The following is a 70,853-nucleotide window of genomic DNA, read 5'->3' on the forward strand; positions in this document are numbered from 1 at the left end:
AATAAAAAAGATAATGGCACAATTGTCTTTTATTTATTGTATACCATATTTGATGATGAGGGGGAGATTTTTAATAATAAATTTTATTTCATTTTCATTTGATTTTGGTTCATCAATTTAGAATTTTTGCTCTTTTTTTCCAATTGGTGAGGATAATGGAATGAGTTTAACTAGTTATCTCTTTTAGAGTTAATTTTCTGTTGTTTATACTGATACATATATGAATTTTGTGAGGATTTTTCTCTAAGAATATAATAGTCAATTTAATATGTTTTTCCCACTTGAGGTTATTATTGGAAAATAATAAAAAAAAAAGGCCACAATTGTCTTTTACAAGATTTCTTACATTTAACTTTTGATTAAATGGGGTTAAATATTATTTTTTAAACATAGGGAGGCAAAATGCTAATAAAAAAACATAGAAGCGTTAAAGGTATTTTAGCCTAATTGATAATACTTAACACCTTGGATTTGAAATAAACTTGAAATGCTACAAAAAAAAAATATATATTTATTTTAGTTTCTGTTACACTTAGAGTATTCATATTAGTATTAATATATGAGTGTTATAATATCTAAATAGTATTACAAATTAATATGGACGGATATTATAATATCTATACATTAACTGTATTCAATTATTTGAACACTTTAACCGTATTCAATTCTTTGAACATAGTTAATGAATAAATTTTATATAAAAAAAATTAAAAATTAAGAAAATAAATTTTTAGCTATAAAAAGTAAAAAAAAAAATAGTGAGATCTCTAAATAGTTAATATTAAAATGAATACGAGTATATATTAATAAAATAGATATATTAATAAAATAGTTATATGACATACTATTTGACAGCCAAAACTGGCAACGTATATTAATCTATCAATACACATGTCCTAACCTATTTTTCCCCTTTTTAGTTTCATAAAATCTATTATATATTTTTTAGAATGCGGATGAAAGAGAAAATAAAGATCCCATAAAAAAAATCTAATAAACTGGAATGAAAAAGAGATTTGAAAGAGAGATTTTTTTTAAAAAAAAACTTTTTAGACAGTTACCTTTAAAGCTTAACCAACAGTGAATTGTCTACTGTGAGTCCAAAACCACCTCTCCGGATATTCCAAATATTTCGAATGACATAATAAAATTTCAGCCAAATTTTATTAAAAGAACCAACTCAAATATCCAAATAAAACATTCTATACCTTGGGCCGAATTGAACACTTGCTCATGCCAGCCCACTCCGTAGGCCTTCGGTCCACTTTATTAAGTTGAAAAACAAAAACCAACAAAACAGTTACAAATGGAATACAAATGAATTCATTAGAAGGAAAAAAAGCACATTTACATCCGTTGAGATTTTTTTGATCCGTAATTTGTAGATCAGGAGATCCTTAATTTAGATGGACTCCATTTATAAATAAATGAGATTCATCTAAATCAAAAATCTAAAAAATAGATCATTTTTTGATCCATAAATTACGGATTATCAATCCTCCAATTACATCTCCACATAATGTTACAGCGACCTAATACTTTCTCAATTTATCAAATATTTAATACTCGATGTTGAAATTTAATAAATTAATAGATAAATATTTTTTTAATATACGATTGATCAAAAAAACGTTGAATTGATAAGTGTCCACCGTAAACCCTTTTTAACTTTTCAATTTAACTCGATGATAGCAGAAAATTTTCATGGGCCCATCTCAGCATTAATTGATATAATTTAAATATCTTATGTCAATTAATAATGCACATTCACGGGATGAGCAGGAACTAATTGTTTTTTTTTTAATAATAATAATAATAATAATAATAATAATAAACACCATGTCGTCATTCTTGCTCAACAACCTTCTTAGGTAGTCGACTAATTTATGATGCTCACGGAGAGGGGGCACGGGACACGCTTGTGGACCAGTCGCCGTAATATAGTGGCGACATGGTTAAACACCCAACCAACGGCCCTGATGCTGCCACGTAGTCTATGGCAGGCGTCGAAGAACACGTGGACGATATTAATGATCCCGCAGCCGAGACACGACGGAAGCTTGTCCAACTTCTCTTTTTGCCGGATGACGACATTCACGATTTATTTCAAGAGAATGGCAACATGTTCTTCGCCTGGTTCTGCTCCCTAGCTCTCTACGACGGTTCTACATATGTCCATCGTTTTCTCGTCGCCAGTCTCAAAATTTGTAGATAAAGATTCCCGATGTCTTTCTTCGAGGTATGCATAATATCGAGTGAGAAATTATCGCTTTCTTTGGGGAAATTGGAAAATTAAATTAGGGTTTATTACAGGATTCCGATTCTTTTCGCCACCTCACCCGATTCCGCCAGCGGTTGCAATTTTATTGGGGTAAAAAAGCATTACTTTTTTCAATTTGTATTATAAAGTTGAGATCTTGATCAGCGCTCAAGTGGCTGATAAATTCATGGTGGTGAAGATGAGATGTCCGCGTCGATAGCGACGACTAATTGCGCCGCCGCTGAGGAGGCAGATGGATGCAGGGACGATTACGCGGCTCTACGGCTGAAGATGGTGGCTTTCACGGTGATTCTTCTTGCCGGCGCAGTGGGCGTGGCAATCCCCCTGATCGGCCGTCGGGTGCGAACCGACAGCGGCGTCTTCGTCTTCGTGAAGGCGTTCGCTGCCGGCGTCATCCTCGCGACAGGGTTCGTGCACATGCTCGACGCCGCTGAGTCGTCCTTCTCGAACCCCTGCCTCGAGCACACCCCCTGGCAGGCCTTCCCCTTCGCCGGCTTCGTCGCCATGGTGGCGGCGCTGGCCACCCTCGTCGTCGACTTCGTGAGCACCCAGTATTACGAGCGGAAGCACCTCGTGGAGGCGTCGCCATCCTCTTCAGGGATCGCCGTCCACCCAGCAGCGCCAGAAGTAGAGCCGACGACGGGGAACGAGAAAGACCCAATGCACATCATCGGATTGCACGCCCACGCGGCGGAGCACCGCCACAGCCACGCGCGTGCTAACGGCAACGCGGTACCCGCCCACTACTATGGCGGCGACAACGACGAGGAGAACCAGGGCGGCTCGTCCCACGTACGGCACGTGGTGGTATCCCAGGTATGCGTTTATGATTATTCCCCAAAACCCCACGAACGAAGCTTGCAATGGGCATAATAATAAAGTCTGGCACTGTTACGTTGATGTGTAGATATTGGAGCTGGGGATCGTGTCGCACTCGGTAATCATTGGACTGTCTCTGGGCGTGTCGCAGAACCCCTGCACCATCCGGCCGCTGGTGGCGGCGCTCTCCTTCCACCAGTTCTTCGAGGGATTCGCACTGGGCGGATGCATTTCCCAAGCGAAGTTCAGGAACGCGGCAGCGGCAGTGATGGCTGGGTTCTTCGCGGCGACGACGCCACTGGGGATCGCCGTGGGGGCGGGCGTGGCGTCTTGGTACAACGCCAACAGCCCGGCGGCGCTAGTGGTGGAGGGGCTTCTGGACTCGATGTCGGCGGGAATTCTGATCTACATGGCCCTGGTGGATCTGATAGCCGCCGATTTCTTGAGCCAGACTGCAAGATGCAACGTGCGGCATCAGGTGGTGTCATACCTAGCGCTCTTCGTTGGCGCCGCCGCCATGTCAGGCCTCGCAATCTGGGCTTGAAGGATTTATATCACTTACTACGCGCATGCCTCTCGATTCTGCTTTCCAACTCCAGTTTTAAGATTCAGTCGTTGAAATTGTCATTACTTCATTCAGTCTTTGTGGAGAAAAGCTTGATGCTTGCTCTCATGGTTAGTGTGTGTAAAATGTAACACTCTGTCGCATATCGACGAAGCATTTTATTTTTAAATTTTATATTTTTTATAATTTAAGTGTTCATATCCTTACAGACTGGAGCATACTTTTTTTTCTCCAAATTAAGTGCTCGCGTACATTTGTTGATGATTGATCCGCAATGCTCTAGCAATCCACTTGAACGAATCCACTTGAACGCTTTATCGTTGCACGGGAGGCTGGACGAAACACTCTTTTGCAGTACAAGGCATCTCAATCTTTTTTCCGGGGCCTTTCAGAACTTTCCTGATTGAGATGCCTCACTGAAACTGAAGACAGAGAATAAGAAGCTGGGTTCGATTTTTCCAACCCAGCTTATGTCACATCCGACAGAGAGAGTCAAAAAACTCCGTTGTGGATGCCTAAAATTCTTGAGACTTCGTTTAACACAGCAATAAGGGTCACATAAGATTTTCTGTCTAAATTTTAAAATTGGATTTACTATTTTATTAAATTTAGATATTTATTTATTTTATAAGGGTCGCATAAGATTTTCTGTGTAAATTTTAAAATTGGGTTTACAATTTTATTAAATTTAGATATTTATTTTTTCTATAAATAAATTTAGAATTTAAGTAAATAATTTAGAATTTAAGTAGATATGGAGGAGACCTTCCAAACATTAAGAAGATACGGAGTCAAACTTAATCCTCAGAAGTACCTGTTCGGAGCAAAAGGCAGGCGCTTCCTAGGTTACATCGTGACCGAGCGGGGCATAGAGGCGAACCCCAGCAAGATAAAGGCATTACATGACATGCCGCCTCCCAAAAATCTTCGAGAGGTACAGCGTCTCATGGGTCGGATGACGGCGCTGTCAAGATTTATCTCTAAGACCGCCGACCGGAGCCTACCGTTCTTCAAAATTCTACGTAAAGCTACTAAGTTTCAATGGGACGAGGAGTGCGATCGGGCGTTCGAGGAACTGAAGACTTACCTGAATTCCTTACCCGTATTGGCAAAACCAGTCGTAGGTGAGCCACTCCGCATTTATTTATCTTCTACTGAGCATGCTGTGGGCTCAACATTAGTAAGGCCGAACGGAGAAGAACAGTCTGTGTACTTTTTAAGCCATATCTTAAAGGATGCTGAGTCTCGCTACACCGGTCTCGAGAAGTTGGCCTTCGCCTTGGTCCTGGCCGCTCGGAGGTTGCGCCCTTACTTTTTGGCGCACACCATTATTGTGATGACGAACAGCCCGTTGGGAAGGGTACTGCTGAACCCTGAAGCATCCAGATGGCTCATCAAGTGGACGACGGAGTTAAGCGAATTCGACATCCAATACCAACCTCGCCCGACAATCAAGGCACAGTCCTTGGCAGATTTCGTAACGGAGGTACAAAAGCCTGAGCCCGAAGCAACATGGAAAGTATATGTGGACGGATCGTCCACTCGGCTCTGAAGCGGAATTGGGATCCTGATACTTTCGCCTCAAGGAGAGTGGATGCATTTGTCCGTCCGGCTGGACTATCGGGCAACAAATAATGAGGCAGAATACGAAGCCCTAATAACCGGACTGCAGGCCGCACGGCATGTTGGAGCCAGCTGGGTGGTGATCCACTCGGATTCCCAGCTAGCCGCTCAACAACTCATGGACGCTTTTGAGATAAACAATGCAAGACTCAGGTTGTACGCGGAGGCCTTTGAAAAGCTCAAGGCCAGCTTCACTGAGGTGGTGGTCCAGAAGATACCCCGAACGGAGAACTAGGCGGCAGATGAATTAGCCAAGCTCGCAAGCTCGATATCGCCGGTTGTCATCCAGCAACCAATCGAGCAAGTATCCTTGGTAGCGCACGTGGATCGGATGGAGGGCCTCACATTCCCGAGCGATTGGAGAATAGCCATCATGGAGTTTCTGCGCTCAGGGGCCACGCCTTCCGATCAGGATGAGGCCCAGCTACTAAGGAGAAGAGTCGGCCGATTCACGCTCATCGGGGATCAGCTTTACAAAAAGGCATTCTCTCGACCTCTGCTGAAGTGTGTCAGTTCGGAAGACGCCGAGTACATTCTCTAGGAGGTACACCAAGGATCTTGCGGAGGTCATCCGGGCGGCCGATCTTTGGCTAGGAAGATCCTGCTGGCCGGAAATTTCTAGCCAACTCTACACGAGGACGCCGCTCGGACCGTCGCGACATGTCTTTCTTGTCAGAAGTACCACAGTTTCTTTCATAAGCCGACGGAGGAAATAAAAGCGTCCACAGTATTCTGCCCGTTCGACCAATGGGGCATGGACATCGTAGGACCTTTCCCTATGGCGACCGGACAACGGAAGTTCCTGTTAGTGGTAGTCGACTACTTCTCCAAGTGGGTGGAGACTGAGCCATTAGCCAAGATAACCGAGCAGATGGTCAAGAAATTCATCTGGCAACACATCATCTGCCAGTTCGGCATTCCACGTCGGCTCGTGTCGGACAACGGGCGACAGTTCGTCGGAAAGCAGCTCGAGGAATGGTGCGAGGGATATGGCATTGAGCAGCACTTCACGTCTGTAGCGTATCCCAAAAGTAACGGTCAAGCCGAAGTAGCCAATCGGGAGATCCTCCGAATTCTTTGAGCTCGACTCGACCACATGGGAGGAAGCTGGGTGGACGAGCTGCCGGGAGTCCTATGGGTCATCCGCACGACCCCCAAGGAGGCAACGGGAGTAACACCGTTCCACCTGGTGTATGGAGGCGAGGCAGTCGTCCCAGTCGAAGTCGGCGTAGAGTCCGTCCGGATCTAGAACTACGACGAGGATAATTCAGAGCGGTGGCAGCTAGAATTGGACTTGATCGACGAGAAGTGAGCCAAAGCGTTCGTCCGGCTGATGACCTACAAGCAGAGAATGAAGCATAACTACAATCGCCGCGTGATTCCCCGAGCATTCCACGTGGGTGACTTGGTCTGGAAGAAAGTGAAGTCGGTCGGGCACGTAGTCAAGCTAGAGGCTCCCTGGGCAGGACCCTTCAAAGTCATCAAGAAGCTCCGATCGGGAGCCTACTACTTGGAGGATGAAGATGGACGGCGGCTGGATAGGCCATGGAGTGCAAACCACCTCCAGCCCTATCGGGTCGGATGTAAGGTGCGCCGATGTAATATATTTCATGAATATTCCGTTCGGCTGTATACTTTGGCTGCAGGAATGAAAATTATAAGAACAAAGCAAAGGCATGAGCATTGTGGGCCAAGCGGGTAGCTGCATGAGCGCAAGGGAAGACCCCGTGCCGTTCGGCCGGGCGTATATTATCCGAGCCACGGGTTCGATGTCGAAGACCCCGTGCCGTTCGGCCGGGCGTATATTACCCATGTCGCGGGCTTGATGTCGAAGGCCGTCGAGCAACGACGTTAAATCTTAGAGTCGAACCGGCGACTATAAACCCTCCGGCCTGAAGACCGTCGAGTAGCGACGTTAAATCTTAGAGTCAAACCGGCGACGGTCGAACCGGCGACTATAAACCCTCCGGCCTGAAGACCGTCGAGCAGCGACGTTAAATCTTAGAGTCGAACCGGCGACTATAAACCCTCCGGCCTGAAGACCGTCGAGCAGCGACGTTAAATCTTAGAGTCAAACCGGCGACTATAAACCCTCCGGCCTGAAGACCGTCGAGCAGCGACGTTAAATCTTAGAGTCGAACCGACGACTATAAATCCTCCGGCCTGAAGACCGTCGAGCAGCGACGTTAAATCTTAGAGTCGAACTGGCGACTATAAACCCTCCGGCCTGAAGACCGTCGAGCAGTGACGTTAAATCTTAGAGTCGAACCGACGATTATAAACCCTCAGGCCTGAAGACCGTCGAGCAGCGACGTTAAATCTTAGAGTCGAATCGGCAACTATAAGCCCTCCGGTCGGAAGACATCTTGCTTGGACGGGACAAGTCATGCAGGCTTCGACTCGGTGATAAACACCAGCAAGCGACAAGCCTTGTTCTCAAGGGCAAGGAGAAAATAATAACGTACTTCCGTCCGGGTCGATCGGCAAGAAGATACTAAAAAGGTCGGCCTATAAGCCGAACGGACGATTGGTCATGTTACAAAAGGTCAAGTTGCAAAAGGTACTTCACGAACATCTAACGGGAACTCCATTTATTTAAAGAGGTGGGTGTGTTCAGACGAGCGGCCTAGTTATCGAAAATACTTCATGAAAAATTCCTTTGGAGAGCTAGGAAGGCAGGACGAGAGACGATTAACGAGAAGGAAAGGTGAGGGATGCGAACGGCGGTAGTTCGCGCTCCGATTGAAAGACACAGGTACTAGCGATTTAACGAAAAAAGAGTAAGCTCACAAAAGGACAACATATCTTCATTAAAATTCAGGCCATTAGAGCCGGTGAGAAGGATTACAAAAAATACTATTCAAGGAAATCATAAACGATCTTCGGGATGGAAGAAAGGAGTGCCGCGTAGTCTTCGGCCGGGATGGTTGTGGAGTCGGGAAGCTGACCCTTGGACTTCAGATAGTCCGTCGTGGCAGCAATGACCAACTCAAAGGCAGTATACATGCATTTGCAGACCTTCTCAGAAAATTCGTTTGAGCGGATGTGCTGCAGCCTCAGGGCTGCAACCCGGCCTGGCTCGGCCTCTTGATACTCCTTGAAGGTAGCTTGGGAAGCTTCAAGAGTCTCCTGCAAGGTCTTCAGTTTGTTCTTATGTTTGATCGCCTCCCCCGAGTGGCTCGCCTTCTCGCCGTCCAGCTGCTCCATCAACTCTTTAACTCGTTGCTCCAGGCCCCGCGCCTCGACGTTTTTCTTCTCCAGATCGGCGATGGCCGTCTTCTTCCGCTCGGTGGCTAGGCTTATTTTTCGGTCAAGAGTCTTGACCTGTCTTTCGAGTTCGGCCAGAGTATAGGCCTGGTCGGCCGTTTTCTTTCGCTCCACCTCCAACAAATCTTGGGTCTTCTTGAGTTCTTTCTGCAGCTCGGCATATGAGGGGCCCTGGGAGGACGGACCGCCTGAACTCTTCAGCCTCTTCAGCTCTTCGTCCACCATGGCCAGTCGATTGGCGACAGCAATCTCCTCCACCCATCTCTAACATAAACAAGAGTATTAATAGTCGATCGGAAAGATGACATAAAGGACTTCAGAAGAAAACACACTTACCCCAGTGGCCTGCTGCATTTGGCTGTTGGCTAGGTTGCCGAGCGTAATCATCGCGACACGGGCTCGAGCATCGGCCCACATCTCGGCGAGGGGCCCCTTCATGGTGATTATATGCTCGGGCACGGTCGGCCGATCAGACTCGGGCAAAAGCTCCTCGGTGGGAAGGTGCAGGGTGGCCCTGATGGTGCGACTCCGGTCGGGAGTCGTGTGAGCAGAGGCCGGGGCGGAGAACTTGGACAAAATAGCCGAGCGCTGGACCCGGCGGGAAGCAGGTGGAAGAGTGCTGACCAGCACAACCTCAATAGGGTTGGCAGGCAAGTTTAGTTGAGACGGAGTCCGATCAGAGGATAATGCCTCCACCATTGGAGTTTCCCACGAGAATCGGATCTCGCCCGCTCGGATACACGAACAGCAGAAGTAGCCTATTGCAACGGTGTCTCCGTCCGGCGCCTTTTTTGTCTGAACGGGCGCTCGCCTTCCCGATCGGAGCTTTCTTCTTGAACGACCGGTTCCCTGTTTGACGTAGCGCCTCTCATCACCTCCACGGGGGAGGCCTGAGCGGCCGACTCCTCCGCGTTTGTCTCGCTCTCACCCTTGTGAGAGCCGACCGGATTGATGCCCAGTTGCTCCATCTCCTTGGCGGCTGCCGCCTCAAGCGCCTCAGCTTTCCTCTTCAAAATCCCAAGCATCACGGACTCCATGACGATATTCGCTGCAAAGGAAAAAGAAGAAAATCAGTTAGCACTCAAAGTACATAAGCAAGTAAAATTCTTACCGAAGCTACTCAGGAGTGGAGTACGGCTCGGACTCAGGCCGAATATATACAACATGCCTTCAGGCAGAAGCTTGTTGATATCGAGCTTCAGACCGGCAAGCATGTTCGCGGCCTGGAGATAGTCCGGTCGGGTCTTAAATCTTTTAAGCTCGGGAGAAGTAGGTGGTCCGACCTGCCATTTGGTTTGGAAGGGATCCCGCTCGGGGAGACAAAGATAAAAGTAATACTCCTTCCAGTGTTTATTGGAGGAGGGGAGTTTATCAAAGAATACCAGACCGGGTCGAGCCTGGAATAGATAGGTACCCAGCTCGGACTGCTTGGGATAATAAAAATAATAAAAAAATTTCGGGCGGAGAGGAATGCGGTGTATCTTGAACAATACCACCACTCCACACAAAAGGCGAAAAGTGTTGGGAACTAATTAGGCGAGCGGAAGACCAAAGAAATTGCAAATGTTGACGAAGAAGGGGTGGAGAGGAAACCGCAGACCGGCTGTGAATTGGTCGCGGAAAAAACAGATGGCTCCGCTCTGCGGTTTGTGAGGCCGAGCGGATGGGGAGGGTAGAATGAGTTCAAAGTCAGACGGAATATCATAACCGTCAAGCAAAGCCTCGGCGTCACGCCGATCGAAGCGAGACTCCATGGTAGTATACCAGGGACCTAAAGTGAGGTCTGCGGGTCGGGAAGAACTGGCCATGGTCCGATCGGGCAAGAAAGCAAAATGCAAGAAAATAGAAAATGACACACGGCAATTGGAGACGATGAAAGGGACAACGACCAAAAGACAAGAACTCGACAAAAGACACGAGGAAAACAGTGAGGAAAGGCGAAGGAACCTTACGAAGAAGCTGGGGATCGAAGGAAGGCGGCGGGGAATCGTCGGAAAACAGTGAAGTGGAGTCGCCGGAACGCTGAAGCACCGAAGAAAGGCGGCGGGACACGCGAAGGCAAAAGTGCGGCGGAGGAAGGAGGTGACGACTTTATAAGGTCGGGCCCGATCGGCCTCGACCGTCGGATGCAAGTCACAGGAACCGAGGCCCTCATCGGGCCGTTCATTTCAAACCGTCGATGTCCCATCGGACACATCGCCGAGCCGTACGATGACGCCAACGGAGGCACCATGTGGCACCATGCCATAGGGGCGCATTTAATGAGCGTCATTACGGCACGCAGCGCACGTGCTCGGTCTTAATGGAGAAAATTTGCACGAATCCCGAGGAGATCCAAAAGGCGTCAACGTTGACCGTCGACACGGTAACAAAGCCAACGGCAGTAAGAGGTCGAGCGGCCGTGAGGAGGGACATTCCAGAAAGTGGTAGAGCGGTGTCACTCCAGCCGATCGGCAGTCCAGTCAGTCGGACTTAGCGCCTCCTTCGACTAGACTTGAGGGGGAGGCATGTGATCCGGTGATAAGGATTGGGGGCCCTCGTTGGCGGAAGGTCAACAACGCGTGGAGGTCAAAGGTCAAGAGATTCAATCCTGAGACCCGACCGACCGGGCTGAGAGGGTCGACCGGCCACCCGACCGACCGGAATGAGATGACCGACCGGCCGTGAATCCCCGAGCCGAATAAAAGACAACCCGACTAGGGGACGGGTTTCCGATACTCAAGGTAAAAAGGTTTCAGCGCCGAGCGGGCTGTCCGTTCGGCCGCGGCACAAGGCAACAAAGGCAGGAGCAATCTCATCCGATCATACGACCGAGGCAGAAGTGATATGCTCGCCGAGCTGCTCGACCCTGGAATAGACAGGAAGCGCAAGAGGACAAAGAAGACAGGGGATAACATCATCCTCGAGACGTCTGTCGCCGACAAGCAGCAGGGTTGGCGGTCGAGTTGTACATAGGATCATATGGTGGAAGCTTCCACCGTCACATCCGGGATATGCTCGGACGATTGCGGAATGGCGCCAGAGGTACTTTTCTGACAGGGGCTCGTTAAGGTAAGTTTGGGGAAGCGTGCACGCATAGAGAAGTGTGCCCGTGCCTCCCCGGGGTCCTATATAAGGACCCCCAGATGTCGACGAAGGTATATGCAAATACTCTCTGTAGCCATAGTTATGCTGTCTCTCTCATTCCTCGTTGCCTGACTTGAGCGTCGGAGGGTCGTCGCCAGGAAACCCCTCCCGGCTCGGCTTCTTTACAGGTTCGCCGGAGATCTACACCAACAGTTGAGACAGCGGAGCGTGCCACGTCTCCACCGTCCGTCGACTCAGCGCTCGGACAAGATCAGGTACCATTGAGGTTCAGATCCCCACTTAATTATTTATGAGACTCTACTCTCCATCACACTTCGATCGACTAATATCGATCGGACATCCTAGAGTCCCAACTCCTGATTCAAAAATCATGAGGGGTGCAACTCCCTACTCAGTTGCTTATAGACCTAGTCATCCCATCGAAAACTGGATTTCTGTCTACAACCCATCACCCTACTAATAGGACAAACGACCAGTGACTCATCTGGCTTTCTAGCCCATGGACTTATTTTGTAATTAATACGTCACATAATTTATCAGAACTTAGGGAGATAATATCTTTGTTGAGATACAAGATACTTATTGCACATATATGATATATGATCACTTTGATACAATAATAAGTGGTGTTTAGATATGTTGACTGGCCGTGATGTGATGTTTCTTTAATATGGAGATCATGGAAGTATTACAAAAGGGGTTCTCTCCATGCCACAGATATGCAAGTCTACTATCCTTTTTCTAATATTCCACTGTTATTTTTCGTCCCTAGGATTCTGATTTGACCGAATAATCACGCTAGAGACCTGTGAATCTGTTTCTGATAATTTTCCTTCTCCTATTTATACTTGCAAGCATTACCCGTTCGAAATCTTCTTCCAATCAAACTCCAAGTCACCTCACCGTAGTTGACAGGATCACAATAAAACAAAAAATACAAGAAAGAATTATTCCTTCTCTGCATGGACGTTCATTGCAGCAAAGAATATACGTTAATTATTACTAAGCGTCACGCCAAATCAATGCTAGCTCCTTCACTGCAAGACAAGGGCCGAAGCAAACTTAATCAACGCTCGTTAATTGAGATCGAAACGACAATCGAGAATGCATCTCCGCCCGTGCTCGGGGTTTCGGAAGACGGCAGCCGACGTGGCGGCGGCCGCGACGTCGCTGCTGATGCTCGCCGTTGCGTTGGACTGCCTCGTCACGGCGGCGTATCTTGACGTGGGCGCCTCTGATCTGCATGTCATCCCTTTCAGCCACGACGCTATCGCGAACAATCCGGTCCTCGTGCTTGGATTCCCGTGCGCGGTGCTCGCCGTGGCTTGCTTCGTCAGGAAACAGGGAGATGGAACGTCGTCGTCGGCAATGAGAGCTCCGGGATATTTTAGAAGGTGATTGAAAGTCAAATGAAAATCTGGGTAAGACCAGACGTGTTTTGCAAATAACAGAAAAAGTTGTTTACAACTCACACATTTTTTTAATTTTCTTTTAAATATACATTCGCTTTCCATCCAATGGAAGTGCATGGGACTCCACTATCTAACTCGTAGCTCAATAAGCTCACGGCCTCCGTTATCAACTCACGTCGCGGAAGGCTGCCTACATGGACACGGGAGTGCACTGTGATACCTGAAGTCCTTTGCAATCCACGACTAAGTGGGCCGTAGGAAGGCCCGACAACAAGCCGACTTTGACCAGTTTGTACTCTATTCAATGAAAGAAAAAAAAAATGATAATTTATCAAAAGACGTAAAATTTAAATTTATCAAAAGATGTATACTACTTTGATATTTATTAAAGAATATATTTTTTTAAGTGTATTTCCTATTTTAATCTCTTGATAATTTAATTTTTTCTACTGTTTTCTTTTCTTCATATATTTTTCTCTCTTCTCTTTTTTTTATTGACAGAACATATGAAAAACATTAGTCAATTTTTTAATAATATTTTAATACATTTGAAGAAGCAAAAATAAACAATAAATAGTATATTTGAACTCCTTGCAATTTCAGAAATCCATAGAAACTGAAATGGGTACAATCGGAGCTTTCTAGGTCAATCAGTGGGTTTTCGGTCAAAACTTACTGATGGACCTAGAAAGCTCTGATTGCACCTATTTCAGTTTATGAATTTTTGAAATTGCAAGGAGTTCAAATATGGTGCTCATTATTTATTTCGACTTTTCATAGATGTTAACATGCAAAATCAAAGAATCGACAAAAACACCCACATTGGACATGATATGGAATCATATCAGACCCAACGTGGACCTGATATCATTCCATATCAGGCCCAACGTGAAGTTTTTTTGCTGATTCTTTGATTTTATATATTAACATCTATGAAAATTCGAAATAAATAATGGACATTATATTTGAACTCCTTGCAACATCAACAATCCATAGGAACTGAAATCGGTTCAATCAGAGCTCCCTAAGTCCATCAGTGAGTTTTGACTGAAACCCACTTATGGACTTAGGGAGCTCCGATTGTACCCATTTCAGTTCCTATGGATTGCTGATGTTGCAAGGAGTGCAAATATGATGCCCATTATTGATTTCAGCTTTTCATATATGTTGATCCTGTCCGAACCAAGAGTCAGTGGACGCTGGGCACGTGGCGCTCTCTGCCGGATCCTCGAGTGCTCCGGCGAACCTGCAACAAAACCGAGCCGGGAGGGGTGTCCCGGCGACGGTCCTCCGACGCTCAAATCAGGCGAGGAATGACAAAAAGGTGGCCTCAAGATGAAGACGTGCATACCTCCGGTGAAGAAATTGAGGCCTTATATATACCCCTCGAAGAAGCCTGGGCGCGCTAATCAAAGCAATCACCTGCATTTGACCATGCCCAGGCATGGGTCTGTCAGAAGGGTCATGCCCAGATATGGATCTGTCAGAAAAGGCGTCCCTGAGGCCATACTGCTACTGTATCAACCTTTCCATGATGTGACGGCAAGATCCTCCATAGTGCGATCTTGTGTACGGCCTAATCATCAGACATGCTTCTACCGATATCCCATATCCCGAGCCGAGCGCATAGGCCGCTCGGCCACCTTTTTGTCCCCTCGCCCTTATTTTGTCCGGGCGGGTTGCCCGCTCGGCTCTTTGGCCCCTGCCGTTTTGTCCGGGCGGGTTGCCCGCTCGGCTCTTTGGCCCCTGCCGTTCGGGCTCCCGGTCGGCCCTTCAATCCTCCTGCCTTGGCGTCGGACACCCAACCCCATGGATGGGTTATCTCTAACTCCGCTCGGACCAACCCGGCTGATCGGCTCGGCCATTAACCGCTTAGTCAGCCCTTCATCGGTTCTCAAGCTAAGACCCTTCAGGAAGTGGGTCCCCCATTCTTACTGCCGGATCACTTGCCTTCCTTTCAAGTCTAGTCGAAGGAGGCAGTGAGTCCGACTGACTGGACTATATGTGTCCGAGCGGGAGGTCGCCGCTTCCATAATCTTCCTTTTAGCCGTTTGGCCCTTATGCCGGATTCAGCCGCTCGGCTCTTCGTTTCGGATGTCTTGTTGTTCAACGTGGACGTTTGCTTGCTTAAATCTTCTCGAAAATCGCGCAAATCCTTCCCATTAAGTCACAGCATGCGCGGTATGACGCGCATTAATTGCGCCTAGTGGCAAGGCGCCACGTGGCTCTTCTCACGTGGCGGCGATGCTTAGTACGATGGGACGCGATTGCTTTGAAATAGACGGTCGGATGAGGGCCTCGTCTTTCGTGACCTGCATCCGACGGCGGAGGCCAACCAACCTCGGCAGTATAAAGCCTCCGTCTTCTCCCTTCGCCGCATGCTTGCTCGTGCTTCCTCCGTCTGCCTCCCCTGCCGCTGTAGCCTCCGACGATCCAGTCCTAGTTTCCGGCTGCTACCTTTTCCCCGGTGATCTTTTCCGCCCGTTTCCTTCTCAGTGAGTCTTCTTCCTTCACTTACTAGGTTTTCCCTGCCCATTTCGCCTCTTTCGCTCCCCTTCTTTCGATTTCTGGCTATCCTCTTGCCCCTCCAAGATGGCAAGTTCCTCTAAACCCGCCACCAACGTTCACGGTCCCTGGTATATGACCATGGAGAGTCGGTTTGATGAGGAGGGTGCTCGGCGCCTTGTTCGGACGTATGAGATTCCCAACAACTATGAAATAATTATAGCCGACCCGACTGACCGACCGCATGATCCGCCGATCGGCACAATCTGTTTCTTTTTAGACCAATTCCAAGGTGGCCTTAGATTTCCTACCCATCCCTTTATTGTAGAGGTTTGTAACTATTTTCGCATCTCGCTCGGCCAACTTGTGCCGAATTCCTTTAGGCTGCTGAGCGGGGTGGTCGTCCTCTTCAAGCTGCACAGTATCCCTCTTGACCCCAAAATATTCCACTTCTTCTACCCCAAACAATCCGAGCCGGGCACTTTCATTTTCCAAAGTAGAATAGGCTTTAAATTTTTTGATAACATGCCGACCTCCAACAAACACTGGAAGGAGTTTTTCTTTTATATCCGACTTCCTGAGCGGCCAGCATTCCGAACTAGGTGGCAGACCGCTGTGCCGACTCAGCCGGAGCTCGGCAAGTTCAGAAGCAATCCAGCCTATCTTCATGTAGCGAACTGGTTGTCTGGTCAGCGATACAAGATCGACCAGTTGCTGCTCAAGGGGGTGTTATATATTTTTGGGTTATCTCCCGTTCGGGCCAATCTTCCCTACCGTACGGGTAAGAGACTCTTTACTCCCTTCACCTTTTTTATCTAACTGATTTTAATTTCTCCTATTGCAGCTGAAGTCATGTGGCGCTCCAAAGCTACCGCTCATCTGAAACTGAAGGCCGTGGAGATCGAGGCGGCCACCAAAAAGGAGCTCGCCGAGCGGGGTCTCATCCCCAGCCGCCCGGCAGATGCGGGAGAGGGGGGGCGCAGTCCGCCCCTGAAACAGATGCTGCCCCATCCGCTTCAACGGAGGTTGAGGCGGATCCTGTTTCCTCGGCTCCCGCCGAGCTGGGAATTCCCCCGTCCGGGGATCCACCGCTAGAACTTCGGCGAAAACGTCGAAGAGACTCCGGTCCTCCGCCACCCCAAGAGGGGGAACCACATGAGCCGATCGGCGTAACTTCACCCGATCGCACGCAGTCGCAGATCGGGACTCCTGTGACATCGCCTCCTGCGCAGCACACCAACTCTCCTCCCCGGACTCGTCGCCGCTTACATCGGTTGGACGAAACTTCCACCATAGGGGAGTCCTCTGGCCAGGCGACTGCAGCTGAAGAAGCGCCGGCCGGCCACCCAACCATCAAGACCACCCTCCGATTCCCATCGGAGGAATATTTACTGTCCGCCGATCGGCCCTCAAGCCCCGTTCACGAAATAACCTTGACGGGCCCGCTTGCCAAGCTTTTTGAGGACGCGCAGATTCAAGCGGCCCTCATGACGCCCAAGCAGCTTGGCGACAACAACATGCAGCAGGCCACTCAAGTATTCATTTTTCTTCCTGTTCCATGCCACTATTTGATTCCTGATTTCATTATTTCCTTTACAGCGCTGGGCTGAGCAAATCGCCACTAGCCGTCGGCTAGCCGAGCTGGAGGGTCTCCTGGAAAAACTTCAATTGTCGGGGGGTCCGTCGGCCGAGCGGGAGAAACAAACCCTCGAGGCCGAACAGAAGAAGGCTGCCGATCTGGCAGCAGAGGTGGCCCGACTCGAAGACTTGGTGAAGAAGCGGGACGGGGACGTGAAGCGCGCCAGTGGCCGGAAGAGGCGAGCGATTGCTGATCTGGATAAAATGAAAGTCGAAGTCCGGGCCCTAGATCAGCAGTCTAAGAAGCTAGAGGTCGAGCTGAATGCCGAGCGAGAGATCCGTTCGGCAGAGCGCACAAAGGCCGAGGTGGACTTGAAGGCTGTTCAACACACCTTAACCGCCTCTCGAGCGGCACTCAGAAAATATAAAGAGGGTGAGCCGAGTCGCCTAGCAGCCGCGCGCCAGGAATACCTCCACTCGGAGAGGTTCGGCCTAAAATTCGGTGGCAACGTCTCTTCCACTTTCGCCGAAGCGGTCAAGGTCACCGTGACATACTTGAAGAAAGGGGGCCACCTTCCCGAGGGAATGCATATTCCCGCTTCCGACCTGGCGGCCATGATTGATGATATTCCTGACGCCTTCTTCAGCTTTGAAGACCCTGAGTGAGGCGGGTTATTTCGAGTACCTTCTGTATTTCATCCGCTCGGCGGATGTAAAATTTTTGTGCGTGCCGTTCGGCATAATTCTTCTTCTAAAGAAACATTGCTCCTTTGTTTTCCTTCTCATTGTCCATAATATTCTTCTGTTTGCTTAACGTTGATACTTAGAGTCAGTCCCGCTCTTAAGGGTTCTCCTTCACGCGTCCGATCGGCTTGGCACATTGCATAGGGTCCGAGCGAGGTAGCCTACTCACTTTGCACGTATCCTGCCTGCGTGAAGTCCACAAAGCCGAGTATCGAAGGACCAACTCCCAATCGGGCCCGAATTTTTTAATATTTGTAGTTTCCACGGTCTTACTTTGATATTCGTTCTTCCGCTCGGGATGTTTATAGCCGATCGGCGCGGCTCTCGATCTTTAACGACGGTGCTCGTCGGCGCGGATGTTTATAGCCGATCGGCGCGGCTCTCGATCTTTAACGACGGTGCTCGTCGGCGCGGATGTTTATAGCCGATCGGCGATTTTAACGACGGCGCTCGTCGGCGCGGATGTTTATAGCCGATCGGCGCGACTCTCGATCTTTAACGACGGTGCTCGTCGGCGCGGATGTTTATAGCCGATCGGCGCGGCTCTCGATCTTTAACGACGGTGCTCGTCGGCGCGGATGTTTATAGCCGATCGGCGCGGCTCTCGATCTTTAACGACGGTGCTCGTCGGTCTTCCGCTCGGAGGGTTTATAGACGCCGGCTCGTCTCTACGGTTTAACGTCTGGGCTAGACGGCCTTCGAGGTTGACTCCTTACCAGGTCAAGCGACCTTGACCTTCATATCCCGCGCTTGAACAATATTTATGCCCGGCCGAACAGCACGGGTCATTCGCTCGCGAACCTGATCGGCAGGGAGGCTTTCACTATTAGGGTGCTTGGCTCGGATAATCCCTATGCCCCTTTTACCCAAGAACGTACTCCTGGCCGAACGGCTCAGGGTCTGCTCCGAGCATTTTGGCTCGGATAATTTATATCCGTCCGAATGGTACGGGCTTCCGTTTAGAGCGTTTGGCGCCAATTTGATCCGTATACCTCCGGCCGAGCGGTTCGGGGCCTTCGTCGAGCACTTGGCTCGGATAACCATATACCTGGCCGACCGGCTCAGGCCTTCGCTCCATGCAATAACCTCCCTCTATCATCCTGAACAGCGCAGGGCTTTGGTTTCCTTCCTGCCACACTAGTATGCAGCCCGGCCGAACTGCTCGGGATCTTCGATTTCGAATGTCGCTTTTATTCTATACGCAGCCCTACCGAACGGCCTGGGTCTTCGGTTCGAGCTCCCGGCTCCGAATGGCCTGGGGCCTTCGGGTTATGATGATAATGCCTTATATTCGCTCTTTTGACCTTTCATCTCTGCATTTCAAGTATTTAGTCGAAAATGAAATACACAGGGTGATTCAATGATACACCTTTCACCCCGCCTGGTAAGGTGGTTCGCTCCACGGCCTATCTAGCCGCCGTCCGTCCTCATCCTCCAGATAATACGCTCCCGAGCGAGCTTTTCGATGATTTTGAAAGGGCTCGCCCATGGAGCTTCAAGCTTGCCGACGTCGCCGACGGCTTGACTTTCTTCCGGACAAGATCGCCGACTTGGAACGATCCGGGGACGCCACGGTTGTAGTTTTGCTTCATCCGACGGTATGCCATCAGCCGAACGGACGCCTTTGCCCTCTCCTCTTCTACCAAGTCCACTCCATGTTTCTTCGTTCGGCGTTGTCATCATCATAGCTCGATCCTCGCCGACTTCGACCGGTATGACAACCTCACCGCCATATACCAAATGGAACGGTGTGACTCCCGTCCCTTCTTTTGGCGTCGTTCGGATAGCCCACAAGACGCTCGGCACTTCATCCGCCAACTCCTCCCAAATAGTCGAGCCGAGCGCGAGAATATGAAGAATTTCCGGTTGGCGACTTCAGCTGACCGTTGCTCGAGGATAGGCCACGGACGTGAAATGTTGCTCAATGCCGTAGCTTTTGCACCAATCCTCTAACATCTTCCCTGTGTGCCGCCCGTTGTTGGACACTAGTCGGCGAGGGATGCCGAACCGACAAATGATGTGTTGCCGGATGAATTTTTAACCATCTGTCTGATCTTTGCAGTGCTCGGCCTCCACCCACTTGGAGAAATAGTCTACCGCCACTAGTAAAATTTCCTCGGCCGCCATCGGAAATGGACCCACAATATCCATTCCCCATTGATCGAACGGACATGAGATGGTTGATGCCTTCATCTCCTTTGCCGGTCGGTGGGAGAAGTTGTGATACTTCTGGCATTAAAGGCATGTAGATACTGTCTGAGCGGCATCTGTTTGTAAAGTTGGCCAAAAGTATCCGGCCAAGAGGATTTTCTTGGCCAACGAGCGTCCGCCCGGATGACCCCCGCATGATCCTTGATGTACTTCCTAGAGGATGTAAGCCGAGTCCTCCGAGCTTACACATTTCAGCAAAGGGCACGAGAAAGCTTTCTTGTAAAGCTGATCTCCGATTAGTGTAAACCGACCGGCTCTTCTTCTGAGGAGCCGGGCTGCATATTTGTCGGATGGTGTGGTGCCCGAACGGAGGAATTCTATAATAGGTGTCCTCCAGTCATTTGGAAACGCGAGGCCTTGCATCCGGTCGACATGCGCCACCAGCAGCGTTTTTTCAATTGGTTGCTGAATGGCGACCGGCGTTATTGCTCATCGGCCGCCTGGTTCTCCGTTCGGGGAATCTTCTGAATAAGCACCTCTCGGAAAGTAGCTTTGAGCTTTTCAAAGGCCTCAGCGTAGAATTTAAGCCGAACACAGTTGATTTCAAAGGTGCCGGAAAGTTGCTGGGCGGCCAACTGTGAATCCGAATGAAGTGTTACCCGACCAGCTCCCACATGCCGTGCTGCCTGCAATCCGGCTATGAGGGCCTCATACTCTGCTTCATTGTTAGTAGCTTTGTAATCTAGCCGGACGGATAGGTGCATCTTTTCTTCATGAGGTGAGAGTAGTAATATTCCGATCCCACTTCCAAGCCGAGTGGAGGATCCATCCACATATATTCTCCACATAGCTTCCGGCTCTGGCCTTTGCACTTCGGTCACAAAATCAGCCAAGGATTGAGCTTTAATCGCCGAGCGGGGCTGATATTGGATGTCAAATTCACTCAATTCTGTCGTCCACTTGATAAGCCGTCCGGACGCTTCTGGATTTAACAGCACTCTTCCAAGTGGACTGTTCGTCCGGACAATAATGGTATGAGCCAAGAAATATGGTCGCAGGCGCCGAGCGGCTAGAACTAAAGCAAAGGCCAACTTCTCAAGCCCAGTGTAGCGAGATTCAGCATCTTTTAAAATGTGGCTTAGAAAATACACCGGCTGTTCTTCGCCGTTCGCCCTCACAAGTGCTGAGCCTACAGCATGCTCAGTTGACGACAGATACATATAAAGTGACTCACCCCCGACCGGCTTGGCTAACACTGGTAGAGAATTAAGATATGTCTTCAACTCTTCAAATGCTCGGTCACATTCTTCATCCCACTGGAATTTAGTAGCCTTGCGCAGGATCTTGAAGAATGGCAGGGTAGGGTCGGCGGTTCTGGAGATGAATCTCGATAGAGCGGTTATCCGACCGGTCAACCTTTGCACTTCTCTTGTATTTCTTGGGGGCGGCATGTCTTGCAGTGCTTTAATCTTGCTGGGATTTGCTTCAATTCCCCGCTCGGTCACTATATACCCCAGAAAACGCCCTCCTTTGGCTCCGAACAGGCACTTTTGGGGGTTTAGTTTGACTCCATATTTGCGCAGTGTTCGGAAGGTTTCTTCCATATCCTTGAAAAGATCGGCCGCTCGGACGGATTTGATAAGAATGTCGTCCACATAAACTTCCAGATTCCGCCCGATCTGCTCCTTGAAAACCTTGTTCATCAAGCGTTGATAGGTGGCTCCGGCATTCTTCAATCCGAACGGCATCACATTGTAACAATATGTGCCGTCAGCCGTTACGAAGCTTACTTTTTCTTGGTCTTCTCGAGCGAGCGGTACTTGATGATATCCTTGGTAAGCATCAAGCATGCAAATTAGTTCGCAGCCGGCCGTGGAGTCCACCAACTGATCTATCCGGGGCAGAGGATAAAAATCCTTGGGGCATGCCTTGTTTAAATCTCGAAAGTCGATGCAGACCCTCCACTTGTCGCCCGGCTTGGAGACCAAGACTACGTTGGCCAGCCAGCTCGGGTACTGCACCTCGCGTATGTGGCCGGCCTTCAGAAATTTTTCCACCTCCGCCCGGATAATGGCATTCTGCTCGGCGCTGAAGTCCCTTTTTCTCTGCTTCACTGGTCGAGCGTCCGGTCGGACATGCAATTCATGTTGCGCTAGGCTCGGCGAAATTCCAGGTAACTCATGTGTCGACCAAACGAAGACATCATGATTTCGTTGGAGGCATTGAATCAGCTTCTCCTTTTGTTCTTTCCCCAGATCAGAGGCGATAAAAGTCGTGGCCTCCGATCGGGTCGGATGGATCTGGACTTCCTCCTTTTCATCATAAATTAAAGCAGGAGGTTTCTCGGTTATGGCGTGTACCTCAATTCGGGGCGCCTTCCGAGCGGAACAAGCTTCTGCTCGGATCATCTCTATATAGCACCGCCGAGCTGCTAGCTGATCTCCCCGCACTGTAACACCCCTAGAAAGCCTAGATAAAGTAAGGGCAATGAGAGTACGAATGTAATGAAAAGAATGTGTAGATAGTCTACGTTGAATGTTACGATGGGAAGGATTTAGATGATTATGAAAGAAAATAAAGTTGAGAATATAAATCATCTATGCATGATTTATAATGTATGGAATTAATGTAGACAAAAGGAAGAAATATGAATACATGTATGAAATATTTATGCATAATGCATAATAGGGTAATATATGAATTATTATGTACAAAAGAAAATAAAACGTTAGAAGAGAGATTGAACCTTGGATCTCTTGTAAGGAACATGTATAGGATACCAAAGGGGATAGGAGAATTATTGATAAGGAGAGAGAGGACTAAGTAGTTAAGAATAAGAAAGGATTCTTTTTACTAAAAAGGAAAAGGGAGTAAAAAGAAGTAAAAATATACATAACCAAGTTTTGATCCTTGGTTCTCTTGTGGATACATGCATGTGTTAACCAAGTGGGATAGGAGAGGATATTGTAAGAGGAGAGATAGGAATTTTAATTAAAGCAAAGAAAAGAGAGAAATTAAGGGAGAACTCAAGAAGCATCTTCTCTAGAATATTCTTAACATTAAGAAGAGAAGTAAATAAGGAGGATGAATCAAGACAAGTTTCCTCCCCTCATTTTAGTATAAATAGGCATGGAGGGGTGACTTCAACTTCATCCTCACTCACTTTCCTCCTCTCCTCCCTTGGGTGCCGAAAACCCTCTCCCTTCCTCCTTTCTTCTTCTTGTTGCCGAGCAACACAAGAGGAAGAAACCTCTTCTTCCTCCTCACTCCCTCCCTCTTTTCTTTCTTGTTGTTGCCGAGCAACACAAGAGGAAGAGGTCTCTTCTCCCTCCTCCTCTCCACCAAAAGACTTAGCCACTCTTCTCCTCCATTGGTGCCGAGCAAGCAAGCAAGCAAGGAAGAAAGGTCCCCAAGCAAGTTCTCAAATCTAGGAAACTTAAGCGAAGAAGGTAAGCTTCCCCTCACCTGTGGTACAAGGCTTTTATGTGATTTTCAGATTTATAAGGATTAGAAAACCTAGGAAAGAATTTAAGAAAATTCGGCTAAAGAAAAGGTTTTCAAATCTAGGATGATTTAAACAAGACCTCATTTCATGATAAGATTTTCTATGCTATGTAGAAGGATTCCTTTCCATGATTTTATATTGATATGATGTATGATCAGAGGAGTATCTAACCTTAGGATTTCAACCAAAAATATTTTAAAGAGGTGAGTAAGATTATTGTCTAACCGAACTAAGTGCAAGGTTCCTTCTATGAAATGCTATACATAATGTTATGTAATATGCCATGATATGTGATAGCATAGGAAATGCTAAACATAATGAGGAGAAAATTAAATTATGTTATATGCCATGATATGTGATAGCATAGGAAATGCTATACATAATGTTATGTAATATGTCATGATATGTGATAGCATAGGAAATGCTAAACATAATGAGGAGAAAATGAAATTATGTTATATGCCATGATATGTGATAGCATAGGAAATGCTATACATAATGTTATGTAATATGCCATGATATGTGATAGCATAAGGAAATGCTATACAAAATGAAGAAATGAAATTATGTTATGTAATATGCCATGATATGTGATAGCATAGGAAATGCTATACATAATGAAAAGAAATGCATGAAAGATTGTTAAGGACATGATATGATAGTTATGCATGATAAGTTATTTTTGTATGGGTTTGTACCATGGGTGGGCTCCGTAAACGCCCCGGGGTCGATGGAGTAAGACTCGGGCCTCGTCAGTAATGGGCCTCTGAATGCCCTAGGTCGATGGAGTAAGACTCGGGCCTAGTATGTATGCATGATAGGGTTCAAGACTTGCTACCTTGGACCTACCTATGAAGCATGTATGTGGTACAAACCGGGATCCCCTTAATGATGATATTAATTTCAAGTACTTATTAGTATAAGTTTTCAAATTCATGATGCATTGCCTACATATGTACTCGAATTATCTGATGATTAGATATAATGTCATGTGATAATATGATATGAATATGATACCCTTGTATGTTGTATGCTTATGATATTACGCATGATATTGATATACGATGATTTTCGGTTTCAGTGAGTAGGAAAGGAACTTACTGAGCCATGAGTGCTCATAGCTTACTTTCCTTGTACCGCAGATATGGGGGACGGATATTCGGAACAACGGAGCAGCAGGAGGAGCAGAAAGTGATGTGTGTGGTGGTGGCTCGGCAAAGAACGATTCGGACAAATTAATATGATTAGTTATAGAATCAATATTTGAACAAATCAGAATATGTGATATTATGCTTAATAAATTAAATTCTTTAAAGTTTTTTATTCTTCCGCTGTTATAGTAAAACATGTACGTAAGTAGTATAAGAACGTAGCGCCGCCTTTGGTTGGGTAAGAAGGGTGGAGCGTTACACGCACTTCTCCTACTTTGTCCTCCACGGGGAACTTTATCTTCAGGTGGAAGGTTGAGACAACCGCTCGGAATTCGCCGAGCACCGGTCGTCCCAAAATGACGTTGTAGGATGAGGGAGAGTCGACCACCACGAAGTTTATTGTCCTGGTCCTCCTGAGCGGCTCTTCTCCCAGCGAGGTGGCCAGCCGAATTTGTCCGACCGGCTGAACTTCGTTGCCCGTAAACCCGTAGAGCGGGGTCGTCATGGGCAGCAGCTCGGCTCGATCAATTTGCAGCTGATCGAACGCCTTCTTGAATATGATGTTGACCGAGCTCCCTGTGTCAACAAATATGCGGTGAATGGTGTAATTTGCTATTACCGCTTTAATGAGCAGCGCGTCGTCGTGGGGCACTTCAACTCCTTCTAAGTCCCCGGGTCCGAAAGTGATTTCCGGCCCACTTGCCCGCTCTTGGCTGCAGCCGATCGCGTGGATCTGCAGCTGACGGACGCCCGCCTTTCTGGCTCGGTTGGAATCTCCTCCGGTCGGCCCACCAGCAATAACGTTGATCTCGCCCCGGGAAGTATTGCTCCTATTTTCCTCCTCCCGAGCGGACGGTCGTGACCGTTCTCTGGACGCCCGGCGATTCTCCCACCTCAGAGATCGGTGCCGATCGGGTGTCTGCTGATGTCGCCTCTCGGTGTGGGTCCGGTCAGCTTCATGAGTCCTATGTCTCCTGTCGATGGGAGGAGACCGTCGTTCGGCTTTCCTGGGAACGGGATTGGACAACAAGGGAATGCTTCGGCAATCCCTCGTGTTGTGCGTCTCCTCTTTGGCTTGGGCCGAGCGGCAGCCACCTCTTGTACGTGAGATCTGGCCTGGGGGGGTCGGATTGCATCGGCCCTCGGTCCTCTGGGCGGCTGCTGAGCGGCTTGCTGTTTCCGCTCGGCGTGAGTATGTGCCCGCTCGGCAGGAGCTTCCTTTTTCCGAGCGGCTTGCGCTTCTTCCACATTTATATATTCGTTGGCTCGATGTAGCATGTGATCATAATTTCGGGGCGACTTTCGGATGAGCGACCGGAAGAAGTCCCCATCCACAAGGCCTTGTGTGAAGGCATTCATCATCGTCTCCGATGTGGCCGTTGGGATATCCATCGCCACTTGGTTGAATCGCTGAATATAGCCTCGAAGCGATTCTCTCGGCTCTTGCTTGATGGCGAATAAGCTGACACTTGTCTTTTGATAACGCCGACTACTGGCGAAATGGTGGAGGAAGGCCGTTCGGAATTCCTTGAAGCTCGTGATGGATCCGTCCGGCAACCTTCGAAACCACCGTTGAGCCGATCCCGAGAGGGTGGTAAGGAAAACTCTACACTTTACTCCATCTGTGTACTGATGGAGCGTGGCTGTATTATCGAACTTACCCAGATGATCATCCGGGTCCGTTGTTCCATTGTATTCGCCGATCGTCGGAGGCACGTAGTGCTTGGGCAGAGGGTCTCGTAGGATAACCTCCGAAAATTGGCGATTGATCCGCTCGGGGGAGGAGTCCGCTCGGGGAGCTTTCCCCTTCCTGTCATCCCGCCTTGGCATTTCATCTGAGGAAGATCCTCTATCTCTTCGGGCTGGTATGGCTTCAGGGGTGCGAAACAAGGCCCGATGGAATGCGACGGTGGTTGGAGGTGCTTCCGCTCGGCCACCAGACGCAGATGTTGCTTGTTGCTCCGCCCGCTCGGCGGATGCTTTTTGTTTTTGCTCCATGAGTTTGGCGGCCCTCATCTCGACCAGAGCCTCGAGTTCTTCTGTTGAAAGCGTCACCGTGTGTTGTCGTCCAGCCTCATCCATTGTCTCCGATCGGATGTAGGAGCGTTCCCACAGACGGCGCCAATTTGATCCTGTCCGAACCAAGAGTCAGTGGACGCTGGGCACGTGGCGCTCTCTGCCGGATCCTCGAGTGCTCCGGCGAACCTGCAACAAAACCGAGCCGGGAGGGGTGTCCCGGCGACGGTCCTCCGACGCTCAAATCAAGCGAGGAATGACAAAAAGGTGGCCTCAAGATGAAGACGTGCATACCTCCGGTGAAGAAATTGAGGCCTTATATATACCCCTCGAAGAAGCCTGGGCGCGCCAATCAAAGCAATCACCTGCATTTGACCATGCCCAGGCATGGGTCTGTCAGAAGGGCCATGCCCAGATATGGATCCGTCAGAAAAGGCGTCCCCGAGGCCATACTGCTACTGTATCAACCTTTCCATGATGTGACGGCAAGATCCTCCATAGTGCGATCTTGTGTACGGCCTAATCATCAGACATGCTTCTACCGATATCCCATATCCCGAGCCGAGCGCATAGGCCGCTCGGCCACCTTTTTGTCCCCTCGCCCTTATTTTGTCCGGGCGGGTTGCCCGCTCGGCTCTTTGGCCCCTGCCGTTTTGTCCGGGCGGGTTGCCCGCTCGGCTCTTTGGCCCCTGCCGTTCGGGCTCCCGGTCGGCCCTTCGATCCTCCTGCCTTGGCGTCGGACACCCAACCCCATGGATGTGTTATCTCTAACTCCGCTCGGACCAACCCGGCTGATCGGCTCGGCCATTAACCGCTTAGTCAGCCCTTCATCGGTTCTCAAGCTAAGACCCTTCAGGAAGTGGGTCCCCCATTCTTACTGCCGGATCATATGTTAACATGTAAAATCAAAAAATCGATAAAAATCTCCACGTTGAGTCTGATATGGACTCATAATAGGCCCAACGTGGACCTAATATGATTCCATATCAGACCCAACTTTCATCAACGTTGATATGATTCTCTGAATGCTCCACAACCGCCCAACTAAAAGTTTGTCCTCATTGTGAGGTATCAATTATCAAATTATTCATGCTCATGATCTCTCCCAAAATAAAAATACTCCAAGTTTGGAAATTCAGTCACTATTAAGCATAGGTCAATGTTACAATACAAAACTATTCACCAACTCAATAAATTACTTTCTATAATCATTTTCGATGTTACAATACAAAACCATTCACCAACTTAATGAATTACTTTCTATAATCATTTTCAGCTCGAGAGTCAAAAGGGCAAACAATATACAACTTGTGAAAAGATGAAGCAGATAAGTAGGGGAACCAAGAAGATGAAAGGGAGAGAAGCAGCAGATTATTCAAATATAGAAGTTGCGCCTGATATGGAATCATATCAGGCCCAACGAATAAATAATGGACATCATATTTGAACTCCTTGCAACATCAGAAATCCATAGGAACTGAAATGAGTTCAATCGGAGCTCTCTAGGTCCATCAGTAGGTTTTGACCAAAACCCACTTATTGACTTAGAGGACTTCGATTACATTCATTTTAGTTCTAGTGGATTTATGAAATTATAAGGAGTTTAAATATGCTATTCATTGTATATTTTTACTTTTCAAATCATAAGTATTAAAATATTATTAAAATATTGACTAATGTTATTTATATGTTCTGCAGATTAAAAAAAAAAGAGAAATATATAAAGAAAAAAAAATGATAAAAATATTAAATTATTAAGAGGATAAAATAATAAATGTACGTAAAAAAAATACGTTCTTTCATAAATATTAAAATAACGTATATTTTTTTTTGATAAATTTAAATTCCTATACGTGTTCTTTGATAAATTATAAAAAACAATAATATTACGGATAAGTTCACACGTCAAAAATATAAAATATATAGGTATATATGCGACTTTAGAGTAATAAATGCAAATTTTCTCGGGTTGGCCACTCTTTTCAGCGGCTGCGTCCTTACGTCTCTGTCCTAATTTTTCTCTATCCCCATATTTTACTGTTGATGGATCGGATTATATTTTAAAAATATCTTAGACATCATAAAAATATTATACACATTTTAAAAATATCATGATACATTAAAATATATTTTAGTCCGTTCAATCGACAGTGCATTGATCGAGAGAAAAATAGGACAGAGAATCTGATCTAGTTACGTTAGCGTTATTAGGTGGCGCCATTGTTTTCTCGCGAAGTTTCCGCGAAACTTCCCTCTGCTTGTCTCTGTCAATTCTGACGGCATGTAGGGTTACGTTAGCGTTATTAGGCGGCTCTATTGTTTTGTCACGAAACTTCCTCCGCTTGATTCTGGCCATCTCCCTCGTCAATTCTGATGGCCCGTCGGTCGGGCTCAAATTCTGCGCTTATAAAAGGAGGGTTGGATGAAAACCGCAGGCAGAAAACGACGGCGGCAATTGGGCAATCGCCTTCCGCGTATCAAGTGTAGAGCGTGCCATTGCCACATACTGACCGATTGTTTTAGTCTTGGACCGAACTCTTAAATCTACCATGGCGTTAGAAACTTTAATTAATGTTTGATACGCGCAAACAAGTTTAACTGAAGAAGAAAGTCAATCTATGTTCTTCCTTAGCAAGGAAGAAAATAACCATTAAATTTCGTCCTTAAGCTTCATACTCGATCTGTTCCTCTACATAATTAAGATGCATGTCTCCATCTCCTCTTAATTCTTCCAGTCTCTTCTTTTGTAGTGGATCACTACTACAAGCGGCGGGCGGACGATCGGCGATGGAACCGTCGCCGCCGCTGATGACTACTCTCCGGCTCATTTCATCGCCTGGTTATGATACCTCCCACCTCAATTTTCCATTTTATTGGTTCATTATGTGACAATTTATTCATGTTATAACTGTTTAATCCGAGATACTTGCTTCTGTGTGGATTTCCCATCATGTCTGACTGTAATTTTGCGACTAATTTAACTGTTCGATATGATTTTGAGGTCGCCTTAGCCTCCTGTTAGAACTGCTGCCAATCTCCTGTTAAAGCGGTTGCCAGTCGGATAGGTGGAGATGGCGGAAGGGTATTGACGGCCGCGATTTCATGATCAGCTCTTTTACACCCAGTTCGGCTGTCTGGTTTCATGGCCATCTGAGTATCTCCCGTTAAAACGCCACCGTGGGAGTTGGATAGGTGGAGGAGAAAGGTATTTTATAAATAAATTAGTATATAATTTAGTAAATTGAAAAGTAGAAAAAATGACAATATTAGTTTTAGGTATCTGATTTAATAAATTGCTGAACGCGTCGCCATCCACGCAGTCAGCATCTGACAAAAAAAAAATCGTCTTTATTCGTCTAGAACATGATGCCGTAATTGACACGCCGTTTGCCTTGACAATAGCCCGACAACGCGTGGCAGAATACTGTTCGGCACGAAGGACGGACGAAAGCAGGCGAAAGTTTCGTGCAACACGCCAACACGCAATTTCTGCGATATTTCCGACGCTTAAATTTGTGGGTCAGATTTTGTTTTAACAAGATGCAAAGTTCTTTACTACTCGTCGGTCCTCAAATTCTGGGTAGTTTCGCCTCAAATATTGATTACTTTCCTAATCAAATATTGTTTAAATAATTTCAGTTGAAATTATTAAAATATAAAATAATTTAAATTAAAATTATTATAATTAAAGCAATTAATATAAAATAAATAGAATAATTTTAATTAAACTATTATAACATAAATTAGTTAAACAAAATTATTTAAAGTAATTTTAATTAAAATTATTTCTAAATTTTTTTAATCAAAGTTATAATAGCATGTAATAGTTTTTTTAAATTAAAGTTACTATGTATTAAGATAATTTTGATCAAAATTATTTTTCAATTGAAAAAAATTTAATTACAGTTATTGAATAATTTTAATTAAAGCTGCCCTACTTATAATAATTTTCACTGAAATTATTAAAGTAATATTAAAAAACTTTTTTCCATACATCACATCACTATAACATTATCACAATTAAAAATAAAAAATTTAATTTAATAAAAACATTTTCAAAATTAATATTTAATATAAAGTAGTTAGGATTTTTTTTAAAAAAAAACGCATTGGTGGCCAATTATTTATAGGGCAAAAATTCTTTATTGTTTCGAATCATTCTTTTTTTTTTTTATTTTTTTAATTATTCCATCCCACTCACCCCACTTAAAAGGACATAATTATCCTTAAATTTAAATATTAAATTCTAAATTGATTAGTTACATTATAGGAATTATAAAATTATAACAACTATATATATTTAGTAATTATAATTTTATAGTTGCTATAATATGTATATTAGTAAATAAATTGAAATAATCTAAATAATAGGTGAATAAAATTGAATTTATTATTATAATATAAATATTTTAAATAAATTAAAAATATATAGTAATAATTATGTAATTATAAAATAATAATAATTAAAATATATTTAATTTAATTAATATTTTAAAAAATATTTATCTTGATTTTATTAAAATTTAAATCATAAACTTCAACCACTCACATGCTTAGTGACTCGAGTCCCGAAAGATCAAGAATGTATTTAATTATGGATGAATTATTGGTGTTGAGTGCTATTAAAAATAAATAGAAAAAGAAACGATCCTGTCGTTGATGGGACGCCTTTTAAATTTTTCCCTTATTTATGCCCCTTAAACTTCCGCTGCAAAAGACGTCTTTTCAAATTTCCGATCCGCAGGACACACACCAGCTCATCTTATCTCTTCTATGACTTCCATTGTTCCATAAATGGACAGAGCGAACGACCACAAATTAATCAACTACATCGCCTTCATCTTCCTCACCTACAACTCCGGCGCGGCCATCTACCGCTCCATCCATGACCCCTCTGCCGTCGCCTTCGTCGCAACCTCCTACCTCGACCTGCTGCTGCTCTTTTGGTGCCTGCACAAGTTCGAGACCGCGCCGGAGGAAAACAGGGGGTGGCTGAAAGCGGCTGTGTGGATCCTGGCGACGCTTCTCACCGTCATGTTCTCCGGTAAGGTGGCCGCCATCATGCCCTGGCCGGTAGCCCTGCTCGTCTACGGCATGGCGGCGGCGACGGCCGTCGGTGGCTTCTGGGCTTTCTTTCTTTACCGGAAGCCACAGCCCGTACCTCTTGATAATTAGCTTCGGTTTATTTCGTATTAGCTATGTCTTATTTGATTTTATTTCAATATAAATTATAAAAAAAAAGCATAAAATGCAACAAAAAAAAGAAGGAAAAAACAGGAACGGGTATAAATCTGAACAAAATGGTGTGCACTCGAAGATCGAGAAAGTGATTCGCATGAACTCTGTTTGAATACAAGCGATCTCGAATTTTGTGGATGTAATATTAGTTTTGTAAATTATGAAATGGAGAGTTGTGCTTGTATACCATATTGGTCAGCTTTCCTCTGTTTTCGAATTGAGATAAAAGTCTATTTTACTATCTGTCTAAATTATATAGTAATAAATAGAGAAGTTAATAACTAGAGGGAGTTCATTTAATTTAGTTCTGCTCTCTTTTATATTTTTCTTTCGCTTGTAGATTAAAAATTCTGTGTTAATTATATTATAAGCTCAACATATGAGAGAAACATACGCTACAAGTTAATCTAGTTGCTTTACGGAAAAAAAATATTTATGATATCAAAATTGGTAATACTAAGCCTCTCAACTTAGTTTAGAAAAATATTTTTAAAAATACATCATTACGTATGTTTCCATAGGTATTGTTCTCATTATTTGTTGTTGATAAGTCAGAGGAGCTGAAGAAAATAAATTATATGTTAAAGATTTTATGTTATAATGCATATATTATATCACTAATATGGTATGATTTAACATTAGTAATATATTAATAATTTTAAAAGTATATTATATTGTTCTAAAGTTTTTAAATGTAACCTAAACGGCTAAACTTAATCTTTTAATTATCTATCCATATCTAAATTATAATAGAAGAGACAATAAATCCACAAGAAAAAGATCCTAAAATCCGACCATAGTATAAATGCTCTCCCCACGTTTTCTACTGCCCATAGAAGCCCACTCCGCACGTCTGCACTCATCGTCACGCTCATCATCTGCGTGAATTTTACTCCGTCAGATTATTTTTAAAATAATTTCAGTAAAATTTAAACTGAATAAAATCTTCAATTCTTTCTACGACTAAAAATTTAAGGGAAAAAAAAAATCAAAAGGTATCTCTTTTTATCGAATAATCAGCAAAGAGGCATTTTGAAACGTCCCGATCGAATGTTGGCGGTCCTGACGGCTCCGGCGATTGGACGTCGTGCCGACAGCACATCGCTGCCGCCACTGACGTCGTCGGCGGAGCCCATGGATCCCCCGCACCGTCTTCTTATCGAGCAATCGCTCCCGGCTCGGTATTCCGAATGGGTCGTGGAGACGCTCGACGAGATCGAAGGTTGCTTCCTCATCACCGACCCTGGCATCGCCGACCATCCCATCGTGTTCGCCAGCCACGGGTTCCTGGTGATGTCCGGGTATTCCATCGAGGAGGTGCTCGGCCGGAACGGCCGGATCTTCCAGGGACCTGACACCGACAGGCGGTCTGTAATGGAGATTAGGGAGGCGATACGAGAGGAGCGGACGCTCCAGATTAGCTTGCTTAATTATAGGAATGACGGGACGCCGCATTGGATTCTTTTTCACCTCTTTCCGGTGTTTAGAGTGGAGGACATCAGGGTCGCGCACTTTGTGGCGGTCCAAGTGGAGATTCCCATGAGATCAAAGTGCTTGAGATCTTACGCGGAGCATAGGCATGGTGGAGGGACTGGAAGGTTGCTCGTGGCATGCCGGAATGAGTGCCAATCGGACTACAAATTGGGGTGTGACACTGTCGTGGAATCGTTTGTGGATGTCGACAATGGAGGCAATTTCTATTTCCTATTTCTTGCTATCTTTCATTCTTCTTTCTTCCTATTTCTTGAATCGATTACTGTAATGCTTGCTTCTTGGCAGTGCTATTATTACTGGTAGGCTGATCAGAATGCTTTTTTGGACCTCTTCAGAGTTGTCATTTTCCCTTGTAGGATTGGAAGTCAAGGAATCACGCGAAGCAAGTGAGCAAGAGAAGGAGAAGGCGCACGATGCTGCCAACATCATCCTTTCAACTCTTATTCACTACAGTCAGCTCACAGGCAGAGTTGTCAGCGACAAAAGATGCAGTGAGGCGGGCATTTCTGCTATCAATTCATCCCTTGTTATTTCTCTTGGTAGAATCAAACAGAGTTTTGTACTGTGAGTTGTTATACACTTCTACTGATTGTTAATGTTAAGCAAATGTCATGGATGAGTTCGTAGACTAGATTCCTAGTTGGGATATACCTGTATTGGTACTAATAGAAAATTCCTTGGCATCTTGCAGGATTGATCCCCGGCTACCTCAGATGCCCATTGTCTATGCTAGTGACGAATTCTTAAGTCTGTCAGGTGCTCAATATTCTTATGTCTCTTTTGTATATATTATTTTATTGCTGAATGATGCATGAATTCTAGTTTCCCATTACTGTTTGATATTCTAGAATAGTATTGCAAATGCAAATGCAATTACTTAACCATACAACAGTTACCACGTATCCTGAAGTAGGGTAGTTGTTATGGAAGAGAATAAAGATATATAAAGTATGATTAAAAAGAAAAGTGAAATGCGGAAGTGTATCTAGAATTGTTGCGGAAAAAAGTATATTAATTGATAGTGAAGATAAAAACATTATATCAGTTTGTGCTTTTGCATATCACGGATGACACCCAACAAAAGTTGATGTTTGTGCCTAATCTGAACAAACACAGTTGTATCTGTTGGATACCTGCTTCAGTATATGATGAATGATTTATTTAGTCTAGGTTTCGAACTGACTCTTTGATGTGTGGTTGAATTGCTGAATGGGAAAAATTATATGTTTTGGTGCTATCCCATTATGTACTGTAAATGGCGAGAAAAGGCAAACAATACTAATTTGTTGATTATTTTGTAGCAATAGTTGTTATATAATCTTTTTCCTTTGAAAAGATTTGAGTGAACATCAGTTCACTCTGAATTCATAAAGGAAGGAGAATTGAGTTACAGCTGATCCCTTTGGTAAAATCTGCCTCCCAAAAAACCTCATTACCCACAATAAACATGATGTGCGTAGATTATATATTCTTTTATGCATGTTTTTACGCACATTTACATATTTTGAGCATGCTTGATCTATGCATTTTTATACTTCCAGCTTTTCTTTTAGCATATTTACTCTTTTGGTTCGGAGATCTGCTTTTTGTGCATTTTCTGTACACAGGAGTCGATTTGGTGAAGAATCTACATCTTTAGGCATGCATTGGAGGAAACAAAGGGAGAAAGCACCATGCCGTCCTGCACTGTATGGAGCTCGGGCCGTGTGGAGTTTGGCACCAAGAAGAGGAAGATGACATGGCCGTGAACCTCGCACGGCCGTGTCAAGATTTGAAGTCAACCGCAGAAGCCTTACATGGCCGTGTGGATCTACACGTGTGAGGTTTCGAGACCAAGTTGTGGCTGTGCACTACACGTGTAGCATTTCCAGAGCGAAGGGTTATGGCTGTGGAGTCACACTGCAGCTTTGGCGAGAGAGGAATCGACATGGCCGTGTGAATCTCACACGGCCGTGTCACGGGACCGTGTGGCGCCCGATTCCCTCCTCTATTTAAACCCTTCTTCATGAATTGAAAGGGGATCTCTCCCCCTTTGGGAGAAAGCAAGATTTGGTGGGTTCCTCCCATTCTGGGGAGGATTTCGGGGCGATTCTAAGGGAGATCTCGACGATTTCGACTCCGGAGCGAGGATTGGATCCGAAGACAAGGCTTCTTCGTAGATAAGTTTTCTCTTTCCCCCTCTTCTTGTTTTCTTGGATTGGGGATTCAAGGAATGCTTGTAATCTCTATTTCTTCGGGTTTTCTTCCTCGATTCATGGAGTAGATCTTGTATTCTCGGATTAAGGGAGTATTTGTATGATGGATTGATGTAATCTCTTATGGATTTGCCATTTTCTTGTTTCAATGACATTATCTTGCTTGTATCAATTAGATCTTGAATGATTAATGGTGATTTGTGCTTAATTCTCATTCTTGATTGATTGTTTGGATTTCTTATGGACTTTGTAAAGATAAACTCTCACTCGATCATCCGAGGGATCCACGTGACAGGTGCAAGCCCGTGTAAGGACGTTTGAGAGATAATCTTGAAGAGGAAATAGGAATATTCAAGAGAGTAGGATGGATTTTATGATTAGCTTCTTGTATCTTGATAGATTAATAAGTTGTGGGCTTCTATGTTGATATCCGAGGAAGGCATAGTAATAGGTGCGCTTCTGTGTAAGGACAACGTAGGTTCATGTCTAATTAATCCTATTTAGATACATTTCTCAGTCCTTAGCCGGTTGTCTATTGCAAGAGAGAACCGGCAACTTTCTACATGTTTGACAATTGAGGGATAAGAATTGGTGAACCATTTACATTCAAGAAATCTTACAAAGAAACCGAAACTCCTAGAATCTCCCTTTATCATAACCCAAAACACTAAACTCTTGTTTGTTGATCTTTAAGATTAGATTTGTTTACCTTTACTTTGCTTTTGAAACGATTGGATAGTTGTTTAGCTAATTCGCATTGAGACATTTCTAGTGCTTATTCCAGTCCCTGTGGATACGATAATCTTTTATATTACTTGCGACATTTCCGTACACTTGCGGAGAGCGAACAAAACAATAGAACTATAACTTGTGTAAAGAAATTGTGTCATGTAATGAACCCTACACAAGGAGAAAATTTACATAGGACCCATTGGACAAGTCCAGTTCCTTTATCTAACCATCTTCAGAAACTATATATGTGTAGCAGTAAGCATCAGAACACCAGCTTGATTTTTGTATCAAGTTCCCCCCTGATTCTGAGCAAGCTTTCAGAATTGGAGGGAGCTAACTCATCATCTTCAGCATTCATAGTGGGTGTTTTGGAAGCATTTTGTTTTCATCTTTGCCGCACCACTGAGGACCTTGTCCATTCAGCATTAAGAGCCAGCAGTCTTGATGTCAATACGAACCCTGGCTCAGCATCAGTCAGTATGGATAGTTTTCCAAATACCTGAATAAAAATTTCAGTGTCCATCTGCATCATAGATGTTCAGTAACTATAACACTATAAGAAATCAGGACACCTGGCAACAAAATTTTAGCAGCATAGTGCTGGCATACACGTGACATTATCTGCAGTTAAACTTAATGAAAATATATGGAACCAGCATCAACCATCAGATGATCAGCTTCTGCATTCAGTTTCAGAAATCATCTTCCAATAAATAATCAGCAGGCAAATCAGAAAAATCAACATATATTATCTTTGATACAACTGAGCATTTTGGCCCATAAAATGTCACAAAGAAACCTTAACTCTATAACAAACCAGAAAATCTAACATGATATTAGATATCAGATACATGATCAATTGCTCTGAAATCTTTTATGTTATTTGATTTCACCATGTCAATAGGTTGTATGTGGTCCATGCACGATATGGATCTAAATGAGCTTGTTTTACTTCATGCCATGTGGGCCCTAGTCTTGCTTTGCCTCCTTGAGCTTTGGTTCAATTTGCCCCAATCTGAGTCATGCTGACTATAATCAGAATCACACAAACTCTAGGACTTGTAAGCTAAGTCTGAGTGTGTTGTGTAGAAATCCCAAGATATAAAAAACTAGGAATTTTAAAACAAAAAAGGTGAAAATTCTTGGGCAATAAATTTTCTTAGCTGTTGAGGGAAAAAAATTTAAATGTCAAAAAATTCATTAAGGAACTGAGAATCAGGAAAAGTTTTGACTTGTTTTTATACTTGAGAATTGAAGAGTGAAGTTTCTTGGGTGACAAGGTTGTGGGTTTTTCAGGTAATTTAAAATAAAGTTTTAGAATATGTTTGGGTTTAATGCATACTTTTCTAGGTTTATGTCTGTGACATCACTATTTTGATGGTTAGACTGTGCTGCAATTCAATGTATGGAAAAACGATGCCATATGGTGGGAATTTCTGTCAAAAATTTTATGGTAAAAGGCATTTGCTTTAGTCTGCAGGTTATTCTAGGCATGAAGTTCTGGGATGCGACTGTTGGTTCTTGAATGGACCTGACACAGAAGCAGATGCTATACATCAGGTACTCGTGTTGTCATGGAATTTCATACTTATAATTTTATTCTCATTTTCAATGTGCGAATAATGCTCATCTTCTTTCTTCATAGATTAGGCAGAGCATTCAGGCTGAGCGTTCTTGTACAATTCGTCTTCTAAACTATAGGTATCTATTCTTTTGACAACTGAATGGATGAATGCATGAACTTTGATAATTATTTTTTGCTTATCAAATGACATTGTGATGCCCTCTTTTCAGGAAGGATAGGAGCTTTTTCTGGAATCTACATCATATTTCACCCGTAAGGAATTCATCTGGCAGGGTATGTTATATTCGGCCCATATGTTCTTTGTTTGATTCCTTTTAGTATGGTACATGATATTATATTTTACCTACTCAGCATCATAGTTCCATACTGAGAGAAAACTAGGTTCAACAGCTAGTATTTTCACTGTTCCTATCATGATTTAGGCTGGACCATAGATCGACTTCATTGTAGTTTTCTTCCTATCACTTAGTAGTGTTTGATCTAGTATGTTACAAGAGGTAAGAAGAATTAAAATCTTACTGAAACAGTAGGATTCTACCTTTGCAGATTGCATTTTATGTTAGTGTTCAGCTGGACGAGAATACAAAGAGTGATGACCATGGTTTGAGTGCACCCATGAGGCAGCTTGGTGTTGTGGGTGCAGTCAAGGTTGCTGTCAGAAGTTTATCGCTATGTGCTGGTCCTTCAAGGCTGGTTTCGTAGGGAAAAATATACATATAGTTTTTACAGGGTTAATAGTTCTTGGCATTTTGTGTGTCCTTGTTGCTTTTTCCCGCTACAATGAACAGAAAATGCTCTCGAATTATACTGATTGTGTTTTCCTCTATGACATGGCTGCTGCTATGAAAGTTGAGCATTGTTCTTACTTGACTTATAAAGAGGAATACTTGGAACTCATCAAAAATTCTACACTGTAAATGAGAATGTCTGATAACTCCTGCTATATTTTTAGTCAATGAGGGTGCATCCGTAGCTAGGCTTGGACATGTCTCTTGTATGTTTTTCTTTTTTCTTTTGTCTTTTTTCTTTTTGTCCCATTTTGCTTATAAATCCTATGTGGAATCTGTTGTTGTTGAGATTTAAAATTTTGATCTGAGTTGAGCATTTGGTCTTGGCCGAAATAAAATAGTGGTTCTGTTTTAACGTAAAAAATGAAGTGAGCAAAAGGGGGAGAGGATGAGTCCATTGTCGGCTTACCTAGTTAAAATTCATCATTGAACTGACAGCCACTTCTTGCAACATCTCTTGCTTGCAGTTGCAGCTCTCGAAACTACGGATGCTCTCTCATGGAATCAGCATCTCTTTAATTACATTTAATTTTTCTCTCTACATTTTTTTATTCTCTAGGGCTTTGGTCTGCTTTCGTTCACTCTCTTGATTCAACTTATTCACCCAGTTGAATTGATTCTTTCCTAGTCTAATTCCTCCAAGTGGATCTTATTTCATATTATCTCTGACTTTTCCTAATTTATATCATTAGTAAACTCTTTAGATACGACTCTTAGTTCGGTTTCAGAGCAAAGCCAGTTCCAATTTTCTATATTGATTGGGCTCCGCAGTCAGTCATGTTGTTGCATTATCAACTTGTAGAATCGATAAGAAAAATGGAGCATGCATGTTATAAAACAGTATGATACGCTATAAACATTTGTACCATTATGCTTCAAGTTGGATATTGAATGTTTAGCACTGTGGTTGTTATTGCTGACTTGTTAGGATAATAGTTGGTCATTAAGAAAGTTATTCATAAAAATCAATTTGAACTACATGGTCTATGATACACCCGAATCAGGGGTGATCTGATTATGACGTTGTACCTTTTGACTAAGGTGTCAGGTTCGAGTATCTTTTTACGCAGGTTCTTATCAATTAAGTGGTACCGTTTACCCAAAAATCCCTTTGGGGGTTTCTGATAAGGGGTCGTTTCGGCGGTGGTATCGGTCACTATAAAAAATTTACTCATACAATTTTGTCCCCTCGGATAGGTCTAGTGGCTAGCAGATGAGGTGTTGCCACAATGAGGAATGGGATTCAAATCTCGGCAAAGTCAAGGTAAATACCTCCCTTATGTGCTAGTCACTATTTCAAAGGTTAGTAGCCGCCCGTGATTTACCTCCTCCGTGTTGGCCCTGGGACGGGTTGACGGAGGTGCTGGGGGCGAGCATATTCGTCTTGTACCACAATGATACATGTTCATGGGTGATAGATTGTCACGTGAAAGTGAGATTTAAGGTTTAGGGTTTAGGGTTTAGGCCTCGAAGGAATAATCTCGAATAAAATCCTTCCCATTTAAAGGGACGTCTCTCTCGATTACTATGATTTATCTCTCTTTCAAATATCTTGGGACGAATGTGGAGTGACGTTTGGGATAAACACATCACCTTTTGGCACATGATACGTGCTCATGGACAAGCAAATAGAAAAATAGTCAAATCCTAATTACTGAATCAAATAGAATGGATTCAATAAAAGAAGCTATCTCCAGGAAATCCCTACAATGATAATGCAACGATTCACAAATTTCACAGCGGTTACACATTTATTTTCCTTATTTTGACTCAATTCACAATGCAAATTACCGGAAGAACACACCAAAATGTACATACAGTGAATAGATTACATAAAATCTTATGAGAGGAAATCTTATAGGGAATGCACCCTATCGTTAAATATCTTCATTATTTATTTATTTTCAGATATAGAAGCAAGGGGCTAGGTGGATCATGAACTTTGACAACAATTTGCATATTATTTACCACTTTGGTGATAGGCACGTTCTTACTATCCGTCATACCAAAGAGAACCCAAGAAATACATCCCTGATGGTGTGAAGCTCTCTGACCACATCTTCCATCTTCATTCGCTCTTCTGGCGACTCCATTGAACACAAAACGCCAACTCTTAAGCACTGAAGTAACCCTCTCTATTGCTTTCATTCTGAATTCCTTTGTTGATGAATCAATGCGATGTGTTTCTCCTTTCCACTCAAGTAATAGCATGGGATCCATAATCTTGACAACTTGTTCGGGAAGTGCCAACTCGACATATTTATGAAGGTTCAAACCTTCGGCGAAGGCTTCATCAATTGGCTTCTTTCCGGAAAACATCTCCAGCAGAAGTATCCCATAACTGTACACATCCCCTTGGACAGAAACTTTATTGGTCAATCCATACTCTGAAATATAGGTATAACAATCAGATAAAACCACATGGAAATTTAGGGATTGATTATGAATACATAAACTCCAAGGAGATTGAAACAAATCTCACTTGTATATGAGACAATGGAACTAATATTCTTCTGAAAGATTAAAATTCAGTTAATATATTTTTCTCTTTTCTATGTTTTTAATCTTCTGTTGTATTTAGCACTTACATGTCATTGCTATCAAATGAATCTGTTGTTAAGGATGAAAAAAACCTGGAGCAGCATAGCCGATGGTTCCTTTTAGGATGAGTGAACTTGTGAATGTCTCAGCCCTTGTTTCAGCAGTTGCACTATGAAACCTTGTTAATCCAAAGTCACCAATGTGTGCCACCATGTTGTGGTCAAGGAGAACATTGGCTGGCTTAAGACCACAGTGGACGACAGGGGTTGGATCATGGAAGTGAAGATACTCCAGCACGTTAGCAATATCAATGGATATATTCAATCTTTGGCTGAAGCTTAGCATTCGCAGTGCGCTTTGCTCATCTACTTCAGGATGGAGCCACTTGCCCAGGCTTCCGTTAGGTATGAATTCAAACACTAGAGCTTTGAAGTCATTCCCTTGGAAATCTACACTTGAACACGCTGTTAAAACCTTGACGGCATTCCGATGTCTGATACTTCTCAAAGCTTCACATTCTGTTGTGAAGCTTCTTAAAGCCCCCTTTTGCTTCAAGTTAAATACCTTCACTGCCACTTCCTTATTCTCCTCCCAATCCACTAAACCTTTATAAACAGATCCAAAGCTACCTTTCCCAACCAAATTAGCAGGTGTGAATCCATCTGTTGCTGCATGAAGCTCAGCAAAAGAGACCTTCCTATATGATCCTTTGATGTCTGAGTTGAAAGAAGAAGACCTCCTCTGCTTATGGTGAGCAACAAAGAAGCTAATGAGAAAGATGATACACAAGATTCCTCCAGAAATCAAAATAGCTACGACGAGCTTCGAATGTAGATGTTTCTTCTCAATAGGGCATGGTGCCAAACCAAGCTCTGGAATACCACCACAGAGGTCTTTGTTTCCTACCACAGAGAATGCAATAAGATTACTAAATATTCCATGTTTTGGCAGCTTGCCCTGTAAATCATTGAAGGAGAGGTTAAGATAAGTCATGTTAAAGCTTCCAAGAAAATCTGGCACATTTCCAGACAAAATTGTTGCTGGAAATGTCAAGAACTTGAATCCCTTTCAATTGGCTAAATGTGGAAGGAATGGATCCCTGAAAAGATTCATTTGCAGGTAAAGATTCTGAAGGAGCTGACATTGAACAATGGTGGCGGGAATACCACTAGTGAGTTGATTGTAGGAGACATCAACAGTTTGGAGGTTGATCAAGTATCCAATTTCTGGAGGCAACGGTCCTTTAGCAAGTTGTGTGAAACATTGAGAATTATGAAGAGAGAAGAAATTGAGTGAATCTCTTTGGGCACTGCTCCAGTCGACCTGTTGGCAGCAAGATTCAATCTTGCTAGCTGGCACTTTCCAAGACAGGAAGGTACGGAACCATTCAGCTTATTGGAGGCCAGAATAAGAGAGGTTAGTCCAGTAATATTGCCCACTGATCCAGGTATTTCTCCAGCAAGTAAGTTTCTGCTCAGGTCTATTTCTACCAACTTGACCAGATTTCCAAGTGATGCAGGAATGGCACCACCTAGAAGGCTGGACGACATATCAACTCTTGACAAGTTAACAAGCCTTCCAATCTCTGCCGGAATGCATCCGGTTATGTAATTATCACTAAGGCTCAAAGTAACCAGGAATTTGGACAAATTAGCTACTGATTTTGGCAAAGCTCCACCTAAATAATTGTTCTCTAAGATTAGCACTCTAAGTCGGGTGCAATTGGTCAAGCCATCCAAGAAGAGCCACTCGGCAGCATTCTTTGCTTCAAGCTTATTGTTCCTCAGAATCAATGCATCTAAATTGTGCAGCAGCCCCAAACTTTTAGGAATGCTGCCAATAAGTTGGTTGTGACCCAAGAATAGAGTGGTCAGGTCGGCAAGGTTTCCTATCTCGACCGGGATGGACTGTTGGTGTTAAGAAAGTAAAAGGGTGCCTTTGCCCCCCTTCACCTTCCAACCCTTTCTCATTCCTCCATTAATGGAGGTAGAGAAAGATGAAGAATCATCTTCCTTTATCAAAAAAAAAAAGCGGTCAAGGCAATTGGTGCAATGAGAAAAAGAGAGCAAGAGAGGTGCATGCATCAAGAAAGGTTGATGTATTGTGTACGTAGATGAGACCGAAGCGCATCAAAAGTGCTGTCAGAATTCTGCCGAGACTATGTGTCTTGCAGAGAAGAACATTTGAGGTGTGGGATTTGGTTTGTGAACCATGAAGAGTTTTCCGATTCGTTCGTGATCGTTCTTCCGACGGAAAAGCAAAGATCAAGATCTACTATGGGAGATCACTATGAATTTTTACAGATTTCATATTTCTATATTTTTCATGCTGTTTAGAACTACCAACATGGACCCGGTGAGATTATTGGAAAACAGAAAGAGTATGGTGAGGCTACCAAGGCTTCCAATAGAAGCAGGGATGGCATCTGTGAGATTATTATTGTCCAAATAAAGCACAGTGAGAGAGGAGAGGTTGTCGATCGAAGCAGGAATTGTGCCGCTGAGTTGGTTGACGCTCAAGTCAAGCCTCGTCAAGCTAGAGAGGTTGCCGATCTCAGGAGGAATGGCTCCCGTGAGACGATTGCTATATAGGAGAGACTACGGAGTCTTGAGAGGGAGGAGCCCAGGTCGCGAGGGATGTCCCCTTGAAGTACGTTGCTGCGGAGATCGAGATAGTTGAGGTTGGAGAGATTCTTGAGCTCTCGCGGAATGGGGCCATAGAAAGCATTGGAAGAGAGGTCGAGGTCATTGAGGAAGGCGAGGCCGGCGAGGGACGGCGATAGCTTGCCGGCCAACTGGAGAGAATCCAGTTTCAAAGCTGTGATCGCTTTTGGCCGTTGACATCAGTGCATGCCACGCCCCGCCATTGGCACGAGTGAAGGGAGGTATTTCCCCATAAAGACATGGCATGGCGCCTGTTGGCTTGTAAGTTGAATTAGCCATTGATAATAATTAGTAAGTTGGGTTGACAAGATTAGTTTAGACAAAAGATCAAGTTTATTGGTTAAATCAACAAATCAACAAGATTAAAGATTTGAATTAGATGTGTCAACAAGCAATGTGTGCCGATTGGACTGATTCGATAAATTGACTAGTGATGAATCAATAAAAAAAAAATGAAAATCCAAGACTAACCTAGAGATCGCAACGTCAAACCCAAGTGACCAGTGGCCCAGGCATATGAGAAATTCAAGAAACTGCGAGTATATATTTCACCCTACGTGAGTTTTGAATCCATACTACTGGATTATCCATTGTAAGTCCTTAGTGCGTCCTACCCAACGGGCAAAATAAATAAAGATGACGGTACCAGGTAGCTTAAGTGAATCAATTGAGGGAAGGAGTTAAATATCTTAGGTCAATTCAAATGAAATGACAAACTAACAAATCAATTAACCCCATCAAGTTACGAAGCAAGATAGATTCATTTAATTCTATTACAGTTAAGTGGTTAAGCCCTCCAAACGATCAACCAAACACCTAAAATTTGAATCCCAACTATAATGCATTATAGAAATTTTCCTCTAGCAGGACGATAAACTTAAGAATACAAATTGTTTGGATGAGCCTCTGTGAATGCTTCCTGATTTATCCTAAAGATCGATAAAAAAACTCCCGCGAGATCAAAATTAATTAGTTCGAAGAGTTGGATATATATGGATTAATATGATTTACCTCCTATATCAGTGGTGGCATCCGTGACCCTCACAGGTCAGAGCACCCTAAAGTAATCAAGGCGCCCTGCCCCCTCAAACACAGACGACGTCGTTGATATAGAGGGTGCACCATATATATATATATATATATATATATATATATAGGCAAAAATCAAAAGAACGTCCATCATTTATATTTTCATCAGATGAATACCTCATTTTCTAAAATAGTTAAATGAGCGTCCCTCTAAAAAAATAAGCACCCCTAATCCTAAAAATATTCTTGGATTCAATACTGTTGTAGAAACTAGCTATTACACGTTGTTAAAGTTACATGCTAGTTTTTACAAGCTCGATTATAATTAAATTATGTTCGTTTGAAATGTAATAAATATCGTGAAATTCCTATTATTTGATTTGTTCGTTGGAATATTATTTTAATCAGATTATCACTCAAAAAATCAAAATCAAAATCAAAATGATATAAAATTATCATTGTAAAAGCTGGCAACTAATTTTTGCTCGTTGTAGAAGCTCATAAGCTTCTATAATTGTAAAAGCTAAATGTTAATTTGTACATGATGTAGAAGCTAGTTCAACTAGCTTCTACACATTGTAAAAATTAACATCTAATTTTGCATGATCGAATGATCGGATAATATATTTGTAAAAGTTAGTTGCTAGCTTCAATGTAGAAGTTAGATGTTGGCTTATACAATTGTAAAAATTAGTTACTAATTTTTACAAGGCTGAATAATCAAATAATGTAAGGACATTTTGGATAGATCACTTTAAAGAACACTCATTTAACTTTTTTAAAAAGGAAATATCCATACGATGAAAGCTTAAATATTAAACACTCTTTTGATTTCTATTCATATATCCTACACGCCCAATGGTGCATATAACCACATATATATATATATATATATATATATATATATATATATATATATATATATATATATATATATATATATATATAAATGCTCTTTTCATTTTTTTTTTTTTTTTTTTTTTTTTTTGCAATGTCTACAAATTTCAATACAAAATAGTAATTATTCTATTTCTATGTTTTTATCCATTTCGTGAGATCAACCAAGCACAGAGGTAAGCGATAGACTATTTAAATCTTATCACACAATTGAACTAATAAATATGATTAAAATGCAGGCAACTTTACAAGACTAAGCAATTTTTTCCTTTTTTTTTCCCCCAATAGATGTTTAGGATAGTGTTGCCGATGTCAATTGATATTAAATTTTGTAGAATCTTACGGCACAAGAACATCTATTTTGACTGTACAAGTAAATCCATAATCAAATTTACCTTACCCAGGGGTTGTGCTTTAACTTGTGCTCATTCAATTGCCAGTATTTGGGAAGTTGCTCGTAATCACTGGTCATGAATGGTCAAAATGAGGCATAGGTTAATTTAGTTGATCTGGTATCTTTAAAAAAAACATTCTAAAATTGCTGCTTGTTCAGGATTTTTGGTACATAAAAGCTGGAGCATCAGAGGACTTATGGTGATTGTCCTGTTCATTCTTTAGGGTCCCAGGTTCATCTACCTCCATGGAATTTATATCTAATGCCTAGTATGCAATAAGATAAAAATGAGATCAAACATGTTAATTATCTTAGTAATACACAGATGCAACAATTGACCAATTGTGGAAACAGTAGAAGCTACCTTGGGAGCTGAGAACTCTGCCATGGGTTCCACAGATTTCCCGTGATCCCCCGCTACTTTGTTTTGAGCTTCCTGCAACATGTACTAACCAAATTAGGACAAGTCAAAAACAATCCTTGAACAACTCTCCAAGATTGAGAACTCTAATGTCACTCAAGAACATTGAGATGATAACATGAACTAAACAAAAACTTCATGACAATAGATGATAACATGACACAGCATTGGGACCTAATGTCACAGCGGGACCAATCAGCTTCCAGTACTTCAAAGCTTCCATCCGTCAACTACAAAACTTTGTTTAATTAAGCTAAGATCAGTCATGTTTATGATAGATATTTCTGGATTTGTGAACTAAAATTTTGATCTTATATATCCAAGAACAGCAGGTATTGTTAACCTTGTGTTCAAGATGGGATGGAGATTATCGGAGAAAGAATTTTCCATGGTGGCAAAAGGTGATCATTGATCAATAAGTAAATTACTTCAATACTGTCAGTTATTTGCAGAATCATGCAAAAGCAGGAATTTAATGCAGCACAGACAAAATTGGTATGTTTTATACCACATCAGAATCTTAAAAGAGAAGAGGGATAAAGGGCAAAAGAAAGAAATGAGAATTTAAGTCTACAAATTCTCCAGTAAACGGCTAATGTCAGTACAGACCAAAGAAAAGTTAGAATAGTTGGTCAAGATATTAATTCCATAGGAACCAAATTGGAGCTAAAAGAAGATCTTAATGACTGAAGGAAAAAGTCAAAGCCAACAATAAATGACAACAACCAAGCAAGTAAACTAAATGAATCCCAACTATTTAGGTTCAGGTACATGAATCTTATCCTATCATTGGACATACAGATGTGATGAAGAACCACGTACATGACTGGCATTGTTGACTAGTATCAAGGCATTAGGTCAAAAATTCTAAGCCACATTGATGGAACAACATGTGATAGGCGCTTTATAACAGTTCTAAGTGCCTAATATAATGCTCCAAACTTTGTCATCAAGGCTCAGAACTAGTATTACATCAAAAAGCCTATGCCCTGGTGATGGAATAACATCAGATAGAAGCTAAAAAGTTCTACTAAAAAGAAATCTAAGGAAGATGGTCCCTTCCTCTGATAAAATACTCAAAATGGTACTTAAACCCTGTAAACTTTAAATCCCTTGATAGAAGAGTCTATGTTTGTCAACAGTAATCCTCCACCTATAAAGTTAAGGATGATTAACATTGGCACATACTGGTAACAAGAATAGGAATCCCTTATTACTTCCTTGCAAAGATGCCAAATCTTCCAATTACATCTTCTTCCTTAATCTTTCAGCTTCCTTGTCCTCCGCATGGCAAAAAGGATATACAAATTCTGGACCTTAACCAGATTAAGAATTTAGTGTAACTAAGAACTATAATAACAGCATGACTAATATGGTCAGATAAACTGAAGTATGCCTATCTATTAAAAAAATAAAACATTGTAAGAGGAAAATAAAGACAGTATAAAGGTACCAACTCTCACTCTTAAAATGTTCTGAAAATCTGGAATATGGAATTGGATCAGAGTCCAAAAGAGAGAGCGGAACAGGAAAAAACATCCATGCATAATGCTAGGAGGTAAAAACCATACTTGCATATAAAACTAGATGCATACAACAAAAAACAGAAATTATACCTGATCTTTAAGCTCAGTCTCCAAATTTTCCTTCTTAATTCTCATACTTGGTGTACTATTAGAGAATGGTTTCCTGGAATCAACCATGTTTCTTGTCTCTCGACAAAGGCATAAAATGAAGTAGGAAAAAAAAGAGAGGAGCGACAGAAAATAACTACCGTGATGACTCATCTGGAAGCTTGGAATCGTCAATTTCCATGTCAGAATCAGGATCATGTTGTTGATCGGGATCTTCATGATCTTCATCTGGCTGAATATCAGTGAAGAAATACATTAGACAGTAAGCCAGAAATAGATTAAATAGAAAGTGTCTACATTCTCAAGATTATTTTATAAAATTACTTTTGCTGAACAAGTTAACTTAAAAGATCAAACACTAATGTATAATGCATCTTCACAAACAAGACCCAGTTAGATCCCTTCTCCAATGCATGTATGGATCACATCTCATGCAGTGAAATGAATGTCCAGATATTTCTGTATGATGCGCCTTCAACAACAATAACAGTGAGATGCTTCCTCATGCAAGAGTACAGAAAACTGAGATCTCTTTTCCATGCATATATAGAAAAGTAAAAAACAAGAAATAATAGAATCAAAATTAATAGAAATTTTTATTTGCTTAAATAACTCAAATTTGAGATATCATTTGAAGTTTTGAGCTGATATTGGATACACTTGCCTATGGGTAGATTTATAAAAAGCATGATCAATGTGACTGTGTGCAGAAATGATGTATGTTGATCTTACCTGTTTTCAATCATGACCTAAGCAACGTGGATAAGCAATGTGCCAATAGCACGTTTTGGAATCAATATTTTGTATTTTTCCCTCAAGAATGATGTAGCTGATTATTGTGTCTCATGCATTAATTACATCTACAATCAATATACTATTACATCACATCCGCCGCTGAGGTCTATTTTACATCTCAAGTTTCATTCCTACCATGCTTCAAGTATGTTTGAAACCATGTTCTATGTCTTATGCTGTTACACATGTTAAATGTTGTCTTATATGAAGTTTCTTAAGCAGATTCACAATCCATATTCTGTTCCATTTCACAAAAATATCTCAATCTTTTATTCTATGTTTGAGCTATGTAACTGAAATTGTCAGGAAACATGATTTTAGCTAGACACATTCATGAGTAATGTTACCATGACAAGACAAATGCTTTTGCCACTGCAAGTGAAACCCGACCATGTACATGTACATACTGCAGTCTTGCAGATCATAAGAAGAGGATGATCTCTTCTATAGTGTGATCAAATTTCATTAATCTCCATATTAAGAGATACAAGTCCAAAAATGGACCGACTCTTCTGAGTAAACAGCATTAAAAAAATAAATTAACAAATTATCACTAGTTTTCCATTATATAAATAAGCTCAAAATAGTGTGCAAGCACACAAAACTAAGTATCAGCATCAAAGGAAAATACAGAAGAAATAGCAATCCTTTATCCCATTGTGATAATTTTTAATTAAGACTGAACATCTCCTTTCTGAAAAAGTTCACAAACCATATTCTGCAGCATGTAGACGATGTTATATGCATATATAGCCACATACAATATGAATTTCAGGCAACAATTGGTTGAATATACAAGGAGAGCACTTTAAAGAAATAATATGATAAAGTAGTAAGTAGACAAGGATCACAAACCAATATAGAAAAGATTAAGCAAAAAAAGCAACCTCAGGAAGCTCTGTATCAGGTGGTCGTTCCTGAAATTGCACACTAGGAGCGTGCTGAATCTTTGAAAGATTATCTAGAAGTTTTGCTCTTATATCATCCAATTGCCGGTGTGAATTTTTGTTCTCCATATTACTTGGTGCTACATGAAGAGTATAATCTGGTCCAAAGTACTCAAAATATTCATTTGGAGGCATCTTGTCATCAACTTCTACTCCAAGTGCAACTCCTGTCTGCTCAAGAAAATTCACAAATGAACTTGGTGTGAATTACACAAACAGACAGAAAGTATTGTCATACACATGCCAATAAAATCAACCAGGTGTTGAGGTAATAGCCAATATGATTGAATTGGTGTTATTCAGCAAAGATCCTATGCAATAGTTAAAAAACTTTAGCTAGGGGATTCTTTTGGTTCCAGGTAGCATTTTATCAAAAAAATAAAAATGGTGCTTTTGAGCAGAAACATGTTATTTATTATATGCAATTATAAAGGAATCCAATCATTGAACCTTTTGATAAAGTAGAAAACAAGGCAAAGCCATGTTGGACAAATGGCAAGTTCATAGCTGCAGGAATAATTGAATTATCTTCACAAACTTTAAAATTTTTCTCACAATAGTACAGAATTAAAAATACGCAAATGAGGAAACACTATACAAACAATGGAAACACTCTAAGAAAGGTTCTAAATGCTAATAATATTGGTGGCAATCAGAATAACTATACAGTCTACACTTGCTATAAAAACATAGAAATAAGCATACACCAGGATAAAGATAGTCACTATAAAATTATGGATGGATTTTATTAAAGTACCTCGTAGCACCAACAGCGGGCAACATTCCTGATGGTATATCCACCACCGCCCAGCATCAACAATGGTACATTGAAAGATCTCATGTACCTCACACACTCTGCGTGGCCTCTGATGGAAAGATTAAAACAGCCTAACCTATCTCCAGACAGCGAATCAGCACCACACTGAAGTACCACAGCACCAGGCCGGAAAACTTCCATAACTTTGCCCATGATAGGTTTGAAGAGAGACTGGTAGCTCTCATCATCTATTCCATCATCTAATGGCACATTCAGGGAGTAATATTTTCCTTTCCCATATCCAATATCGCGTATGTCACCTGTTCCAGGAAAATAATCTCCAAACTTATGGAATGAAACTGTCATTACTCTATCAGTAGTATAGAAGGCCTCTTCTACTCCATCCCCGTGATGAATATCGATGTCCACATACAATACTCGCTGCAAGAGCAATGATCAATGCAGACTATTACAGGTACATTCAGAAGATAAATATAGACAGAGCACATGATTTATGCTCCAATACTACCAAATAAAACAAGCACATGCATGGAAAGGACTTGGAGTTATAGTTTAGTGTCATCAACACCAGAGTCAAGAAGGTTAAAAGTAAACAAAAAAACTATTAGGTGAAATCCACAACAAATCATAGCTAGAGCTCCTCCACCTCTGAATTGAGACTCTTCTCATTTATCTAGGCTCTTGGAGCACAACAAATCATAGTTAGATCTCCACCTCCAAACCGTGTTGGGTGGGTTGGAGATTTTCAACAATTTACACCATGTCCCAAAAGAACAAGTGCCTCATTGTTTGGTGGCACAAGGTGAAATTGTCATCTTAGCGGCCCTCTAAGGTGGTCCCACACACTCTGGAAAAGATAAATCACAGGGGCTTATTCATCCTTAGCCGAGCGGCCTTCCTAGACAGGAGGCACGAGATAACCCGAAGCAGTATTTGCACCAGTCGGTACCATGTCTGGTGGCAAGCCTTGCCTGAGTGCCAACTTGGCTACATCTGCGGGGCAAGGGTGGATGGTAATCAGTGACCACATGTGGACATGGGTGGACTCCCTTCATTTGATTGTATTAAAGATCCACCTCTCCCCTAACTGACTAGTCATTTTAGGATGGATTAGGTTTTGCTTCTCTTTTGAGCTCCCTAGGTGGACAATCCTTTCCGGTGATTAATACTCATCTCATTCAATCTACAGAATTCCAATAACTGATTTCACATTAACCTAACGATAAGAAAGCTATAATTTTTTAAAAAACAAAACACAGTTGACAAGGTTTATCTTACTTCAGCAATAACTATGACTTCTTTCTCCATCCATGGTATACCATTGTCAAGTAACAGAACAACTAAGGCACCTGGTTGTCTGAAACAGATGCTATCGAATCATCCAAATCATGACAAAGGAACACCTAAATCCAGAAAGCACATGTAAAAAAACATATCCTTTTCTACCACCAACAAGCTTCATATGAGATAGTCTTTTGCATGTTAAATGAAAAAAAAAAAAAAAAAAACATAGCAGAAAGCCCCAAAGTCTAAGGGATAAACAAAGAAATTCGCCAAAAACCTAGGAATAAAACCAGGGAAACATCGCACCTCGTGACGCTTGAGGAGCTCGAGGATTGCAAGGACGATGTCGTTGACGTAGCAGAATCCAGAGGCTTCACACTTCTTAGCGTGGTGAAGCCCGCCGGCCCAGTTGATGGCGATATCATGTCCGTGATTGAGCTTAACGGCACCACCGACGGAGCCGCCTGCGTAGGCCTGGCAGAAGGAGTAGAGACCATCGAAGACGGGGCAGTCCTCGCCAACGTTGAAGCGCTTCAGCGCACGGATCTGGTCCTGCTGAGTTTCGGGCGTGACGGACCGGAGGAAGGCAACGTAATCGTCGGCGTGGAAGCGGCAGAGATCGCGGTCCCGAGCAGGATTGGGCTTGTAGACTTGCATGTGCCCGAGAAGGCCGTAGTGAGCGAGAAGGGAATGAGTCATCCGGATGCGATGCGGCTTCATCGGGTGCCCCTGCCCGTAGTAGTAGTTGCCGATTTCCGTGTCGTAGAAGTAGCAAACCTTCCGCTTCTTCGAATCCGGACCGACGCCAGGAAGCGAATTCCCGCCGGCGGACTCCATGCCTACAAAGACGACTTCTTCCTCCTCCGCCTCCCTCCAATATCCTTTTCTGTCTACTCCAGAAGATCACAAGGTTTCTGGTAAGCAACAATATCATGATCGAAAATTTAGGCGGCCCACTCGCAAATTCCAAAGCCGTTGGGCTAATTTGACCAATGGGCTCATCAAATTGAACTGCTTGTTTTAAATCTCATAAAATATATCCTCATCTTTATATATAAAAAAAAAAAGACGTAGGCTTTGGATGCCCTGAACTTTAAACTCTAAAAATTACTATATCCCAATGAGATATCCAATTGGACAGAGAATAGTAGACTTATTATAATAGGATAATAGGATAATGAATTAATTTTTAATGGATTTAGTCATTTGATGGTCTATTATAAACTCCTCCTACTATTTAGTCATTTGATGATCTATTGTAAATTGACTTTATAATTTATTTTCCTTTATATAATCTAAAATAAATAAATATAATCCCCTTTTACTCTCATCAGAATTAGGGATGTAAATGAGTCAAGTCGTTCGTGAGTTATTCGAAACTCAATTGAATAAAAATTCGTTTGAGCTCGTTTAATGAGGCTCGTTAAGATAAGCAAATCAAGCTCAAGCTTTACAATATTCGGTTCGTTAGCTCGTGAACATGTTCGTTAAGCTCATAAATCAACTTTTAAATAAAAATAATAATATTTTTTATATTGAATTTATAGATTTTACACTCTACTTATGAAAAATATAGACAAATATACTAAATTTATTTATTAGAATAAAATTATAAATTTTAACAAGAATATTATAATTTTTTTAAAATATATAATTTAGTTTTTAATGAATATTTAAATTTATAATTTATATTTATTAAGTTCGTCTAGGCTCGATAAAAGCTCGAGTAAGTTCATGAGCCATGAATATATTCATTAAATAAAGTTCGAGCTCAGCTCGATTATAAACGAGTCAAACTCAAACATCTAAGAGTTCGGTTCGACTCAACTCGACTCGGTTCGATTACACCTCTAATCAGAATGTCTTTCTATAAATGAAAATTACTTTTAGAAATATCTTCTACTAATTTTAAGTTGGTCATTTTTAACTTAAAATTAAATTAGGATAATAGAAAAGGAAGAACAAGTTTTATCTTCTCTTACTTTGAGTTTTTAATGCAATTTAGTATTCTTAATTATGTTTTTTTCCAAAAAAATAATTATTAGAGTTTTTCAACACATGGATGGAGAATGGTTTACACGAGGAATTCTCATTGCATTTATATACCATATGATCATGTCCGAGAATCGAGTTGACGGACACTGGGATGTGACATTTTATGTCGTCCTCGAATGACCTCCCAGATGATGTGGACCTCCGACGAACCTGCAACAAAGCCGGGTCGGGAAGGGGTTCCCGGCGACGACCCTCCGACATTCAATTCAAGAAATGACGAGATGAGCAGAAACAGAATAACAAGACTGTAACTACAGTGAAGAATATCGCCTACCTTCGTCGAAGTCTAAGGGTTCTTATATAGGATCTCGGGGAGGTGAGTGCACGCTCATCGAGACGTGCACGCTCCCCCAAGCATACCTCAAAATGGGTGTGTTAGAAAAGTGCGTCTGATGTCATACCGCAACCGTCCGAGCATATCTCTAACATGACAATGGAAACTTCCACCGTACGATCTTCTATCCGGTCTGGTCACCGACCATGCTGCTTGTCGGCGGCGCATGTCTCGAGAAGGATATCACCAGCTGTCCATTTTATCCTCTTTCGTCTCTTGTCCGTTACTAGGCCGAGCGGGAGAGCCGCTCGGTCGCGTACTCGGACGGGCATGCAGCCTTAGTCGTTCGGTAGCTCGGTCGAGCGGACGTGTCGCTCGGGGCATCGACTCTTTTATACGAGAACCCCTGAGCATTGGAAACCCGACCTGCGATCGAGCTGTCTTCGCGCCGGCCTGGGCGCTATTACGGTCGATCTGCGAGGTGACCTCCCCGCTCGGCCAGAACATTGGCCTGCCCATCTTGACTTTGACTTCCACGTGTTGTTGGCCACTATACGGCCGGACCCCCTCCTTCACCACCGGATCACGTGCCTTCCCCTCAAGTCTAGTCGAAGGAGGCTGAAAGTCCGACTGACTGGACTACTAGTTTGGTGGTGTAGCGGCCGCTCGGCTACTGAGGTAAGTGCTTCTCCGTTCGGGCGCTATGAGGGTTCCAGGCAACCGCTCGGCGGCCTACCTGCTGGGCCTTGAAAAGTTTTGCTTGTCGTTGAGTGCCTTATCAACCCGAGAGTGATTAATGCTGACGTCTTCAGGATTTCCTCGGAATTCGTGCAAATCCATGCCATTAAGGTCGAGCATGCGCCCACACCCGCGTAATGGTGTTCATTAAACGTCGCCCTCTAACCTGTCGTCACGTGGCGCCACCGTAGTCATCGTACGGCGAGGGCGTCAGCTCCAATGGGATAGGCGACAGTTTGAATTCAACGGTCGGATGTCAACTTCGATCCCTGTGACCTGGATTGGACGGCTGAGGTTGACCGAGCCCCATGTTTATAAAGCATCGGCGCTGACTTCTATTCCATCGTTACTGCCTCCGCGTGCTTCGTCGTCTTCCTCGGCCCCCAGCGTTCCGGCGATCCTCTATCCTCCTCCCATGTTTCCTTTTGTAAACTCTTTGATCCCCTTCGCGTGTTTTCGCGTTTGCTTCTTTGCTCTCCTTGGCGTCGCCTCTATCGTTGCTCTCTCCGTCAATCTTTTCGACGAACTTTCTGTGTTTTCATTTTCCGACCATGGCCAGTTCTTCCGCCCCCTCTCCCGGCCTTTGGTATCATGCCATGGAGAGTCGGTTCGACTCGAGAGATGCCTTTAATCTGATCAACGCATATGACATCCCTGCTGATCACAAGCTCACCCTGGCCGAGCTGTCCGACCGACCTCATGACCCGTCGATCGGCACTGTTACCTTCTTCCATGACCAATTCGTAGTTGGCATTAGGTTTCCAATCCATCCATTCATTATAGAAATGTGTAACTACTTTCGCATTCCGCTGGACCAGCTCGTGCCCAACTCCTTCAGGCTAATGTGCGGCGGAATTGTGCTCTTCCGAGTGCACAACATCCCCCTTAAGCCTCAGATTTTTCATTATTTTTACTATCCCAAGCAGTCCGAGCTGGGCACCTTCTTGTTTCAATCTCGGATCGGCTTGATTTTCTTTGATAAAATGCCTACCTCCAATAAGCATTGGAAGGACTATTTTTTCTTTTTAAGTTTTCCTGAGCCGCCACCTTTCTGAACCCAATGGCAAACTTCGCTGTCGTCTCCCCCTGACCTGAAAAGGTATAGGACCGAGCCTGCTTTTCTCCACTCGGCTAACCTGCTGGCGGGCCTGAAATTAGACATCCACAAGCTGCTGCCCAGGGGATGTTGTACCTGTTCGGCTCGGTCCAAACGTGGCTTCTGAACGACCCTGGTAAGAAATATATTTCTCTCCTTTTCTTTGGGTCTAGCTGATTTCTTTTCTCTTTCTTGTAGTTGCGACCATGATGAAATTGGTGGTGCTCGGCATGTTGAAGGGCAAGGCTGCCGAGATAGAGGCGACTGCCGCATAGGAGGCGGAGAGACTCGGCATCGCCCCAGTCGGCTCCCATGAAGGCGAGAGCGAAGAGGTGTAGACGGCGGGCGATGCGTCTGTCGCTCGGACCGCCACTACTGAGGCAGCAGGAGAGACCGCTCCTTCGGGTACTCAACCGGCCACTCGACCCGAGGAAGCCGGGTCTTCCAGTGACGAACTTCCATTGATTGGACGCAAATGCCGCCGAACGAGCACACCCACCCGCACGACCACCTCAACCGTACATGCGTCCGAGCAGATGGACGATCCCCCTCCATTGTCTCCGGCGACTGTGGAAGCGCTATCTTCCGACCGGACCCCATCTCAAGGCGATTGGCCTTCTGACCTCATCACGGCTCAGTTGGCCTTCTGACCTCATCACGGCTCAGTTGGCCTTCTGACCTCATCACGGCTCAGCCCCTCAGCTCACTTCCTCCTGCTCAACGGACAAGCAGGCGATCTCTCATTCGCTCTGAGCCGATCGGCCAGTCCCCTGCCCTTTCAGCGTCTGCTCAGTCTGCACCGGGCGGGCGCAGGACGATCAAGGCCATACTCCACCTACCAACGGAGGAATATCTACAGGAGACCGATCGGCCGATGAGCCCCGAGCACCAAATAACCATCCGGGGACCACTGGCGAAGGTCTGGGAGGACGCTCGGGCGCGTATTGCCCTAATGCCCTGGGGCTGCTCGGCAACAGCCATCTGCAACAAGCCACCTGGGTAACTCTTACCGTAACCTTCATTTTTTCCTCTCCGTTCAGTACTGACTTTTTCCCTTCTGACCTGGTTGCAATACTGGGTGAAGAGCATAGTAGTATGCGACCGCCTGGCGTCTTTGGAGGAGGAGTTCAAGAAACTCAAAGTTTCTGGTGGGGCTCCCCCTTAGAGCCCCTCTTACGCCGAGCTGAAGGCGGATCTGGACAAGACCAAGAAACTGCTGGAGGCCGAGCAGCACAAATCTTCGGGCCTGCAAACTATGGTAAACCGGCTCGAGGCCCAAGTGAAGACTTATGACAAAAAGATCGACTTGGCTACCTCCAAGAAGAATAGGGCCCTCATCGACCTGGAGGCGAAGAATGTCGAGGTTCGAGCACTCGAGCTGAAGGTCAAGGAGTTGACTGATCTACTTACCGCCGAGAAGGCTGGCCACTCGGTGGAGGTGATCGTTCTCCAGGATGACCTGAAGACCTTTCAAGACGCACTGGAGGCTTACCGAGCTGCCCTCAAAGAATATCAGGAGGCCGAGCCTAGTCGATTTACTGTCATGCAACAAAACTTCATCCGCTCGGAGAAATTTATTGAGAAAGTGCGCTCGCCTCGTTCATGCGTTCGAGTTGGCCATCACTGCCACGACTGACTATCTGAAGACAAAGGGTCGGCTTCCTGAGGATTTCACCATCCCCGTCCGTGACCATGCCGAACTGCTTACCACGATTCTAGATGAGATTTTTAGTTATCTAGAGTGAAGTCGTGGATATGTACTGGCCGTTCGGCCTCTTTCTCTACATGTACTTGCCGTTCGGCCTATTTTGGTTAATGAATTTTTGGCCTTTCACTGTTTGCTTCTATCGTTGTGTATATCCGAGCGAGTTGTTTGTTCCCCTGATCACTATTGAATTTGTGAGAGCCTCGTCTTTTGATGTCCGACCCGCTGCTCGACAATCCATTACAGGACCACCTCTTTTCCATAGGACATGTCAGATTGAAACGATGCCAAGGCGGAGTTTTATAGTAGCCGTTCGACTCTGGCGTTTAATGTTGCCGTTCGACGGTCTTCAGGCCGGGGGGTTTTTAGTCGCCTTTCCGACTCTAGAATTTAATGTCGCCGCTCGACGGTCTTTGGGTCGGGGGGTTTATAGTTGCCGGTCCAACTCTAGAGTTTAACGTCGCCGCTCGACGGTGTTCGGGCCGGGGGTTTATAGTCGTTGGTCCAACTCTAGAGTTTAACGTCGCCGCTCGACGGTGTTCGGGCCGGGGGATTTATAGTCGTTGGTCCAACTCTAGAGTTAACGTCGCCGCTCGACGGTCTTCGGGCCGGGGGATTTATAATCGCCGGTCCGACTCTAGAGTTTAACGTCGCCGCTCGACAGTCTTCGGGCCGGGGGGTTTATAGTCGCCGGTCCAACTCTAGAGTTTAACGTCACGGCTCGACGATTTTCAGGCCGGAGAGTTTATAATCGCCGGTCCGACTCTAGAGTTTAACGTCACCGCTCGATGGTCTTCAGGCCGGGGGGTTTATAGTCGCTAGTTCGACTCTAGAGTTTAACGTCGCCGCTCGACGGTCTTCGGGCCGGGGTGTTTATAGTCGCCGGTCCGACTCTAGAGTTTAATGTCGCCTCTCGACGATCTTCGGACCAGGGGGTTTATATTCGCCGGTCTGACTGTAGATTTTAATGTCGCCGCTCGACAGTCTTCGGGCCGGGGGGGGGGGGGGGGGGGGGGGTTTATAGTCGTCGGTCCGACTCTAGAGTTTAACGTCGCCGCTCGACGGTTTTCGGGTCGGGGGGTTTATAGTCGCTGGTCCGACTCTATAGTTTAACATCGCTGCTCGACGGTTTTCAAAGAGCCTGGTCGTTCGGCGCATGCTTTGTTTTTTGATTCCATTCCTGCATTCAAAAGGAGCCGAAGAATGGAGAGTACATATAATGAATTACATTGGCACACCTTTCACCCAGTTCGGTACGGCTGGAGATGGTTAGCGCTCCATGGTCGTTCTAGCTGTCGTCCGTCTGCATCTTCGAGGTAATAGGCGCCCGATCGGAGCTTCTCGATGACCTTGAAGGGCCCAGCCCAGGACGCCTCCAGCTTGCTCACATCGCCGACCGGCTTCACCTTCTTCCATACAAAGTCGCCGACCTAGAATGCCCTGAGAATTACTCGCCTGTTGTAATTCTGCTTCATTCTTTGTCGGTACGCCATTAGCCGGATGACTGCTTTGGCTCGTACCTCGTCTATCAAGTCCAGCTCCAGCTGCCTCCGCTCGGCGTTACTTGCGTCGTAGTGTTGCACCCGATCGGATTCTACTCCGACCTCCACAAGAACGACAGCCTTTCCTTCGTACACCAAGTGGAAAGGTGTGACCCCCGTTCCTTCCTTAGGGGTAGTGCGAATCGCACATAACACGCCTGGTAGCTCATCTACCCAGCTGCCACCGACATGGTCGAGCCGAACTCGAAGAATCCGAAGGATCTCCCGATTGGTGACTGGTGTTGGCCTTTTTGCATATCACAAGGCTCACCAAATTGATAAAGATTGGAACTCACATAAACTAAATGAAACACGTGTAGTAAGGAGTCCCAAGTCGTATTTTTCCAAGGGCAAACTAGTGAATGTGTGTTAACCCTAGAATTGATTCCAATCAAATCCTTATTTCAACTTGAATATATCTAGTTCTTAAGAATGCACTAGAACAAAGTAAAATGGATTCAAAGAAATGTTGTTTTCATCTAAACATGATCCACTTCATCTCAATAAATTGGTATCAATTAAGTTCAGATTCTAATGCATCATTTAATCTAATAAATCAATTATCATATCCTCAATTTACAAGCATAGCACTAATTAAACTCAAGGTTCAAACACACTTGTAGAATCCAGAACAAAATCCAATGAATAATCTCAATCAACTTCACAGTCAAGCTCAAACGTTCAGTCACAATAGCATTGAGCAGAGGTAGCAATCAATACATCAAAATAAGCATTCAACATAAAGGCATGGCACAATCATAGCATATCCAATGAACCGAACAAAAACTTTGCTAATTAAATAACCAAAACTAATAAACTAATGCTAACAAGAACGTCTAATGTCAAACACTAACTGGATTGCAAATTAATCGGTAGTTGAACAAGATTTGGATTGTTGTAATTCAAGAAATCAGAATGGTAAGCAAGAACTTAGAAACAAAATTTGCAGAAAACATGAAACAAGAGAAATAGCAAGAAAATTGAATCAGATCTTAGGATCTGAGCAAATGTGAGAACAAATTAAAGACAAAGATAATGAAAACTAAACCCTAACATTCCACAAATCCAAACCCGAATCAAATCTTCTTCATTCTGCCGAAAAGCAGAGTAATCTCTGAGAAACACCCTTCGGGTGACCACCAGCTACAAACCAAGCTTCCAACTAATCCAGATGAATGTTCATAGCCTCCGGAAAACATCCTTCGGGCTCACAACCGGCTGGAATCCTCAACGCACAAGGAAACAGTGGCTGAATCTGGAATTTGCGCACACTCGATCGGCTGATCAAATTCGTTCGAATGCAGCTGATGAAATAGGGGATGAAATGTAATCCGGAGCTACTGGGAACCGCCCTCGTCCTCCGGTTGCTAATGAAGATCGCATCACTTGGGAAACACCCTCAGCCTGGATCGCGAATGGAAATCAGATTCAACGCGCGGACTGGGAAACACCCTCGACCGCTCTCTGTGACCTAGGACGAAGATCGTCGGAGCTCAGGAATCGCCAGCGATGAAGAAGAACTGCTCACTGATCTGGAAGTGGGAATGGGGACTTCGGCGTCGTGATAGAGAAGAAGAAGCTACAGTGAAGAAATCGCGAGGAAGCCGAGCCCAGCATCACTGTAGCTTCTCTCGGGTTTAAATACTCCTCAGATTAAATCGGACGATCCAGATTGCTCGGGCTTGATCAACGGCTGTGATGTCTTCAGATCTGGATCAAAACTCTCGGATCTTCATCAATGGCTCAGATATGCTCCTCATTAGGTCGGATTGACCAGATTCTCAACGGATGGCTTAGATCTCTCCGATCTTCAACGGAAGGTTCATAATGCTCCAAGGTTTGATCGCCTCATTAAGCCCTTGATTTTAGCCCAAATGCGGTCTGATTTGATTGGGTCCATGACCCTTTTGATGCTTACAAAATAATAATCAAAGATTAGCATCAAATACCATGATAATTGGCTAAATTGCAATTAAGTCCAAGATCACATACAATTATGAAATATAATGTATATGTGAGATTAAGCTATGAATAAATCATCAAAAGCATGCATTATAAATCAAGATAATATAGCCAAAATCATGGTTATCAGTGACCTCGGCCTGCCCGTTGATTTGCGGATATGCTATAGAGGTGAAGTGTTGTTGAATGTCGTACCCCTCGCACCATTCTCGGAGCTGCTGTCCGACGAACTGCCACCCATTGTCAGACACGAGCCGACGTGGAATGCCGAACTGACATATTATGTGCTGCCAGATGAACTTCTTGACCATCTGCTCGGTTATTTTCGTCAATGGCTCGGCCTTGACCCATTTGGAGAAGTAGTCTACCGCCACAAGTAAAAACTTTCGCTGGCCGATCACCATCGGGAAATGTCCCACAATATCCATGCCCCACTGGTCGAATGGGCAGGACACTGTAGATGCCTTCATCTCCTCAGTGGGCCGGTGGGTGGAGTTGTGATATTTCTGACAGGAAAGACATGTGGCGACCGTCCGAGCATCATCTTGGAGGGTCGGCCAAAAGTACCCGGCTAGCAGAATCTTCCTCGCCAACGAGCGGCCGCCCAAGTGTCCTCCATAAGACCCTTGATGTACTTCTTGTAGTATATATTCCGCGTCCTCCGAGCTGACACATTTTAGCAATGGTCGGGAGAAAACCTTCTTGTAGAGCTGATCCCCGATGAGGGTGAACTGTCCGACTTTCCTTCTCAGCCACTGGACCTCTTCCCGATCGGATGACATAGCTCCCGATCGCAAAAATTCTATTATGGCCGTCCTCCAATCACTTGGGAATGTGAGGCCCTCCATCCTGTCAATGTGAGTCACTAAGGCTAAATGCTCAATAGTCTGTTGGATGACGATTGACGTTATTGAACTTGCAAGTTTGGCCAATTCATCTGTCGCCTGGTTCTCTGCTCGGGGGATCTTCTGTATGACAACCTTGCAAAAGTTGGTCTTGAGCCTTTCAAAGGCTTCCGCGTAGAGTCTAAGTTTGGGGTTGTTTATCTCGAAAAATCCTAAGAGCTGCTGAGGGGCAAGCTGAGAATCTGAGTAGATCATTATTCGGCTCGCTCCCACATGCCGAGCGGCTTGCAATCCCGCTATGAGGGCTTCATATTCTGCTTCGTTATTAGTTGCCCAACAGTCCAGCCAGACGGACAGATGCCTCTGCTCTTCTTGAGGGGAAATCAATAGAATGCCAATACCACCCCTGAGTCGAGTGGATGACCCATCCACATATACTCTCCATAAAGCTTCGGGCTCGAGATTCTGCACTTTGGTGATGAAGTTCGCCAGTGATTGCGCCTTAATGGCCGTGCGGGGTTGGTACTGGATATCGAATTCACTAAGGTCGGTTGTCCACTTAATTATCCGCCCCGATGCCTCCGGGTTGAGGAGAACTCTCCCTAGAGGGTTGTTCATCATGGCGATTATTGTGTGTGCGAGGAAATAAGGTCGAAGCCTCCAAGCGGCGAGGACTAGCGCGAAGGCAAGCTTTTCGAGACCAGTGTAGCGGGACTTAGCATCTTTTAGAATGTGACTTAGAAAATACACGGGTTGTTCTTCACCGTCCTGTCGTACCAACGCCGAGCCTACAACATGCTCGGTCGAGGATAAGTAAATGTGGAGTGGCTCGCCGGTGTTGGACTTAGCTAATATAGGCAAAGAGTTTAGATAAACCTTTAATTCCTCAAACGCCTGGTCGCATTCTCTGTCCCACTGGAATTTGGTGGCTCGGCACAGAATCTTGAAGAAAGGCAAGTTCCGATCGACCGTTTTGGAGATGAACTGCAACAAGGCCGTTATCCGACTAGTAAGGCTTGCACTTCCCTCAAGTTTCTGGGAGGCGGCATGTCCTGCAGCACTTTCACTTTGCTGGGATTCGCCTCTATACCCCACTCGGTAACGATATACCCAAGAAAACGATCGCTCTTTGCTCCGAACAGACACTTCTGGGGATTTAGCTTGACTCCGTACGTCCTCAGCGTCTGGAAGGTTTCCTCTATATCTGCACAAAGGTTGGCCTATCGGATTGATTTAATAAGTATGTCATCCACATATACCTCCAGGTTTCGCCTGATCTGCTTCTGGAGCACCTTGTTCATGAGCCGCTGGTATGTGGCACCGGCGTTCTTTAGTCCGAACGGCATCACGTTGTAGCAGTAGGTGTCGTCCGCTGTAATGACGCTCACTTTCTCCTGGTCTTCCCGGGCGAGCGACACTTGGTGGCAACCCTGATAGGCATCCAGCATGCATATCAACTCGCATCCAGCGGTCGAGTCTACCATCTGGTCAATTCGGGGCAGAGGGTAAAAGTCTTTTGGGCACGCCTTATTCAAATCCTGGAAGACGATGCAGACCCTCCACTTATTGCCTGGCTTGGAGACCAACACTACATTCGCGAGCCAGCTCGGGAACTGCACCTCCCTTACGTGGCCGACCTCCAAGAATTTCTCGACTTCCGCTCGGATGATGACGTTCTGCTCTGTACTGAATTCTCGTTTTCTCTTCTTGACGGGTCGAGCATCTGGCCAGACATGGATCTCGTGCTGCGCGACTGTCGACGAGATGCCTGGTAGCTCATGCGTTGACCATGCGAAGACGTCGTGGTTGCGTTGTAGGCACCTGAGCAGCTCCTCCTTCCGGCCCACTTCCAAGTCTGATGCAATGAATGCGGTGGCCTCCGGTCGGCCATCCTAGATCTGCACCTCCTCCTTTTATTCATAAACTAAGGTGGGAGACTTTTCGGTTATGGTGTTTACCTCAAGGCGCGACGCTTTCCGAGCATACTTCGATTCAGCTCGAATCATCTCTACTTAACATTATCGGGCGGGCAGCTGATCTCCGCGGACTTCTCCCACCTTGTCCTCTATGGGGAATTTAACTTTCTGACAGAAAGTTGAGACGACCGCCCGGAACTCGTTGAGAGCCGGTCATCCCAGTATTACGTTGTAGGCGGAGGGGGCATCGACCACGATAAAGTTAGCGGTCCGTGTCCTTCGGAGTGGCTCCTCTCCTAGCGAGATGACCATTCTGGTTTGCCCGATCGCGAGAACCTCATTGCCAGTAAATCCATACAGTGGGGTTGTCATGGGTAGCAGCTCGGCCCGGTCGATTTACAGTTGATCGAACGCCTTCTTGAAAATAATATTGACTGAGCTACCTGTATCAATGAATATGCGGTGAATAGTATAATTTGCTATTACCGCTCGGACGATGAGTGCGTCGTCGTGCGACACTTCAACTCCTTCCAGGTCTCTGGGGCCGAAGCTGATCTCGGGGCCCTGTGCCTGCTCCCGACTGTAGCCTACTACATGGATCCTTAGCTGTCGAGCGTGCGACTTTCTGGCCCGGTTTGAGTCACCGCACGTTGGTCCACCAGCAATGATGCTGATTTCGCCCAAAGCAATGTTGCTCCTGTTTTCTTCTTGCCGAGCAGACAGTTTCATTCGCTCCTGCGAGACTCGAGGATTGACCCTTGGTTGATGATGATGTTGTCGTCCGGGGGACTCCCTAGCCGCCCGTTGCTCGGTACTCTAGTGTTGATGGCGTCGATCGGGCAAAGGTGATCGACGTCGATTACTTCTTGGCGTACGGTGAGCAATCGGGCCGAGACTCCGACAATCCCGGGTGTTACGGGTTGCTGACTGGTGAAGCGAACAAAACATGGGAGTCCATACCTTTCCTTTTTGCTTGGGTTGATCGGCCACCACATGCTGGACAGCGTGTGACCTCGTTTCCTGATGAGGGCGTGTTCCCTCAGCGTGGGCCCCTCTTGGTGGCTGATGGCTGGCCAGCGGCCTCTGCTCTGCTAGAGCTGAAGGCTCAGACGGGGCTTCTTTCCTCCTGGCCACCTGAGCTTCTTCTACGTTGATATATTCGTTTGTCTTCTTCAGCATGTGATCGTAGTCGCGGGACAGCTTTCGGATGAGCGAGCGGAAGAAATCCCCGTCGACTAAGCCCTGAGTGAAGGCATGTATCATTGTCTAGGATGAGACCGTGGGGATATCCATGGCCGCCTGGTTGAAACGCTGGATGTAAGCTCGGAGGCTCTCTCTCGGCTCTTGGTTCATGGAAAATAAGTTGATGCTCATCTTCTGATATCACCTGCTACTTGCGAAGTGGTGGAGGAACGCTATCCGAAAGTCCTTAAAACTCCGAATCGATCCGTCCGGTAACCTCCGGAACCATCGTTACGCCGAGCCGGACAGTGTAGTGAGGAAGACCCCGCACTTAACTCCGTCAGTATATTGATGGAGAGTAGCGACGTTATCGAACATACCGAGATGGTCGTCCGGGTCAGTCGTGCCGCTATACTCCCCAATCGCCAGGGGGCGTAGTGCCTCGGGAGTGGATCCTGCAGGATCGCCTCGGAGAACTGGCGATTGATCCATTCGGGGGATGACTCAGTTTGAGGCGCTTTACCCTTTTTGACGTCCCGTGCGGGAGCCTCATCGGATGCCCCCTGGTTGGCTTGGGCGAGATCGGAGGGTGTCCGGAACAGGGCTCGATGAAATGGAATTGGAGCAGGCAACACTTCTCCCCGCGTGGCGGTTTGCCCTTTATTCTGCGCCCAGGTAGAAAACTGCTCCGGTCGGTCTTCCAACGCCGCTCGATCGCCGGATGCCGAGGTGGCTTGCTGCGCAATCCGTTCGGCTTGCGCCTTCTGCTGCTGCTCCACTATCTTTGCCGCTCGCGCTTGGATGAGCGCGTCGAGTTCTTCTGGAGAGAGCGTCACGGTGTGTGAATGTCCAGCTTCCTCCATCTTTTCAGTTCAGATTCAGGTGCGTTCCCACAGACGGCGCCAATTTGGTCCTGTCCGAGAATCGAGTCGACGGACGCTGGGGACGTGGCGCTCTATGTCGTCCTCGGATGACCTCCCAGATGATGTGGACCTCCGACGAACCTGCAACAAAGCCAGGCCGGGAAGGGGTTCCCGACAACGACCCTCCGACGCTCAAGTCAGGCAATGGCAAGATGAGCAAAACAGAGTAACGAGACTGTAGCTACAGTGAAGAATATCGCCTACCTCCGTCGAAGTCTAGGGGTCCTTATATAGGATCCCGAGGAGGTGAGTGCACGCTCGTCGAGGCATGCACGCTCCCCCAAACATACCTCAAAATGGGCGTGTCAGAAAAGTGTATCTGATGCCATACCGCAACCGTCCGAGCATATCTCTGACATGACAGTGGAAACTTCCACCGTACGATCTTCTATTCGATCTGGTCGCCGACCATGCTGCCTGTCGGCGGTGCATGTCTCGAGAAGGATATCGCCAGCTGTCCATTTTGTCCTCTTTCGTCTCTTGTCTGTTACTAGGCCGAGCGGGAGAGACGCTTGGTCGTGTACTCAGACGGGCATGCAACCTTAGTCGTTCTGTAGCTCGGTCGAGCGGATGTGTTGCTTGGCGCATCGACTCTTTTATACGAGAACCCCTGAGCATCGGAAACCCGATCTGCGATCGAGCTGTCTTCGCGCCGGCTGATAATCGAGCCTGTCGCACTCGCAAATCAAATTAACAAATGTATATTCCACTAAACCCCTTAATTTTCCAATAACGTTGTAGTAACGAGCCCAGGATCGATCTCTCGAGCAACAAACAGTAGGATGTAATCTTAGGATTGTCTTTTATTCCTATTTTTGGGGTTTTTGATATAAAAATGGGGGTTTAATGCTTTGAATCTAAATCGAACAAATGAAAGCATAGCATTTAAGAAATTAATCTAATGAATAAATGAAACCTACTTGTGTGCCAATAATCAAACCCAAACGCATTGTCACTCTACGTTGTGATTAAATTATTAACAGACACTTAAACTAAGAATAAAATATCAAGACTCAATTAAATCTAATCTTAAGCATAAAATAAAACCCTAGCTTAAATTTAACAACCTAACAATTAATCGAGCATCCAATAAGACTTAAACTAAGTAATAAAATACTAAATTACTTGCTAAAACAGAACAATCATCAAAAGGATCTGTTCTAAAATAATAAAAATAGTAACAAAGTGAAATAAACCCTAACCAATCCAACTCACAACCAATCTATACAAGTTTCACACTCTTGCCGTCACACAATAGTGCCAAAGTCGAGACCACCCAACTCTGGACCTCAGTGGAGAATCTCAGCTGCGTCTCAGTTCAAGTATGCTCAGCTACACCGATGAACCACCCCCGGCGAGCTAAGAACATCCCGGAACCCATAAATGCCGAAAATCTGGAAATCTGGTTTCAGAATCTGAATGGAGGCTGTGGATTGCGGATTGTGGTCGGATGAAGCTCAGCAACGCCGGAGGACCACCTCCGAATGTCGCTGATGGGAATCGGAGCGCAGATTTGGAGGACCACCTCCAAATCTCGCTAGAACAGAGAAATCGCCGGAAGAGAAATTCCGCCGGAGGAAACACCCACCGGAGGCTCCAGATGATCGGGATGACGCCGCCGAGAAGCTCTGTACCAAGGTTGAAACTCGAAAGATGGATTGGAGAAGGGAAAGGGGTCGAAATCCTGGAGAGGAATGCCGCGGGACGAAGCTGTGCGTGGAGGAGTCGGCACTGGAAAACACTGTAGCTTCTGTGTTTTAAATCAAATCCAGATCTGAACGGACGGCTGTGATTGATTTGACTCTTGATCAACGGTGAAAAGTCATCCAAAATCCGATCCGGAGGTACTAATCTTCATCTAGGGTCTAGATCTACTCTCCCTTAGGTCGGAACGACCAGATCTTCACTGGATGGTTCAGATCTGCCCAATCTTCGATGAACGGTCCAGATTAATTCAGGCTTGATCAATGGCTGTATGAACTCAGATTTGAATCAAAACCTCTGGATCTTCATCTATGGCTGAGATCTCCTCCTCATTAGGTTGGATGGGCCAGATCTTCAATGGATGACTCAGATCTGCTTGATTGTAGATGAGCGGTCCAAATAATTCCAAGGTTTGATTTTCTCGTTTCAACTCCGATTCGAGCACAAATTTGGTCCAAATAGATCCAAATCCAAGATCCTTTGATGCCTACAAAATAAGAATCAAATATTAGCATCAAATAACATAAAAATATACTAATTTGTAATTCAGTCCAAGAATAAGACAATGCACAAAAATGTGATGTAACCATGATTTAAACCTATGAAATCAACATCAAATCATGCATATATGAATCAAAATAATACAGTAAAATCATGGTTATCACCGGCCTGGGCGCTATTACGGCCGATTTGCGAGGTGACCTCCCCGCTCGGCCAGAACATTGGTCAGCCCATCTTGACTTTGACTTCCACGTGTCGTTGACCACTTTATGGCCAGACCCCCTCCTTCACCACTGGATCACCATAGATATAAGACAAAGGCAACATAATGACTTATTGCCTCAAATACAACCGTGTCTTTACCTTAGGGTTGTAGACAAATCAAGCAAGTTAAATTTTATGATGTTAAAATTTATTTGACAAGTTAACTGAATCAAAACATATTTATGAATCAAGTCATCAAAATAATTATTTAAACTTAGCTTGGTTTATATTTTTATGAGCTTGAGATTAGTTTAAGTTTGTTTGAGTATGATTTATTTAGTTGTTATCAAACTCTCAATAAAAGTTTATTTGAAATTTTTATTTATTTGATTAGTTATTGAGTTTGATAATTCAAATTTGTTTATTTATTTTAAAAGTTTCTTTTAGTTGATAATTTTTTTTTATTAATGAACATTATTCGTGAACATTATTCATGATTATTAATAAATTGAATTCATATGTGTGACAAATGTATTTATTTAATTTTAGTCTCTGGAGCTACGGTGTAGCGGAGGGGCGTCAACTTGTCATCCATGCACCCACGGTTTGATCCCCAATTACGATGTATTTGTAGAGATTTTTCTTTCAAACGGGGCATGCAACCACGAGATTCTTAACTTATAGATCGTTCACTGCAAGCGTTTCCAAATTTATCTTGACGGTTGGTAGAAAACTTTCGTGAAATAGAGTAAGTCACCGAGGATTCAATTTTTTTTATTTAGTTTAATTAGTTGTTAAGTTTATTTATTTAATTGATTAATGTATATATTAAATGAATATAAATAATCTCTTACTAAGTCAAACACTAAACTTATTCAAAATATTTGATTTATTCACCCTCATATCTTTAACTAGTAACAGACTCAAAATTCATCACTATACAAGTAACTTGCTAAACGATTAAAAGAGACAAAATGAAAGAACAAAATAGAAAGGCAAGGATTTAGGGTTCAAGTGCCTCCTGATTTATAGCCGGTGGAAAATTTCCATCGGACCGGATTAATCATGCCTAGGATTAACCGGTTCAAAGAAGATACTGATGCCAATTTAAAAAAAAAACAATTACACAACGTCCATCCTTAATTCAACATTAGGCGTACTTTCACACTATTTCTGCAAGTCAAATGTATTGAAACAAAGTCATCAGTGTCTTCTAATTAGTATGATAACATCAACAAATGGTTGAACACATCAACTTTTTCTTTGGAGCTCAAACAAAAATCAAAAGTCTATTGGAGCACAAACAGACAAGTCCCATTGTCTTTTTCAGGCACTAGAATTCTGTATTCACTCAGCAAAGCCGCGTCTTCCTTTCGGCAGTGAGAACCCAGAAGTGATTTAAACCATACCATTTCATTACCCCAGGGTTTTTGGGTCATTGTATTTTGGCCCGACCACGACAAAGTCATCGAATTTTTCCTTTTCTTCAAGCCGAGCATATGCCCCATTGTAATTGGGCATCGTGTTTATATCTCCTGAAATAGAACAGTTTGGAACAGTTAAAACAGATGTCTTCATGAACCCATAAAATAGAAAATCGCAAGTAATAGAACGTATTTTTCATAAGTATGATTATAAATTAATACTGCAAGTTAATTTGTTACCTACACATGCTATCAGTTCGTTCTTGGTTAAGTCCATGTGCAAAAGGATAGCTCAGAATGAAACGAACTTGGAAAAAGCTTTCTTTACCCATGAGAATTGACCCAACATAATAAATTGCTCGATTGACTTGACAAATTAATGTACACTTCTAAAGAAGATGTTAGAACAGAATTCTCTCTTATTGCTCCAAATATTTTGAGACTTGTATGTGTCTAACAAGAAGTTGGAATCCTTAACTATGAATATTTAGGTGTGCATTCATTCATGAAGGCGCAATACAGAAATTGTAAGTTTATAACATGCCACAAGTAAACAATGGGAATTAGCCCGGCACTTAGTTTACTCTCCCCACAAAACGAAACTTAACTAGGAAGATAGGGAAACACGACAAAGTGCGGCACCTTGGCACGTTGCTTAGTAGGT

At 44.1% G+C, this 70,853-nt stretch overlaps 5 protein-coding genes, 1 long non-coding RNA gene and 1 pseudogene across 8 annotated transcripts; 4 read left to right on the plus strand and 3 right to left on the minus strand.

The window, feature by feature from the left end:
* Positions 1–2,092: 2,092 nt before the first annotated feature.
* Positions 2,093–3,851, plus strand: LOC122012632 (zinc transporter 10-like). The gene is made up of 4 exons (XM_042569235.1): positions 2,093–2,239; positions 2,314–2,371; positions 2,460–3,097; positions 3,189–3,851. Exons 1-4 carry the CDS (start codon positions 2,225–2,227, stop codon positions 3,642–3,644), a joined length of 1,167 nt encoding a protein of 388 aa, XP_042425169.1. The 5' UTR covers positions 2,093–2,224; the 3' UTR covers positions 3,645–3,851.
* Positions 3,852–29,056: 25,205 nt separating this feature from the next.
* LOC122011359 lies at positions 29,057–30,262 on the plus strand. 2 transcript variants are annotated; one of them, XR_006119939.1, is made up of 2 exons: positions 29,057–29,909; positions 30,065–30,262. It is a non-coding gene; the product is annotated as an uncharacterized LOC122011359 (long non-coding RNA). The 2 variants fall into 2 exon arrangements; XR_006119938.1 differs by having other exon boundaries at positions 30,107–30,262.
* A 1,149-nt stretch (positions 30,263–31,411) lies between these two features.
* On the plus strand, positions 31,412–32,185 carry LOC122012637. Its single transcript, XM_042569240.1, has one exon. It carries the CDS (start codon positions 31,499–31,501, stop codon positions 31,877–31,879), a length of 381 nt encoding a protein of 126 aa, XP_042425174.1. The 5' UTR covers positions 31,412–31,498; the 3' UTR covers positions 31,880–32,185.
* Positions 32,186–32,321: 136 nt separating this feature from the next.
* Positions 32,322–38,902, plus strand: LOC122012636 (protein TWIN LOV 1-like). The gene is made up of 7 exons (XM_042569239.1): positions 32,322–33,632; positions 33,793–34,000; positions 34,128–34,192; positions 37,844–37,923; positions 38,009–38,064; positions 38,158–38,221; positions 38,495–38,902. The coding sequence occupies exons 1-7, from the start codon at positions 32,993–32,995 to the stop codon at positions 38,648–38,650; spliced, it is 1,269 nt and encodes a 422-aa protein (XP_042425173.1). The 5' UTR covers positions 32,322–32,992; the 3' UTR covers positions 38,651–38,902.
* A 1,508-nt stretch (positions 38,903–40,410) lies between these two features.
* On the minus strand, positions 40,411–44,219 carry LOC122010541 (probable LRR receptor-like serine/threonine-protein kinase At3g47570). Its single transcript, XM_042567067.1, has 8 exons — positions 44,127–44,219; positions 43,879–44,071; positions 43,624–43,702; positions 42,657–43,110; positions 42,420–42,600; positions 41,370–42,317; positions 40,705–41,123; positions 40,411–40,440 (listed from the first exon to the last, which is right to left on the minus strand). The coding sequence occupies exons 1-8, from the start codon at positions 44,217–44,219 to the stop codon at positions 40,411–40,413; spliced, it is 2,397 nt and encodes a 798-aa protein (XP_042423001.1).
* Positions 44,220–46,065: 1,846 nt separating this feature from the next.
* LOC122012639 (histone deacetylase 1-like) lies at positions 46,066–53,036 on the minus strand. Of its 2 annotated transcripts, none has more exons than XM_042569243.1 (8): positions 52,426–53,036; positions 50,815–51,255; positions 49,998–50,228; positions 48,456–48,547; positions 48,298–48,352; positions 46,625–46,696; positions 46,432–46,526; positions 46,066–46,330 (listed from the first exon to the last, which is right to left on the minus strand). In XM_042569243.1, the coding sequence occupies exons 1-8, from the start codon at positions 52,954–52,956 to the stop codon at positions 46,258–46,260; spliced, it is 1,590 nt and encodes a 529-aa protein (XP_042425177.1). In that variant the 5' UTR covers positions 52,957–53,036; the 3' UTR covers positions 46,066–46,257. The 2 variants fall into 2 exon arrangements, with proteins under 2 accessions (XP_042425177.1, XP_042425176.1); XM_042569242.1 differs by having other exon boundaries at positions 48,298–48,370.
* A 17,145-nt stretch (positions 53,037–70,181) lies between these two features.
* Positions 70,182–70,853, minus strand: part of LOC122010542 — a 1,799-nt pseudogene continuing 1,127 nt past the window's right edge.

This window comes from Zingiber officinale, chromosome 8A (assembly GCF_018446385.1).
Source record: "Zingiber officinale cultivar Zhangliang chromosome 8A, Zo_v1.1, whole genome shotgun sequence".
In the NCBI taxonomy this organism is placed as follows: domain Eukaryota; kingdom Viridiplantae; phylum Streptophyta; class Magnoliopsida; order Zingiberales; family Zingiberaceae; genus Zingiber; species Zingiber officinale.

Bases quoted from the DNA above. Each gene is read 5' to 3' on its own strand.
- LOC122012632 (XM_042569235.1), top strand. The intron at 2,372-2,459 runs GTAAAAAAGCAT...ATGGTGGTGAAG, and splicing joins GCGGTTGCAATTTTATTGGG to ATGAGATGTCCGCGTCGATA. The intron at 3,098-3,188 runs GTATGCGTTTAT...GTTGATGTGTAG, and splicing joins GGCACGTGGTGGTATCCCAG to ATATTGGAGCTGGGGATCGT.
- LOC122012637 (XM_042569240.1), top strand. From the start codon at position 31,499: ATGGACAGAGCGAACGACCACAAATTAATCAACTACATCGCCTTCATC.
- LOC122012636 (XM_042569239.1), top strand. From the start codon at position 32,993: ATGTTGGCGGTCCTGACGGCTCCGGCGATTGGACGTCGTGCCGACAGC. The intron at 34,193-37,843 runs GTGCTCAATATT...TTTAGTCTGCAG, and splicing joins CGAATTCTTAAGTCTGTCAG to GTTATTCTAGGCATGAAGTT. The intron at 38,222-38,494 runs GTATGTTATATT...CTACCTTTGCAG, and splicing joins TAAGGAATTCATCTGGCAGG to ATTGCATTTTATGTTAGTGT.
- LOC122010541 (XM_042567067.1), bottom strand. From the start codon at position 44,219: ATGGCTAATTCAACTTACAAGCCAACAGGCGCCATGCCATGTCTTTAT. The intron at 43,111-43,623 runs GTTGGTAGTTCT...ACTTATTGGCAG, and splicing joins AATAATCTCACCGGGTCCAT to CATTCCTAAAAGTTTGGGGC. The intron at 40,441-40,704 runs GTAAATAATATG...TTATCATTGTAG, and splicing joins ACGTGCCTATCACCAAAGTG to GGATTTCCTGGAGATAGCTT.
- LOC122012639 (XM_042569242.1), bottom strand. From the start codon at position 52,956: ATGGAGTCCGCCGGCGGGAATTCGCTTCCTGGCGTCGGTCCGGATTCG. The intron at 48,371-48,455 runs GTAGTTATTTTC...GGTTGATTCCAG, and splicing joins CTTCCAGATGAGTCATCACG to GAAACCATTCTCTAATAGTA. The intron at 46,331-46,431 runs GTACCAAAAATC...ATTCATGACCAG, and splicing joins TCTGATGCTCCAGCTTTTAT to TGATTACGAGCAACTTCCCA.